At 42.3% G+C, this 72089-nt stretch overlaps 1 protein-coding gene across 1 annotated transcript; it reads left to right on the plus strand.

The window, feature by feature from the left end:
- Window positions 1–4904: 4904 nt before the first annotated feature.
- On the plus strand, window positions 4905–57815 carry kcnn3 (potassium intermediate/small conductance calcium-activated channel, subfamily N, member 3). Its single transcript, XM_034103554.2, has 10 exons — window positions 4905–5420; window positions 6034–7142; window positions 21203–21298; window positions 31420–31716; window positions 32707–32828; window positions 34985–35126; window positions 39897–40007; window positions 51330–51457; window positions 52781–52850; window positions 54770–57815. The coding sequence occupies exons 2-10, from the start codon at window positions 6060–6062 to the stop codon at window positions 55184–55186; spliced, it is 2466 nt and encodes an 821-aa protein (XP_033959445.2). The 5' UTR covers window positions 4905–5420; window positions 6034–6059; the 3' UTR covers window positions 55187–57815.
- Window positions 57816–72089: the final 14274 nt, after the last annotated feature.

Raw genomic sequence — 72089 nt, forward strand, 5'->3', positions numbered from 1 at the left:
CATTTGTATTAGTATAAATAATATAAGCACTATTGGATGTAAATGTGGACACTACAGTAATTGTGCAGTAGGACCATCAGATAAGGCGCCATGGTAATTTGGATATCCCAGTCTAACCAGTGACTTTACTTTACAGTAGTCAGGCAGTTTCACTTGTCTCGGAGAAAAGAGACGGCTGACTCAGAAGACTTCAGTCTTCTCAGACACACACAAACACTAACTCTGCTCAAACTTTACTATCATGCTGACACTTTGAATCTGTAATTAGCTTCGGAGCACTTCTAAATGTAAGTATCAGGACAGCTGCACACACTTAGACACATACTCTGCCAATTGCCTCTTCAATCAAGGCTGACACATATATACGATATAGCATTCCTTTTGTCAAAAGACTTTAGACCTTGACTCTCCGCTACCTATACATTGAGAGAAGTTTAAATTAGACATGATGATGCAGAGCAGGCCACACATTCCTCACACTACATTATTTCCTATTACAGCAACCATCACTACCAACAGAACAGCTTTTTGCAGTTGTCAGTGGAAAGGTTTGGAAGAAGGGTAAGGGAACTTGGCTAACGGAATTACACATCAGATTTGTTGAGGGATCTCCCAATCAGAGCTGAGTTCTTAATGTCTCCATCCCCTGTTATCTCTCTAATTGTAAATCTCAAATGAAGGCATAACAAAAAAGCTAGCAAAGTTCTCAAGGAATTGCGACGGAAAGGTGACAACATCCATGGGTGATTAGTGCAGCTGTTCATCTTGTTATAGATCCACACAAAGATAACACGTGTTTAGGTTAACTGCTATTCGAAACCACTTTTACTACTTGTGTCCTCTAAAAAGACGCCTGCTGGACAGATAGGCCCCTTGCAACAAACTAGTGAAGACCAAACAATGACTAATGGTGACGTGAAACTAAATGGCAGCTCTAAGGAAGTTTGTTACAGAAGCAGATCAGCACATCAAAACATTATTCCACACTTGAGCACAACAGCCTGGATATCAAGAGAGGAGTTGTTCCAGAGGAGCTGGACCAGGAGGAGCAGGAGGACCAGTGATGGCCATACAAAGTCGCTCTGGTCTCAGCCATCATCAGAACAGTGAGTGGCTTCTGAGGATGTGATGCCCTCATCACACCCGGCCCTGTGTTCTGATTGTGGCTTCAACAAAATCCAAGCTAATCATCTGGCTGGAAAAGTGAATAACCATCTTTCAAACTCACCACTTGGCTCCAGGATACAGGAGCTGATCTGTCCAGTTTCCAAACTAAAAAGCCACCCATGAATCCCAAGAGGCGGGGGAAAGAAGAACCTGAATTTTAAACTGACAGGAAAAGTGTAGATGAGTGGAAATCTGGCAGTGTCACTTGTCTGTTGACTTGTCTTTCAGTCGGCAAAGAGCTGACACAAAACATACATCCAGTACACCAGCATAACCACAGCATACACTTTTCTATCATGCTGACACTGTGAAGCTGCAGTTAGCCTTTGAACTCTTCAAAAACATCAAAGTAAGTAATAACATGACCCGTGTAAGCAGCCAGATTTGACACTCATTTGCTCCTTTTATTTTTCTTTATTCATTGTTATCATTTGTATCTTATAAAAAAAGACCGGACATATTATCAGCAATATGATATGACTGCCTGCATGTGTCCTTTTCCTTTCTTTAAGAGGGCACAGTTCTTTGAAGGCGAGACTTGAAGCGCTGCTTGCTTGCGACGTAAATGGGCAAGCGGACGCATTACCAACAGCTTTCTGCGAGCTCGGCCATTCCCTCCCCCTCCTCCTCTGCATCTTGTACCCCCTGTAGTCTCTCGCTCTATGTATTTGATTAGTCTCTCTCAGGCAGTCAGATTAGAGTGCTGTTTGCTGTGCAGAGACCCATCTGCATACAGCAGCGGTTTTAGGCTGTGGGTTAGCCCCCACAGCTTCCAGGCCCCTAATGCAATCTGAGCCATGAGGATACAATGGAGCTGGTGTAGGGCAGCGATTAGAGCATGTCTGATAGAGTGGGGCCAACCCAGTGGTCTATTAAGAAGAGCCATGCAGCTACACAATGCACTTACTCATCACCTCTCTGATGTTTATCATGTTGGCGGATTTTTCGTTATTTTTTGACTGATCTTGAGGTTCAGTCAGTGTGCGGCTGTGTTATTCAGTGCTAAGAAGTAGCCTTCTGTACTCTGGCATTTCTATTTAATTATTTTCCATCACATATTAGAAGGATATATTGGACTGTGTCTCCACCACATTTGTCTGACAGCTGTAGCTACAGGTTACTTTGCATACAAGGAACAAGGAATTGGCAACAAATACTAAGCATATTTTTCAAAATATTGAACTACTCCTTTAAAGTAAAGGACCTGAACACTTCTTTGACCCGTTTGATATTTAGTGAGGGCTTCATAGTTAGGACGAGACAGAAGGCTAAACAAAAGGGCTTAATATTGTACGAGTCAGCGTTAGAAAACATATGTGGTAGCAAATATGTTGAGGTTTATACATTTGTTGTTATAAGAATGTGATTTATACAATATAATTGTAAAGCTTTGATGTGGCTTTAAACTCGGAGGAAGACAAATGAGAGATGGAGATCAGGTGGAGTGAGGACTCATCTGTATACTACAGTGTTGGCATAGCAACTGCCATCCCACTTTATTATTCCTCATTGTGTTATATTATTCACTTTCTGGTTCACATTATTTCTCACACCCTACATCTGACGTATGCTGCGGGGCAGAACTGTGCGCTAACCTTTTCATTCAATGGGCCCATCATTACTCCTCTGTCACTCCCCTCTGCTTTCATTGCTCCAAACTCTCCATCTTTCTCTGCTGCCCCCTAACCTCTGTCGACAATATTAAGACTTGTGAAGATATATACAGTGTGGCCTGCCACCATTCCTATTTGCTGTCAGTCCTAATGTCACCCCAGACCTCTGGCAGCCCTTTTCCCATTTGCTGTGCTTTGATGTGTTGTGTTTGACAAAGCTCTTTTTCCTTCTTGCTCTCTCTCCTGTGTTTTACTGGCAGAACAGCTGTGAAGAAACTACTGCCAGAACATTGAAGTTTATGATGATTATTCTTTTATATCATTTAGTTGACTCTTTTATTTTTTTAGAAGATGACAAAAACATTAGGGATGCCAACTGTGCAGGTGTGATAAAATCCACATGAGCTAACATCACACACTGAATTCATCCTTTAAGGGGTGCAGCTAATGATTATTGAAAAGACATCTTCACAATTTAATCAAGTTGAAACCTTTCAACATTGTTGCCTTAAAAAATACATAAACGATGACTTGGTTATCGAGGTTATTGCTTATTAATGTTGTCAGTGTTTGCTTTGCTTTTGTTCATCTTGAAATTATCAACAAAACTAAGCCTATCCCTGACTTTAACAAAAACCCTGAGTCTCCTTAAAACTAAAGTAATTTCCAACATATTACAGCTACACTCCCAAAAACACATTTTCTATTCTACTATTTCTGTCCCATTGTCCCCAGTAAAGCTTTATATAAATTGTTTTGATTTGTGATGGTGTGGACCTGACCTTTGACCTTTCTTCGGTCCTTTCTGTGATGGATTTACAGTTGTTGAAGCAGACTCTCCATCACTGACCCATCACGAATCAGCCCAGGGCAGAAAAAAACACATTACTACCCTAATGAGGAAGAAACCGGTGAAACAATCCACAGTCAAATTCAAAGGGACTCGTGTAGAGCATTTAGGGAATAAAAAATGGTAAAAACTAAAATAATACAAATTGATCTTGACAACAGATCAAACCACGACTGACCATCATGTCAGAGGTCTTCTTTAGCTGTGTGCATGGGTTAAGCGGGGGCCAATGGCATTGCATAAATACTTGGAAATTTCCTGCAAACGATATGATTTGCTTTAGTGATATCTGTCAAATTGCATAATCACAGGATAGGTTGACCTGTTATAAAGAGACATTCTAATCCGCTCCCACACAATTCCGCGTCAGCGCTCATCCGATTAAGGGTGGGCACAGAACTACAATGTTAAACGGATTAGGACAGGTACAATACTCTAATTATGCAGGATTATGTCTTGTACTCAGTAGAGGTATGGTTATAAATGTATAAGTCTAATATAATCAGACAAATCCCTTACCTTAAAACTACTGTAGCATGATCTCTCTCCTGTCAATTGTGCATAATTTTAATGAAGTCATTAATTGTATTATATGAATGAAATGCAATATAACTTCAGGCTACCTTAGTGAGTACATTTGTCAGCTCGCTGCTCAGATCAACAGATTGGAAAACAAAGAACAACTATAACATATATAGGGTTAAATTAAAAACACCTTTTATAGTCTAAAGTTAAACAATACATATTTGAAGGGTGTTTCTGTATTACTCAATTTGGTTATTTCCATGTTGCTCCTGCTTCTCCTGTTTCCACAACCTCCTCCAAGTCATCCGTGCATTTATTTTGGACATAATAGTATTGGTTTAGCAAGATAAACGTTTTTAAAAAAAATGCATTCATATTACTCCTAAAATGCGAAAATGACTTGCCTGTGTTTCTAACATGAGGTTGCCAGATACAGCTTCCCTTTACGGGTGTAACAGGTGCTTATTTACGCGACTAGATATGCCTTTTATTATAGAAGCCGCCGCCTTTAAGCAGTTTCAAATACAAAACGGATCACATGTTTTCTGTAGCAACAGCACAACAAAAAGATAACCCCAAATAGCAGGAGTAGCCTACATTAAATTAGACATTTGTTTGGCGCCTACAATTTACAAACCCTGCCACCTGTTTCCGCGCTTATTTCGCTCCTCTGATTCCGTCCAATGGGAATGAACGGCAGGTCTGGAGGCGGAGAAAGAGGGAGAGAAGTTGGAGGACAGAGTGAGAGACAGATCCGGGGTGACACAGAGCTGTAGATTGAGTAGAAGTCGGTGGAGCCACACATTAAATCACAGACTTCACTGCTCATCTGAGGAGTGTTACTTGACGTTCAGCTTTGCGTTTTTTTTGTTGCCAGTTTATGTCGCTGCATATTTTTTTGACGTGCAGCCACAGGTTGACTGATGTAATCCAGTCACTATGGATTATTCCTCTTCATCTCGAGTCGATTGTCACTGACGGGATCGAAATGGGCACCGTCGAGAGATCAGCGGTGATTGAGAAAGAATCAAACTGACCGTATCAGGTGGAGACGGAGGCAACATCTGTGGCGAGCGACGCACAATTTCTAGAGACAAGAGAGGGACCTGTGGAGGGACCTTTATGAGAGGAAGCGAAGCGAAAAGATGATGGGATGGCCGTGACAACATGAAAAAGAAAAAGTGTGGTGGTCTATTTTCATCCAGCCAGTGATCCAAAGCAACTAACCTGGGGGACAGGGACCGAGAGAGAAGAGATAGTAGGAGGTAGGTAGAGAAACAGACAGGGAGGAGGGGGCCGTGAAGGTGTCTGTTATATCATGCTGAAAGTAGGTTATTATTTTTGGATTGATCAAATGAAGCCAATTTATGGTTAACTGAGGCATACACACAGTACTTCATGTGCTGTCAAAACGGACTGATGTGGAATGATCCTTTAGTCTCGGAGCTCATTGTGAAGCCAGAGGATCGGCACCATCCCTCTGGTTTACATCAGTGTAACACAGATGACATTTTATTGCATAGATTGCTGGAAACACTGTGGGATGTGAGAGAAAGAGAGGACACTGGGAAACAGAGAGAGAGGTCACTGAGGGAGGCTGGCTGGGCAGCTGACTCAAATGTGACTCAAGGAATAACATATTCCCCAATGATGGCCACTCTTCCTCACTCTGATGCCCCTCTTTGTCACACATCTTCAGCTTTTTGAGTTCAGACTTTACCCTTATTTGTTTTAACTAAGCGTCATCCATCACAATGCCCCCTCCAGCCGCTCGCTCTGTCTGTGCTGTTCTCTCTGTCATGATGAATAGTCTGTCCGCGTGTGTACTCTATTTTTCTTTATAGTTCTGCTCTTCTCTTGTTTTGTGTTTGTTTGTAGAAAGGTGCGTGGACACCGCCGTGACCATGGAGCCTCCCCCCTCTCTGAGCTTGGCTCTGCTAGGAGGGAGCAAGGATGAGGACCAGCGCTTCCTCCTTCCCCTGAGCAGTATTTCCCATCCCTCAACAACTGGCAACCAGCCAGGATCAAACCACTCCAACCACATGGGAGGATCAAGCCTTGACCGTCTAAATGGCAGCACCCTGTCCCTGTCCCCTACCACGCCCAACTTACCTCCATCATCGCTCCCTAAGTTGCCCCTGTCATCCTCTGGAGCCCAGCCTCTTCCCCCAGCCATCCCCAACGCCCTGCACCCCACCAGTACCCCCCTCTCCTCCTGCCTGGGCTCGCAGCACAGCCTGAGTGGGGACTCCCCAGTCTACAATGCCCTCTTTTACTCGTCCCACTCACCCTCCATGGAGCGGGACAGGGAGAGAGAGAGGGGCTGCAAACACAGGCAGGCCAGCCCCCTGGTCCACCGCCGGGACAGTAACCCCTTCACGGAGATCGCCATGAGCTCCTGTAAGTACACAGGCGGGGTCATGAAGCCCCTGAGCCGCCTCAGCGCCTCCCGCAGAAACCTCATCGAATCAGACAGCAGCAGCGAAACCAAAGAGGGTGGCGTTTCAGCTGTTGCCGGGGCAACCGCCGTAGGGGGGCACGACCGACAGCGAGAAGCCCCTCCTACCTCTTTGGTGGCCCTGTCTTCTACCAATCCACCCCCAATTCATAGCCCTCCAGAGATTGTGATTTCTTCCAAAGAAGACTCACCGTACCTCAGGGCGGGATATGACATCACTGACTCCACCTCCAACCAGATGTCCATCTACCACCAGAACCACGCGCTGGTGGAGAGCAGGCGGGCGCAGCCGGGGCGGGGCAGCAGGCAGGGGGCAGTGGGGGGGGTCGGGGCGGCGGGCACAGGGCCCAGGGGCAGCACCTCAAAGGCCTCCAAAAGGAAGAACCAAAACATTGGCTATAAACTGGGGCAGCGCAGGGCGCTGTTCGAGAAGAGGAAGCGGCTGAGCGACTATGCCCTGATCTTCGGGATGTTTGGCATCGTCGTCATGGTGATTGAGACGGAGCTGTCCTGGGGCGTGTACAACAAGGTGAGAGGACAGTCAAGGGACACTTCACTGATTTCACACTTACAGTAAAGGTCACTTCAAAGACATGGTTGTATAAGTTGTTATCTCAGGAGGAACAAATTACTCAGATGAAGTCATACTAACGTCATCAGGGAGATCTTTCATAGACACTCTGGATTTATAGACACAAGGGTGTGGGAAGTTACATTTGAAAAAAAGTGTTGTTCCTAGTCAGGTAGGGTCCATAGTCAGTTTAGGATCTGGTAATATTGGGGTTTGACTCTAAGTATGGACTAAAAGTGTAAATATCTCCTCATCTGCTTCTTACATTTTGACCACTCTATGTTTAATCTGTCCCTCTCAAGTCCCGCGACTTTAAGTAAATGCAATAATAAATTGGTTGATTGCTCCTTTAATGAAGATGAAAAATACCTCAAATCTTCCACCAAGCTGTCTTTATGGGTGTAGATGTGTGCACTGGTGCTTAGCTGGAATCTCCTTGGGTGACATTTTGGTTACTTTTTGCCTCTATTTTGACTGTAGCCAGTAAAACTGACATGAAAAAGGACATGTTACAACAGTCACCAGTAGGTATGTGCCTAACGACTAATTTCCTTGACGAAAAAAAAAAAAGTTGTCCGAAAACTATAGAAATCTATTTTTAAGGCAACAGGACTACTCTGCATTATCTTTCCAGATCAAGCAGGATAACAGTGTCTGCATTAGGGCGGTAGACCTAAATCTCATTGTGGTTTCCAATGTTTGGCTAACACCAGCAGCCTGCCCTCCTTGTAGCTTAACATCCACAAGCTTGTGCTGGATGTGGTTACGCATTCCTCGGTCGAGTGGTTATATGGCAGTTTATTTTGATACCGCGTACATACAGACTTATTTCCATTTTCTAGCTGATCTTAATTCTACCAAACTGCGGTGGTTTTACAATAAGTCATCATTGGCCCACTCTCCATCTTAATGCTTGTGGGATGACCAGGCTAATGTGTGGTTTGTTTGATTTTCCTCTTGTAATAAATGTGTTCAATTAACTTCAAAACATGTTATGGACAAATCATATCTGCGAATAGGAAGTCTGCCAGTTTTTATTAAGAAATATTTAATCGACTAATCTCTATCCACCAGCCAGATTCGAACCGTGGACACTGAATGGTAATGATTGTCTTCAAACCAGGACTAACTTTGGCAATTATGGGGGCAATTATTGGCCTCTCACCCCTCATGCATTGATGATTGGAACACCACCTCACCAAATGAAACCAGCACCATGTTGTTGTTGTTGTTGTTAACGTTAACTGTTGTGACCAGGCTTGACAGTTTCTTCTTCTCGATGATGTAATACAACGCTGCTAAAGACATGGGGGGGGGGCAGATTATCGGTAGGAGGCCAGGATCTCATTTGTCTGTGTAATGGGGAGTGTAATAAGCTGAATCGGCCTCTGGCTACTATTGTCTGTTTATTTTGTGTGCGTGTGTGCGTGCGTGTGTGCGTGCGTGTCACATTGTCTCAGCGAGCTCGGGAGCATGTTGAGCTCACCTTCATGATGCAGAGATACTTCTGGCCTTGTTCCATCCCTTTTCTCAGTCTGACGTGTAAAAGATGATGTAAGGGCACAGGTTTACAGGTAAGCCATTGGAATAGGCCACCTGGATGTGTTTTTCGTCTCAGAGAATCTCTTTGTTACTGTCGATGCTGGAAAAATCTGCCTCTTCCTGTTCCACTAGTGTCTTTGCCTCTGTCTCCCACCCATTTCTCGAGGAAAACCTTTTTTAGAGTCTATGTATTTTTCTTAATGAAAATCCATGTTTGGTATTTTGGTTTGGAAGAAATGACACAGGGAAAGCTTGAAAGAGGGTTTCAAGCTTTCCCTGTGTCATTTCTTCCTTTCTGTGAACCCATTCTCCTCCCTGAAATGGACGGCGGACACTTATAATGCTCTCTTTCTCTGCCCGTCTCTTTTCTATTTCAACTCCACGCCTGTCTCATTATCTTTATCTTTCTTTCTTTCATTATTCCCCTCACTTTCTCTCTCCCTCTGCTCCACTGCTCCTCCAGTGGGCGTCAAACTGGGGGTGTGTGATCGGAAGAGAGAAGCGGCTGGGCGAGAAATTAAAGGCTGAAGGAGGAGAGAAAAAGGGAAAGGCGTTAATGAAAAGCCTGATTTAGGACCTTAAACTAGAACCAATACAGTCTTAATCTGAATCCAGCAGCATTGGCCAACATAAGAATCTATGGGCAGCCGTGAATTTGAGCAGGGCGGCTGAATTGTTGCCAGTGCTCTCACTCTACATTGGTTGGTAGAATATCGTGTAAACTTCAATGTCTCCATTCAGGGTGGACAGTTGAGAATGCTTCAGCAAAGCCTGATCGAAATTCCTTTCTAAATCCAGATTAACAATGTATACTTCTTTCTTTTTCATGGTTTGGAGATTTGATTTGACTCCAACAGATACTGGAGTTCCTTCAGACAGTTCAGCCCTCACTTAGTTCATTGAGATGGAAAGAAGCCCACTGGTTGTTGTGAAAAATGGATATCGAGGTTGTCAGAGTGAAAGAGAGAAAGGGATGGGAGGACAGTCAAAAGAGAAGTGTAGAGGTTGATGCAGTGCTTTAAACCAGTCTAGGGGGAGGCCTTCAATGATTTCTTGTATTGATTATTGATAATCACTCACCCACGCACTCACCATCCACCCCGGCACACACATGCCGTACAAACTCACACACTGAAAATGGAAGCTGCCATTCTGAGGTGCTACAGTGCGTGCATCAGTGAGAGCGTGTGGGGAAATGTGATAGTCCAGAGATCATTTTTCATTATTGAATATAAACTCTTCACTATAGTCTCTATCCATCTCTCCCTCCTTATCTCTGTCATATATATATTTATAAATATATTTATCTACCCTATTAACAGCACAGTATGCCTTTTGACTCTTTTACAATAGCTGTAAACTAAATGTCACTCCATGTGTGTGTATGTGTTTCTACCAAACCAGCTGCTCTATCTTGCTACCAAAAATAGAGATGAAGAATAAGAATGGAACTAAACAGTGGGTGTGTGTGGGGTATGTGTGTGAGTGGGTGTGTGTTTGTGAGTATGTTAGGAAGGATACATGGATAGGGGTTAACAGAGGAGGACATGGTGTTCGTGACTGTGGGTTTAGTGAGTAAGCATATGTATATTCATGTACAGTAACATATTTCAAACACACAATGAAGCGGAGATTCATTGCATTTTAGTATTTATCTAGTTACTTTTCTATACAATCCAGGTCAAGGCCACTTTTTAGGTCATTAAGATAAGTTTGAATGGAGATAAAACATTGTTTTGTTTAAATATTCAGCAGTGGTGGAAAGCCTATGCACAATTTTGAGGATTAATGCTAATTTACTTTATCCGAATACTTGCATTGATACTCAGCACTCTAGGCACGCAGTAAATCCCTGTACTGGAAGTGTCCAATCACAGTTGTTGAGCCACGGCATATTATGCAGAGGGAATATTGAATAACCAAATAATTCATGAATGTGAAATTGTTTTATTTGCTCTCCAGGCAGACTTGTGAGTTTTCCCACAACGAAAAAAATAAAAACATCCAATTCAATAACTAGTCGAGAGACAATTAGAGTCTCATTTTCTGGGGCCTCTTCTCATGATCAGTGTCCCTGTGCCACTCAACCCAGGACCGTGACTCCTCATTAGGTGTTAATGGCATTATGATGACACATCCTTATAAAACACTTTTATGAGCTTCTATTATTGATTTGATCAGGATCGGGAATCCCGCTGTGACATGTGTGTCTATCTGAGAATAACTGAGGCTATCTGACACCTGGGACCTCACTATGTCACTGTCAGATCAATAGATCACTTCACAAAGGCCCAAGTGGCTCCCGGGGGCCCTGGATCCACACCACGGTTCAGGCTCTATTCTGAGGGAACACACAGCTGCTGCCTACTTAACCTGTCACGCCATCACTACTCACACTCAACACCTCGATGTACAGGATGGGAGTTGTGTGTGTGTGTGTGTGTGTGTGTGTGTGTGTGTGTGTGTGTGTGTGTGTGTGTGTGTGTGTGTGTGTGTGTGTGTGTGTGTGTGTGTGTGTGTGTGTGTGTGTGTGTGTGTGTTGTGTGTGTGTGTGTGTGTGTGTGTGTGTGTGTGTGTGGGTGTGTGTGGGTGTGTGGGTGTGTGTGTGTGTGTGTGTGTGTGTGTGTGTGTGTGTGTGTGTGTGTGTGTGTGTGTGTGTGTGTGTGTGTGTGTGTGTGTGTGTATTGATGATTTCGCAGATCTGTAGCAGTGCTCGCTTCCATTCTCCCTTTCCCTCCTTCTTCTCACTTACGAGGAGTGTTTATGTTCCTCCCCTGGCGAGTCTTAAATATGTCTTTGTTTCCCCAAGAGCGTCATTGCCATCTCAGCGGGCTTACACCATCTCCCACATTCCCCCTGCACTTCCAGCGTCTCTTCCTCACAACCCTCGCTTCCTTATTTATGACATTTTCTCAAGATATTTACTGGGAGACCTTTTAGACCTACATCTTTGTGAGGCCATTAACAGCGGCTGCTTGATGCTTTTCAGACGGTAGGGTACCTGAAGATCACCAGGGAATTAAACTCACCAACTATCACCGTATTCTCTTAAGGAGCCATCTCAGCACTTCTGCACGTCACTCCCCCTCCTCCCTTCTGCCTCTTCTTCTACCTCCTCCTCTCTTTTCCTCCTCTCCACATTCCCTTCATCTTTAGATCAGAGACTTCTAAGGGACGGTAGATCCCACAGGTTTTGCTACTAACAGGTACAAAATGTGCTCATGTCTTTTAGTGTAACAGGCTAGGCTACCTCTCTCTATGAGTGTGTTGTTAGACCTGGGTGTTAGCATCATCCATCGGTAACCATAAACACTCACGTCACTATACGCGTCATCTCCTGTCATATTAGTTCTCATGGATGCACCTGGGTAGTGTGTATGACTGTAATGTGTATTTGCTCTCACATCTGTGTCAATAAGGGTGAGGGACAATTGAGGAAAACCCTCATCTAGATACTACTTGTTCAGTGTTTGTGAATGTCTGACTGCTGATTGAACTAAAGCAGCTCAAAAAGCTCATTATCTCTACAAGGCATTGATCAATAAACACTAATGGCACACTTATGCACAGCTGAACACACACTTACAGACACATGTAACACATGCACTCACATGTGAGCATTATTATATCTGATATTGTAAACGATTGGTACAACTTTAATCTTACATTGATTCAAAAGACTTCTCTTTTCCTCTTCTGTTTGTTCCCTTTGCATTTCCAGAATCAAACAAATATCAAACTGATTTAAGAGAATTGCGTTGTGATTTTGGAAGTTGTCATGCTGTCTCTGAATGAACAACAGTTTTCCTGTTTGCCTTTTCACATCAGACCTTTTGACTTGTCGTACTGGGAAAAACACAGGTTTTATTATTGACATTAATTATGGCTCTGTTCTTTTCAAGTGTCACAGTTGCCTGACAGTCGCCTTGGCAGTGTGACAGTGAGCCAACATGCACAACACAATTCAGTTATTGTTGATTTTTTTACAAATGTGCTGGTTACCTGGCAACTTCTGACTATCCTGAAGAACTATTTATTTCATGTAACTTTGCATAAAAAACACATGTTGTGCCTTTTAAGAAAATAAATCACTGCACCCAAAACCCCCCTTGTGAAACCATAACGTGTAATTAATTGGTAAACATGGCCGGCGTTGGTAGGTGGATTTGTGTTTTTATGACTTTTGATTAACTGTAGCTGAGCTACGATAATTGCCTGTATGCTCCATCTCCAACTTAACTGAAGGCTTGTTTTCATTAGTTATTTTACATAGAACGTTCATTTTACTTCATGAAAAAGCGAACTGTTTTTTTCTCTCCCAGATATAGTTTGATTTCTCTGAGCTTTTGCACTTCAAATAAAGGTATCATTGAGATTGTCTCGAATGGATATCACGTCAAAACATACTCTAATCCCAAAAAAAAGGGATATATTTGTAATTGTTCTCCAGTGCCATGGACCACAGTATGTAGAAGTGTGTGTGCATCAGCTGTCAACATGCACATCTGCAGTGATGGGAGGATTACAAAACCTAAAACCTAGCTGCTGACCTTATCTAAGGTTTAAATCAGGTGCATTGATTAAGAATGACAGCTGCATTAGATCCAGAAACTATCCTGCCGACCAACGAGAATAGAGAATCAGTGGTCATGGTGTAAACAAAGCCTAAATAAACAGAAGGTGAGCATGTATGCACAAACGTCTCCGTCCCAGTTATGTCATTCAACATATAGGCAGAGTAAGGGAAGTAGAAACAGGCAGAAACTAAATGACAGTGTGGGCAGAACTGAAAAAAGCTGAGCGGGCAACAGACGGCTGGAGGTAGACGCAGTGCGAGAGGTGAGACAGAGTGAGGAAGTAAACTCTAAACAAATCACATTTCAGCTCACCAGTGTGACTGTGTTCAAACAGAAACAAGTCTGAATTGTTCTCATTAGCACAACAATGTTGGCTTCCTTTTGTACCTAGTTCGCTTCAGTGATTACAAATGAGATGTTAGCAGAAGAGAGACAGACCAAGACAAGCAGAGTTTGAGCAAATAAAGAATATAAAAACGGTTCGATTATTGGGCAAGCCGATAAAAGAAATCGGTTGATAGCCAAAGCTAGACGGCATTTTTCCTGTGGTGTGAAGTGGCCCTTAACCTGTGTGTGTGTGTGTGTGTGTGTGTGTGTGTGTGTGTGTGTGTGTGTGTGTGTGTGTGTGTGTGTGTGTGTGTGTGTGTGTGTGTGTGTGTGCGCGCGCGCGCGCAAGTGCAACACGTTCTCACTCCCATCCCGTCAGGGCCCCTCCCCGTCGCTATATTACGTACAGGGTACCCCTTTCCCGTTATTTTTTACGGGCAGGGCGTCCCATAGACCAGTGGTTCCCAAGCGGTGTGCCGCGGCACACTGGTGTGCCGTGAGGCAAGTCCGGGTGTGCCGCGGCACACTGGTGTGCCGTGAGGCAAGTCCGGGTGTGCCGTGGGATTTTGTGACAACCATACGTTATTATTGCAATATACAACTACACAAAAATAATTATTTTTTAATTTACTATATCAGTACTTTGTAGGTTTATATGTACGTAATCTGCGCGACTTGCGCGTCCACATCTCCGCGTGCAGTGCTGCATAAACATGGCTGAGTCAGCGATAACTCTCGAGGGGTGGAGGTATGCCCATTATTTTGAGTTCATCCGAAGAATAGACAGGAATGTGACGGTGAGGTGCAAACTGTGTCCAGGCCAGAAGCTGTTATCCACTGCTACACCACGTCAAACCTCAACAAGCACCTGCAAAGAACACATGCTAAGGTGGAGCTACCGCACACGCCATTTGTTGTTTGTTTATATCACAGTCTGTTCTTCTTCTCTGTCTTCCGGTTGTTGCCTGTTTTGAATGACGAATACACACTCCCGCCGCCTGCTGGTAAGGAGAGTTATTGTACGTGCTCGGCTGAAGTCTTTGCGGTGTCTGGTTCCAGTGCAACACATGGCCAACACGCAGGAGAACACGCCGACGCAATAGCGTGAGCAGAGATAGACTGCGCAAAATATACAGATAGTAGGAGATAGAGAACAGCCATGGTCAGATAGGAAAACATTCAGGATCTGGACCAGTCTTATGCGACAATGGAAACTGAACTAAAGAGAACATTTGAAACTTTAGCAGTCTGCGTGATCTGCCTGCAGGGAGTGGCGGGCCGGCCCTGCGAGTAAAGTAACGAGTAAAGTAACGAGTTACTTTATGTAGAGAGTAACGAAGTAGTGTAATATATTACTTTTTTTTAAAGTAATATGTAATATATTACTTTTTTTTTAGTAAAGACCCCATCTCTGCTGAAATGTTACATTTATAATTTGTAGTTCAGGACCATGGACAATGCAGCTTCCTTGCATTGACAGTTCTCTGTGCTGAATTTCCTTTGTCTCATGTTTAATGTTGTGACCTGTCTGGTTTAAATGAGTGTGTTGCTGCTTTGATGAAGCCTAATTTGATAACGTTTCAAATTAATTTCTGAAATATTTCGTTAATAAATATTTCATGAGTAATATAGTTGTCTTTGTCACATTTTATTTGGCATTAGTAATAATTATGCACATAATACAGATATTTTACATGATATGAGTGATAACACGTGTTATAAGGGCTATTTTGCACAATAGGTGTGCCTTGAGATTTTTACTTGTCCTTTGGTGTGCCTTGGGCACAAAAAGTTTGGGAACCACTGCCATAGACCTTCATTGCGGACACAGCTGACCCCTTGCCCGTCAGGCTTCTACGGGCAGGGCGTCCCATGGACCTTCATAATGCCTATTTTAAGGTTCATTTGGCCATTAAAATGCGTTTTGATCTCATTTTATGCGAGTAGTGAGTTTTTATTTCTGATTATTTGTGCAGTACATGTACATGATGTTTAGTTTGCTAGTTATGACGAAGATTACTTCATGAATGTGTACACATTCATGGTTGCTAAGGTGGTTGCTATGGACGCTGCAACAGCTCCCAGACCACGTGATCAACAACAATGGCCGACCCTTCGTGTTATTCCCCGGTGGAAAATGCCTATTTTAAGGTTCATTTGGCCATTAAAATGCGTTTTGATGTCATTGTATGCGAGTAATGAGTTTTTATTTCTGATTATTTGTGCAGTACATGTACATGATGTTTAGTTTGCTAGTTATGACGAAGATTACCTTACGTCTGTGAGGAAAATACATGGGGCTCAGAGCCTCGTATTTTTAAAATCTTTTTTTCCTTCTAATTTGTTATTCTTTTCAAAATAACACACTGTTATTTACTCACTAATAACACACAATTATCCTTGCTTTTATTTATTGGTTTAATTCCATAATCTCGGTCTTTTTTGGCGTTCGTCAGGAACTGAATTTCAAAACAAAATAACCGGAAACAGACGTGGGCATTTTGAGCGATTACCCAAGATTCTCAGCTACGCTGATTGGATGTTTTAGCCGCAATGCATGCTGGAATTTGGTGTTTATATTATATGAAATCCGGAAAACATTTGAAAAGAATAAAATAATACTTAATACCGAGTGCTCTTGCTTTTCTCTTTGAAAGTCATCACATAACGGCATTGTAATACACGGTTCGGCTGCATTAAATATTACAGATCTGCCCTAGTTCTTTATTTATAGCGCCCTGATGAGAAGACCTTTGGAAAAACTGAAGAAATGCCGCCGAAACTGAATACTTGACGTGGATCATAAATATATCAACAATTAAAAAACTTCTCAATTTCTCTTCACACAATACGTCTCCTTGCAGTATCAACACTAATTCGCAATTGATCTAGTTCATAGATAGGTTATATTTACACTATAACGGTGCACAGCTGATATAAAAGGACTTGTAGTTTTTTAAGATATTATTGATTTGAATTGGATTGAATTTTGAATGTAAGAATGTAAATACTGAGTCTGAAATAGTATAGCAATATGCTGTAAAATTATGTGAAAGCATGAATAAACTACACATCTTCAGATGTTGTACATACAAGTGTCTGTGTGTACCTTGTGTGCCTAGTGGTTAAAGCACGTTATTGAATTATTGTTTTTATGTGTTATATTTGATTAAAACAATATTAAGAGTACATATACTTTCACAGGGGGAAAGTAAAAGGTCTGTGATAGAAATATAGAATATAAAAAATCAAGAAGATACTATAAGTGATCTCTTCAATAAAACAGTTTAGTGCAGGATGTACAAAGATATTAATAGAAGGAGGTGCAAAACAGAAAAACGAATTAACCTTTATTTAAACATTAAATAACAGATTAAGGTCTTCTTTTAAATAAGAAAAAAACGTTGGGGGTATCTATCTACAGATAAATACAAAGTACTTAACGTCTAATATATTGCTTTCCTGCAATGTTAACTAGGTTGAAGCACTTATTTTAACTGATATTATACATATGGATTATACTCTTATGTATGTAGATAGAATAAGAAATGTGCAGAATATAACAGTTTAATGGTGGAGGTACACACATATTGATAGATGTCTTGTAATGCACTGTTGAGGGACCTGTGACCCAAGTTTTTCATTCATTGCATAACTACACCGTAGTTGTGTATGATATGTCAATACACCTTTAAAATCTTGAAAGGGATGTGCAAAATAGCCATAATATATAGTCTTTAATTAACTATTAGTAGAGAATAACGAGTAATTAATATACTTTATTACTCGTTTCCATTAATGTCAATTGCAGATACATGTTTAGTCTTCTCAAGCACCAACTATCAAATATCTCCTGATTGTTGGCACTTGACAATCACCTTCCCTGAATTTTACTCAGGTGTAACTAAAGTCTGATTTAAGGGTTGTTTATATTTCACATCATTAATCAGAATCTGCAAAGTAACTCAAATAAGTGTAGTGGAGTAAAAATACCAGGTTAACCTCTGAATTGTAGTGGAGTAGAATTACAAAGTATCAATGAGCTGTCATGTGGGTATATTAATGCTATATATTGATGCTGCGCATTATGGACAGCGATTTTTACCCATTTATTAATTATATGTTTTACATTTGATAACACCAATGTGTTTAATACTGGCAACTTCTAATTTTGGGAAAAACGAAAACGTTCAGTAGAGACGTCCCATAGAACATTTTGCGAAACACAATAGTGTAGTGTGTAGTTTTGGGGGGGGCGTTCGATTCCAGTTTGGGATAGTCTGGCGTGGTTTCGTTCCATTTCAAACAGCTGTTTGACGCTGTAACCTTGGCGCACTGCCACTCCAACATCCAATCCCAGACCTTGAAGAGTAATCACGGGGACAGTAGTCCTAAACCATAGCTGGGGATTCTGGGTAGTGTAGTGTCTTCGGCCATCCTAAACTCAACAATGTTGACAATCGCAATGATGCTCGAACTGTCCCTTATAGGCCTACGTCTGTTTCCGGTTATTTTTATTTTGAAATTCAGTTCCTGACGAACACCAAAAAAGACCGAGATTATGGAATTAAACCAATAAATAAAAGCAAGGATAATTGTGTGTTATTGGTGAGTAAATAACAGTGTGTTATTTTTGAAAAGAATAACAAATTAGAAGGAAAAAAAGATTTTAAAAATACGAGGCTCTGAGCCCCATGTATTTTCCTCACAGACGTAAGGTAATCTTCGTCATAACTAGCAAACTAAACATCATGTACATGTACTGCACAAATAATCAGAAATAAAAACTCATTACTCGCATACAATGACATCAAAACGCATTTTAATGGCCAAATGAACCTTAAAATAGGCATTTTCCACCGGGGAATAACACGAAGGGTCGGCCATTGTTGTTGATCACGTGGTCTGGGAGCTGTTGCAGCGTCCATAGCAACCACCTTAGCAACCATGAATGTGTACACATTCATGAAGTAATCTTCGTCATAACTAGCAAACTAAACATCATGTACATGTATGCACAACTAATCAGAAATAAAAACTCATTACTCGCATAAAATGAGATCAAAACGTATTTTAATGGCCAAATGAACCTTAAAATAGGCATTATGAAGGTCCATGGGACGCCCTGCCGTAGAAGCCTGACGGGCAAGGGGTCCGCTGTGTCCGCAATGAAGGTCTATGGGACGCCCTGCCTGTAAAAAATGACGGGAAAGGGGTACCCTGTACGTAATATAGCGACGGGGAGGGGCCCTGACCGTTCGTCAATATGTGACGGGATGGGAGTGAGAACGTGTTGGTGTGTGTGTGTGTGTGTGTGTGTGTGTGTGTGTGTGTGTGTGTGTGTGTGTGTGTGTGTGTGTGTGTGTGTGTACGGGGGTGTGTGTGTGTGTGTGTGTGTGTGTGTGTGTGTGTGTGTGTGTGTGTGTGTGTGTGTGTGTGTGTGTGTGTGTGTGTGTGTGTGTGTGTGTGTGTTTAAATGGTATAAAGGGTTCCCTGTTTCATTTTCAATTCTCTCATATGTTGATAGTGAAGAGGAAAAGGAATAATAAACTGAGGGTGTGAGGATTTACAAGCTAGACTGTGCATTTGTGTGTAAAGTTCATATCATTATTACCATTAAGGCCATCAAGCGTCTGCAGGCCCTCGTAGATTCAGTAACACACTAACACACTCCATTTTCCAGAAGGCTGACTTGCAATATATATTCATGAACCCAAAATGCAATGTAGATTCTACCTAATAATGTCATGAAGGAAAGGCTGAGTACTATATAAAAACCCACGAGTGTACACTTCGATTAGGAGTGTGTTTGGTCATGAATGCTTAACAGCAGGAATAACTGATCTGAGATGCTGCGGTGGGGCTCAACTATTCTCTTGTAGAATACAGCAGGCTTTGGTGTTCGTCACGTGACCCTGGTGATCTCGAGAATGAATTCACTTTGTTTTTTGCCTTTTATATTCTGCAGTTCAAGACATAGTCCTTGATCTGGTGTAGACCACTGAATCAATTAAGCTATTGTGGTTTATAGAAACCCAATGAATGCCTTTTATTTTTATGCTTGAAAAAAATTATCAGGCTGCACAAGCTTTGAAACTGAATATTAATACTTAAATGCTCAATTAGAAATTATAATCTGTTGAACTACAACAAAATACACACACCTTCTATTCATTCTTATTTATATTATAGATAAAGAGAACAATCTTTAGCTCTCGTCTCACATTAACTTGACACAAACAAACATTGTTTACTCCGCTGTGCTTTGTAACTCCATTTTTAGCCAAAACTACTACACAACAATGAACCATACTGTTGCACAGGTTTTTTTTCAAACATCGTCCTGCTAGAGATACTCATCAGACGCTCGGCATTTTAATTGGCATTATGTAGAGCATATTTCTAAAAATAGTACCCAACAATTAGCACTTTACCCCTGTTTGAATATTGTAGGCAAAAACAACAGTGATCTGCTGTCTGATGAACTATCTTTGTTTAGGAAGGGTTTTACAATTGTTTAGGATTGTTTTTATCCAAATCAGGGGTATATATTTTCAAATGTAGAGAACTTCAAGACAATCCAAACCATAGTAGTCAAGGTATTCTAGTCCGTGCCAAAGTGTTGAACCACTACAGACCCTTAGACAGACTGACATTTGCATCCCTCAGGATCCATGCCATTAGCACGGCTAACAAGGATTCCTGATGCATGACAATTACGGATGAGGTGGAAGCAAGGATTAACAGATGGTAAAATGGAGTGACATGTCCTCCACCAGAACGCATGAGCATTTCAGATGTCATTAATTCACCTAACCCATGGTCACTAACTAAATAAATAAAAAGAAAGCTGTGTAAAGCTAAAATGCGTGTTTTCTAATTGTCATTTATTCCCAAAACACATTTGGCTCACAATCAAACTAGCATGCTCTCACCAATTAAAATATAAATGAACACAAAGACCAAAAAAACGAATACACATTATTCTTTTCTCCTTTTATCATGTAATGTAGATGTAGTGTCTTCACTTGTATGTTTCCAGTGTAAATGTGCTGATGCGCAGATGTGTTTTAGTATATGTGTGTACGCACTTTCGTATTATAACTCGTTGCTGTGCTCCGAGTGTGTGAGGTGAGGGGGTTAAAGAAGCCACTGAAGTGCTATGAGTTGTATTGATTGAACGTTCCCCAGTGCATGGGTTAGCAGCCATATGAAACCAGACAAGCAGAGGATTGATACCTCGGCTGCAGTGATATTGACGGTTGAAATACTTCCATTCTACATCTGCTCAGTGTTTGAAAGTCTCTTTTGTAAATGTTACATCCTATTAGCTATGCTGAGGCTGACACATGCTATTTGAGCAGAGTAGTGACAGAATACACGGTCTGACATCTGGGACTTGCTCCAGATTGAGCTATACAAAATGTGGACTATCATGAATGTGGGTTCACAGATGTTTTCTGTCATTTTACTCTCAATATTAAAACAATCATTGTGTCAAAATGAAACTTAAATGTGTATTTTATTTGTGCTGCATGTTTCTGATTAGGTATATGTTCTTTTTCTCTACAGAGCTCCATGTATTCTCTGGCCCTGAAGTGTCTGATCAGCCTATCCACGGTCATACTGCTGGGCCTCATCATAGCCTACCATGCCCGGGAAGTTCAGGTAAAAACACACATGCACATACACACTGACACAGACCAACTCACTGGCAGGTGTTCCACATTTTGGTAGCTTTAGTTGCTTAGCTTTGCTAAAACGTATAAGATCACCAATACTCTATGATGACAATGACTGTGCCTATGGAGGCCAATAGCTTAGCTTAGCATAAAGACTGGAAACACTGTAGCTAATCTGTATCAAAATCAAGAAGCTCACAAGTTAACACATTATATCTTGTTTGTTAAATCGTACAAAAGCTATCATATGCCATAAAAATATAGTTAAAGTGTCAGAAGTACAATGTGTGGTTTTGCGAAGGGTTATGTGCACGACTATTGCAATGCTGCAGAAAGTCACATTGTCTGGCCAAAAAGTAGTTATACACTCTTAAACCCTTTTCTTTAATTATTGAACATTATAGATGCTGGAAGGAATACATTTAACTTCAAACGAAGACATACTAGCTGTTTCCCTTTGCTTACAGACTGTATGCTATGCTAAGCTAACAAATTGCTGAAGCGTATACTTAGTGGAAATCCTGGGTCTATTATGGAAAACATGGCGCGCACATTCCGTCCAATCAGTGCCGGGCTTTTTATAAAAACAGTCCTGGCCTCTGATTGTGCTTTATAATACTAGCTGATTTAGATGTTAAATACTGAACAATCATTTTCCTTTCTGATTTAATCAGAAGAAAATACATAGACTGTTTTTGCTCTCACCCTCTGACCGGCTGCAAAACACTTTTTTGTTACCCATGCCCTAAAATAGATTTTTTTACACATTTCGTTTGTGGTAGGTCATACATTTGAATTGTATCAATATTCTCGTACTGTATTAACAAAGTGGTTTTCGTTTAAGATTAGTCGATGCACATATTAGCTCTGTAAAAGCGAACACATAATGTGGTCTCCCTCCAACTCCTGAGATAGACCAAGAGACCCAGGTGTGTGTCAGCTCCAGTCCATTAATGACTATAATGAGCGTCTTTGTGGGATCGAAACAACAGTCTGAAACCGAATGTTGAATACACACTCAGCCAATAACGACCCTGTCTTTTTCAATAGATGAATACACACATAAACATATAAATACACACACACACACACACACACACACACACACACACACACACACACACACACACACACACACACACACACACACACACACACACACACACATGCAAGCCACACAAACACACACATAACTTCAACCTCTTCCAAGCTGAAACAATCAATCAGAAAATGCTTTCCTGCTTCTTGATATCTGCTTTGCTTTTTGTCATTTCACTAATATAATGGTACCTCAGTCATTTAGCCTGAGTTTTCATCTGAAGCCATTTGCAATCGATGCACATTGACTATTTATGGGAGCCTTGCGGGAATCAGACCCAAAAGTGCCCCCACACCAGCTATTACTCCCACCAGCTAAACCACGGAGCAACACTCATCCATCTCTCCCCGTATTAGTTTAATGCTGTGACCTTTTTTCATCAAGTCGCAGCTTGGATGTTGCTGGAAATGCCTATTACAGCTACAGCGAGTTCTGATGCTTGCTGCTCTGAGGCTCTCAGTCTGTAGATCAATAACTTGATGGCCATTGCTTATTCACTGCCGCACACAGGGGCAGATAGACAGGCCTTAAGTCTGTAAGGCAGCCGCTTTGTATTAAGATTCACAACGATGCCTGTGTTTAAGGATAAAGAATGAGCCTTCATTGATAAATAGCCCTCATTTTTGTGCACAAGTTTGATGTCACTTTCACATATGGAGTCAGTCATCCTCCCACGCTCACTGTGGCTGGCTCACGTGACAGGCACACTGATACCGATGGCAGAAGAAAAGATTGATACTGTAAGGGCCCGTGGTCTTCTGTTAATCTCTTTGAGAAATCATTCCTTTTATTAAATGAAGTCAGGAGTTTCAGGAGGAGTGCGATGAAGATATGGATGGAAATGGCAGCAGGGTGGGGGAGGTGAAGATTTGATATATCCCCAAATCACTTTTGATAATAACTAGAGTGAGGATGGTGATAAATTATAAGCATTTTTGTACTCTCTGGCAGCAGACAGCTCAAGGGATTATCCTGGTTTATTACAGCTTGTATTATTTTGTAGTTTTGGCCATCATTTCTATTGGTTATGATAACACTGTACTCACGAACATGGCTGAAATCTGGGAACACAGTGACATTGCAGTCAGATAATCAGGTTGTAACCGCTTTATTAAGAGGTGAAACCAAAGAGCAGCACATTTGAAATGCTGGTGATAATTCCTTATTGCACAACAACTAAACTGTCACAGGTGGCAGTGAAAGAAACCTCTAAACAAAACATTGACATATTTGAACAGCTTTCAAGTTGATATTTATTATAAAACAGCTGCTTGCTTACACATTCAGCAGTAAGGGGTAACATATGTTCTTCTTTGGAGTCGTGCTCCCACTTGCTTGTTCAATATTCTTCCTCTTTCAGCTGTGTTTTCAGTCCACTCCTGAGGGAAGCATATGGGTTTAAATGCTGAAAAGTGGCCGACAGTTGGAAGCAGTATTAAACAGCTAGCCTGGCTCTGACAGTGAATATGTGCAGCATCCCAAATTGCCTGCTCACATATAGGCTACGCCTCGAGCAATACACATGTTTCATTACATCCATGTTGGTTTTATTATTCAATACTGATGCCGAGCCTGTTTGCTTATATATGAGCAGTATAACACGTCTCCATTTGTCCCTGCTTTTATCGGTGGATGGGACGAACACAAACACTCACAGATACACCCCAAGAGAAGTAATGCTGTGCAAAATGAAAGGCATTGTCCAATAAAGATCTCATTCTTAGATTATGACACACTCTGCTGGAGCGTTTTGCCCAGCATGTAACAGGATATTACATGCACATGCACACACAAGTACACACACATTTGCACAGAAGGTAGGAGAGGCAGAGAGCCTTGAGATCAGAATGATGTTATCGGGTTTAGCTGGCATTTATACCTCCTTTCTCTCTCCCTCCTCATGTCTTTTATCTCACAGTACTTTTTGTTTACCACCATCAGTGTGCTTCTCTGTTTCTTTCTTTTTTCTTTCTTTCTCCTTCTGCTTCTTCGTCATTATCAGATTACATCTGTCTTCCTTTTTCTTCACAGGGCTTCAATGAAATGTTGTGAGTTTCAGATCCTTTCTTCCTGACTACTCTCCTGCTACTCAGCATCCAGCTTCTCACCTATTTACCCCTCTCCTGTGGAACTTCCACACTCTCCTGCTATTCTCACCCTCACTGTCTTTTTTTGTTGCCTTTTATCTTGTCCCGTTTTCATTCATCTCTCGTATCGTTCCTCTTTGGATGCTTCTTCCCTTCCTCCCCTCTCTTCATCTTCACTGTCTCTTCTAATCTGCCAGGGGACAGCCCAAACCAATTGTGCTCAGCATGGAATAAGTGGGAAAGGGTGGAGATCAATGTTCTTGTTAACTATTGACAGTAATTATCTTGTTATGGAAGAGAGATAATTGTTCTCAAGCAAATGAGAGCTTGTTTCAAGAAAGAAGATTGTGACGCAAAAGGGAAAAGCTTTTTGTTACAGGGAGCTGACATCAAACACGTTTCATTTAGTTTTTATTTCTTTCATTTTGATACCATAAAATGGAAAATCCTGGCCAAGAATAAAAAAAAATGATAACAAAAAGAAATTCACCATTTCAATTCAACTTTGATTTTCATTTGTTTTATTTATTGTTAAAATTAGCGTAGCATAAATTCACATTGACAAACCCTTCCAACATCATTTTACAGCGTTCTATTTGCTGTTAAAATACCCCAATGTTTGATCGTCACAGTTATCATTTATGTTCCAACATTTTGATGGGATGGCTTCTGATTGTGAAATGTATCAAGTCTGTCTTGCTCTCTTGGTTTTCTCACATACTTCTTTGAGCGAGCTAATCCCTAAAATCCTCCTGAAATTCAGCTGGGGATCTCATTGGATAACAATGAAATGATCCCTGAGTTACCATTTCATCATTGTTTACAATGTACTTATTAGATTGTGTCAGTGTTGCTGCACAGAACTGGGTTTAGACCCTTTACCGTATTAACGGTACAAGAAATCAAAGATGTTGGGGATTTAGTTACGTTGATTCTGCCTGCAATTCTGATGAATGGGATGAATTTCTTTTCATTATGGGAATTTTCTTAATTGATTAATATACTGATAACTATGTAGTACAATTACAGCCTAGTGCTGTTGCTTGTGTTTATAGAGCAGTGACCAGAGAAAACTGTGCTGACATAAGAATAAGACACATAAATAACTGCAATTATAATATTCCTAGAATGTACTGTACATGTCCTTTTTTGGAAAGGGTCGGCTGTAACTGACCACCAGACTTTGCTGGCTCTGGCTCGGGGGAAAAAGTTATGGCATTTAATGTGAAAGCAGTAGTGAGTCAATCATTTCCAAACAGTTCAGTTGGGTGCACTGTTACTTTCATCAATGAAAGAGTGTTTTCTGTTAGTAGTTCTTTTAAAATGTCTTTAGAAAAAACGTATTTGCACAGATTCCAGAGAATATATACTATCTTTCAAGGAGAACTATAAAAAACCCAAAGAAAGAAGTTTGAACGTTTTTTTGAGAGTTTACAAAACCTTGAGGCTACAAAGGCTACACCCAAATCTATGACTGAGTTTGTCAGCTGTCAAAATCCATTGTAGATATTTGTAGGGACCAGGTTTTGACAAGTGCATGACATTTCTTTTGTATCTCTGCTAGATACGTTTTTTTTTTAACTGTCCATCAGGAGTGCAACAGTGTGCTGGACTGCAATACTAAATTGATGGAGTGGGGCTTAATCAGATTTAATCCGTACATTTAAACATTATTTTTGAGAATGAGAAAACGTTTTAAACATTAATTTACACTATTATGTATACTGTATGCATTGTTGCCACATTTCGCATAAGATTTAAATGAACGTATTAAAGATAGAAACACTCGTAAAAATTGTTGTTACAGTCAAAATTGTATTAATTTGAACAGTGTTACCGTGGTAACGCTACCATATTCCTGCTTGACTACGACACATCACTTAGTTTGTACCTACCTTTTCAAAATCTTTAAGCAAGATCGATAGCAAGAAGATGACATACAACTTATTGTATATTTACACACATAACACACTGGCCTGGTTATTTTAGCATTATAGTGGAATAGACTGAAAACACAATACGGTCGAGGCTTAAACACTTTATCACTTTATTAACTCTTCAACATCAACCCGCAATAGTATTGTGTGAATTATAAATCAGTATCTTTTACAAGTGAGTTTAACCTTGCATTTTGTTTTTTTCATTTGTAAGCTCCACTGATTCTCTGTTACGTTGTTAAGACAGATAACGGATGGAGACTATTATCATGCAGATATTATTAGAATTTGAGCATAGATTGTTATCGCCTCCATGAACTCGGGAGACATTGTGAGAGAGCTGTGATTGAATATCACATTTGTGCATCCCCACGCCATTAGTTTGAGTTAACACCGAGTGAATGAGAGCGAGTGAATGAGATAGGTCAGGAGTAATGCCGACAGAGTATTCAAAAATCATTGGTTTATCCATGATGGAGCAAGAAATGCAGCTATATGAACCCCGGTTTCTAAGTGGCCCTTTGGTTGATCAGAAGATACACAATCCATAGGGCCAAAACCAAACTAGATTTTTGTTTTAAAAACGGCAAGTGTATCTTTCATGTGATTAATGCAGCATCCAGGGACGTCCATGCATGTGCATTTATTTGATGAGCTGGTTTGTTGTGTGACTCCCTTATCTGCCAGCTCAACAATAACCTTCATTTCCTCAGACATTTTTTACCTTCCCAACAACAAGAAACTGAATGAAAGGATTCATTTTAGCGAATACACTTGCAACAGATTCAGACTGAAAGGCAAAAATTGAATTGTTGAAATAAATCAAATAGAAACTCTAAAAGAGTGTGTGAGGAAAGGATATATTACTCCATTAGTGCACTTTAAGAATTGCTGAACTGTGTTATTCAGTTAGATTTTAGAAGCAGTCCATTGATCAAGAAGACACACGCTTGGCACCCTCAGACACTCACATACAGGAAGATGCTATTAGGAACATAGAGTAGCAGTAGCTTTCGAAAAATTGAGTTTTCTTCAAAGTGAGCCTGCAGTTCTGACATGTCCAACACTTGGATGCTCGTTTCATGATGTCATGTTCTGCATTGTGTACATCCGTCCTGGGAATTATAATGGAAGATATAATGACAGTGAGGTAAACCACAGCCCCCTCCTCAGATATAGCCTTGACAGAAGCATTTAACTTGCTTATTTCCGGGAATTGTTTATTTATTAGATTCTATTTGCATCTTGTTTCCATCTGGCCGTTTTTAGATGTAGTTTATTCATTTAATTTGCACTGAATGAAGGAGATTCCTGGTCCCAAGACACCACTGGGGGGGATTATCTCTTCACTCTCTTCCAGTTGCTTTTTTTAATTCTGCTTGTGGCAAACTAACATTGCTAATGCACACACAGAAACCCTGAGCCTTTCTTCATCTCTCACCATTTCCAACACTTCCTCTTCACTTCCATAACACCTGCTTTCCTTCCTTCTGTCGTCTGTGCAGAACTGGCAATGGGGGTGTTTCCTCAAAGCTGCAAATACAGTCAAGGAAATCGTGTTATCGTCTCTGCATATTTACGTATATCTATGTGCGGGATTCTGTGTTTGGCTATCCCTATTTATTATCTGCCTGTTCTAGGGATTTCCATGCTGTCGGACCCAGACATTTCAAAACTATGCGTGCATGCTTTTAAGTTTTTCACTTTTTCCGTGATTAGGGCCGTCTCCGTCCCAGACTAAGGTTTAGTCGGACCCCCATGTGGGATATTCCCACTCGAGGCTGATTTGCCTGCATCTCCCTCTTCTTGAAAGTCTGTGCTGCGTTTAAAGGGCTATCTGAATGTGTGTATGCATGTGTATGTGCGCTTGCATGTGTGCAGAATTGCCTCTGCATGTCTGGGTTGTGCTCTCGGCAGAGTCTGGCCAGCACTGAGTCTGCTTCCGAGATGAGAGAGGCATCTGCAATCAGGGCCGTAACGCGATTACCGAGGTACGATGGCCCTGGAAGGGGTCGAGGCACATGTGGATGGATGGAAGGCTAAAGAGGAAAGATGGAGGGGGTGACAAACCCATCATGCATTGCAAGTGGGGGATGATTGAAATCGAGAATCTCATCTTAGACACCTGTGAATTTCATACATGTGTTGTCTCCCACTGGCCTGCTTGTGCTTGTTAGGTTTTCCTGTTATTACGCTTTCCTTCTGTCCCCTGTACTTTCTGTTGCCTTCCAATTCCCCTGCCCTCTGCCCTGTGATGTCAGGTTTTTTGTAATTAACAAAATAACAGAAGATTTTCTGTGGTATTGGTTATTTTCCCCCGTAGGCTTGTTCTTTGTGTCCAAGTATATTTAGCTTCCCTGTTCCCTGACCTTCCCCCCTGTTTCTCTCCTGTTAGACTTGACAGTTTGTGCTTGGACTCCCTCACACACATGCACACACATGCACACACACACACACACACACACACACACACACACACACACACACACACACACACACACACACACACACACATACACACACACACACAAATAAATACACACATTCACAAAGACAATCCCTACCTATTTTCTCTCTTGCCAAACCCTCCTCCCTCATCCCCTCCCTCTCTGGCCATGCAGGGGCAGTGGCACTCACTCACTCCCATTGACAGATTACTTTCCTAATGGAATTTAAATATTTATCCCTTCCTCATGGCGATTTAGCCAGGAAAAGACCGACGGCAGGAGCACGAGGGAGGACAGGACAGGAGGGGAAGGGAGGGCGGAGGGAAGAGGAAGGGAGAGTCGCTCATTTCCTGCAGTGGCATGAAGCTGCATCACCTCTGTTTTGATTTGGGGAGATGTCATTCAGAGAGAGGAGGAAGGGGAGTGGAGGATGGTTGGAAGGAGGAAAAACAGGGAGGTAGACACAGAAAAAGAAACAGACAGGACTGAATGAAGATGAATGATGACTGGTTTGCAGATGAAAAGCAATGTTCTGATCTGAAAGTCATAATGAATATACATGAAGTTCGGTGAGCTACTCTCCAACAAGTAAACAAACAGGAACGTATTTCTATATATATTTTGTTACATTGACTTACATTCTTTTCCTGGAAACTTAGCCTCACTTTATCCAGAAAACAAATCGTAATGCATAAATTCAGTAGTTTACCTTAGGGCCACCAGCTTTTTGTCCCCAAGTGGGAGGTGAGTCCCCGTAATGTGACAGTGCTACTAGATTTGTGTCCTCAGAACATGTGACTACACACTCACACATAAACCTTTGCAAGTGTCAGGCAACCTGTCTGTGCTTTCCTCTCTGTGTACCTCTTCAGTCGCTGTCACACACACCTCTCCGTCTTATTCCCTATATCTCCTCTTCCTTTCTTCTTGCCTCGTCTCTCACAGCGTTTCTCTCTTTTTGACTCTTCCTCCTGCTCTCTCGTTCCCTCTCTCTCTCGCTGGGGATCCTAATTAAGCTTGGCTGCTCTTTGATGTTGTCGCCTTGGCAACAGTCACCATGACGAGTCTAGGACTGCACACTCTCCCTCAAACACACTCGGGCATACACAAGTACACACAAATACAGTACACACAAACACACACTAATGCACGCTCGCTAAAATCATGAAATAATACAGGCAGCGTTTGACCCTTGGTTCAAACGATAGCTTACACAATGACTCAGGCGTGTGCGTAGGCTACATATGTGTGTAAACATGTTGGCCACATGCGTGCACACGCATGTTACAACAGCTGAACAAGGGAAACACTTACAGCCTGCTGAGCCAGATATAGATAACAATGAAATATGCAATGTGTTAATTCAACGGTGGTGAAGGAAGCAGCTGAGCTTCGGTCCTCGTGGCAGCAGCCGGCTGTCATGGTCTGACGTTTGAGCTGTCATTGTTGTTTTATTGTTTTCCTAAATAAATGTTTGTGTGTGCTTAAAGCCCTTGAGATGAATCATGTGGTAAAGAGCAATTGTTAGCACCGGCTGTTTCTCTGGGCAGTATGACACCGGATAAACAGATTTTCAGCAGGGGAGTTCCTCATCTCTCTCGCTGTGCCACAGCCTTTCTTTTTCAGGAGAGATTTCACACATCTCGCTCTCTTCTGTCCACTGCAAGCGTGAAGACTTTTTTGCTCATCATTTATTCCTCAGTGTTGTAAAAGTGCACATAATTGCTATTTAGCAAGTCAAATGTAATAAAGGTGACCAATTTCAATCAATGCCACAAACATTTTACAATTTGCAATTATTTTTCAGTTTTTCTGAAGAACCCCATTGAACAGAAAAGATTAACACCTTCTTAGTGCTAGAAACAGATGGAAATAGGTTTCCTGTAATCTAAAATCGACTGGCAAATTTCTCTCCGAATTCTCCTCAGTTCCTCCGCACTTCATCCATCTTTTTCCCCCTCTCATCAGCCACACCACCCCCAGCAGCTCCTGTCACCGCCGTCTGGAGGAGGGCCCTCTAATGAAACCTTGCCACTTCCTTATAACAACAGCTTTGGCGACAATATCAAGAGTAACCACAGCAATTATGACCACGAAACACCAACATACAGAGAAGGAAAACTGCAATTAAATTCATGTTTTAAGTGGTCCTGCTCATGACACTGGAAGAGAAACAAGCAACGTTTTTTTTTAATGAGAAAATATATTGTGAGTCTGATCAGAAGTAGCCTGTTTCTGAGGAAAAGCTGCTTCAGATGACTTTGGTTTATTTTAGGAAGAATCTTAGGTTATTAATGTAATGAGCCAAAGCGCTGAATAGATTACTGATTGCATGGATGGTGTTTTACATCTCAGGAAAATAAACATTTACTCTAAATTGCTGCTGGTTTGTTTAATCATCAAATCACTCAGCTGTTCTGACGAGTGGCCCGTTCCAGGAGAGGAACATGATGAAAAGGTTGCATAGGGACGCAGTAAAAAAAAAGTGCAACTCCTTCCCTCTTTAAACTCTCCTCGTGTCCTTCCTGTCCCTGCAGCTGTTCGTCATCGACAACGGAGCAGACGACTGGCGCATCGCCATGACGATGGAGAGGGTTCTGCTGATCTCTCTGGAGCTGCTGGTGTCCGCGGTGCATCCCGTGCCAGGAGACTTCAAGTTTCAGTGGCGGGCGCGGCTGGCCTTCTCGTACGCGCCGTCGCAGGCCGAGGCCGACCTGGATATGGTGCTGAGCGTGCCCATGTTCCTGCGCCTCTACCTCATCGCCAGAGTCATGCTCCTGCACAGCAAACTCTTCACCGACGCTTCCTCCAGGAGTATAGGCGCCCTAAATAAGGTGAGAAGGGTTTTGTGTGTGTGTATCTGCAGTACACATTCAAAGAGTGTCTGTCAAAGCTCTGACCAGAGAGACGTAAAGGTATTGAGGTCAAGAGCGTTCTGCTCAGAATTAAATCTGTGACCGCCTTGTCCCTTTCATTCTTGGCCTCTAACTCTTTAACTCTCTCAAGTCCTCCTAGTCACACGGTTTCTATTCATCTACCACTTCAAATGCCCTTCCTCGTCTTTGTCATTGTCGCACACGGAGACTTAGATGTAAGCTTTGGTGGATCTTTCATAATACAATATGAGACAGGAGTGTGAAATGAGAACAAGATACTGCGTACGCCTCAAATGGGGCATGAAAGAAAAGGAGTAGAGTGAGATTGCAATACGAGCGCGGACAAATATGTACAAGCAATGAAATAAATGGTAGGTGCCACGTTTGTAATGACTATAAACGACAAGCGTTATTGTAAAATCAGGAAGTAGGGATGTAGCGTGTGGTGGAAGTATGCAAACCACACAGAGGAGGAGGATAGGAGATGGAGTAGATTTTGTATTGGTAATTTAGCGTTATGAGAGCGTATCTGCGATGGCACTGTTCTGCCCCTTCAGGCTGTAGTGACAGGGAGTGGAGGTGAAGCTGCAGCTCTAATATGACAACTCATTTATCAGCTGCTTAACCCTTCATGGTCTGACCCATTGCTCTCAGATCATCCATCTGCCAGTAGCTGATAACAAATGAGCCACGGATAAAAACTACACTGAAATAGGCCAATTACTCAAAGGCACTGTATAGCTTGACCCGAGTCAGAGGGCGAGCCCTGATGATCTTGACTCCAATTACAGTGAAGATTCTCAGACTGCTGCTGCTGTCAAACGCTACTCAGAAAACTCATTATTAAAACATCAAGTCTGTGTAAAATACACATGGAAAACACGTGTATTACAATGCCATTTATCAGCTCTGCTATACTGAATGTTTGAACTTGTGTGTGTCTTGCAGGTGCATTTTAATACACGGTTCGTAATGAAAACTCTCATGACTATCTGCCCCGGGACGGTGCTATTGGTCTTCAGCATCTCTCTGTGGATCATCGCTGCCTGGACCGTGCGAGTGTGTGAGAGGTCAGTCGCTAAGCTGCTCCATTTGGGCGTGTTGTGTTTTAAATCATGCATTAGAGTGACAGACTGTGATTGGACTAGGGATTCAACTGAGCAAAACAATTCATTTGGCAGGAAATGTGATCTGGGACATGTGTGCAACATAATCCATCGTTAGACTTCAGTTTATGAGGCTTTCTCACCAGTTGTACAACTCATTTGATCCATGCGATAGAGTTGTTACTTCGTTTGTCCATTTCCTCTCATGAATCCACAACATAATTGTCTGCTGTAAGACATCACTTTATTTTAAGCAGTATCCAAATACATAATTTTGTTACAGCAAACTCTAATGTAATTGTCAGCCCATATAAGGACATTTATATTGGACCATTTGTCAACCATACCTTCCCCTATGACGCAGTGTAACAGGTATGAATGAATGATTGGTAACACAGTGGAAAACATGCTGTATGTTATATTAACATATATGAGCAGCATGTTCTTACTGTTTATTCATGTGTACAATCATCCACAGGCCGGTTTAAAACTGTTTATGAATGTGATGCCACATGGGAAATAGCATTTTGAAAAATTATTCTATAATAGTTTACAATTTGGGGGAAAGAGCTAGATGTCAAGGGGATTACCATTACTCAGATCTGTTTCTCGGCAAGAAAATCAAAAAGCTTATTTCCCAAAAGGTGCATTAACTTAATGTGCAGTTACTACATTTCCGTCTCTGCTGCTGGCCTTGTCATCTAATTGGATGATGATTGCTAGGTTGTCAAGGAAAGTGAGAAAGTATTTAGTGATTACAAATTCTTCGTTAACACATTAAATACGAATAAATATACATATACATACCAAAACCTATATTTATATCATAATGACTGTTGTATTAATTATCAATCATTCATTCATCATTTATATTTAGTAATTGATTATTTACTGCTTATAAATGCAAAATAAAGGGTTGAACTGAAATATTGAAATCCCTTTAATACGTTGCAATGTATTTTAGTCATTTTTCCCGTGATATTCTGAAAGTTGTTTCTATGTACATAGGTAGACGAATATATTTGACTTAATACTAAGTATAAATTGATAAAGGGGCCCTATTATGCTTTTTGGGGGTTTCCCTTTCCTGTAGTGTGTTATAAACAAATGTGTGCATATTAATGGTCTGCACGGGCTGAAATCCAGAGGGAGTTTCTCTCCCACAAAATCCCCCCTCTACCTGAAACACCTCCATCACAACAGAGCCGGCCAGCTGCCCAATCAGAGCAGACTGGGCTCTGGTTTCAGACAGAGGGTGAAAAGAGATGCTGCAGCACAGGCAGTATGAGAAAATAAATACCTTTTTGAACATTAAAGTATCTAAATATGTCAAAGTAGAGGCACTACATAGACATTTGAACCTGAAAGTACGCGTAATAGGCCCCCTTTAACATAACACAACATGTTCAAATATAATATCTGACCGTGTCCTCTCACTCTTATTTCAAAGTACTTTCGAATTGTAAATTAAATTGTCTGCTCAGATTTAAAGATTGATAATCTGATTATGTGAATGATGTTATTGATGTAACATCAAGTGGAAAGCAAGTAGTGACCATCACTTTCAATTAGTTCAAACGCTTTAGATAATCAAGGAAATATGGGAAAATGTCAGTTGGTTAATAAGCTTGATTAAATGCATCATTGCCCAGCTGCTGGGAAGCTATCATTCAAGTTTAACCGACAGTTCCTCTCTTATCCAAATAAAATGATCGAAAGATAAAACATACAAAACTCAATTAAACTGCTTCAAACAGGGTGAAATCTGAGAGTTTGGAGTGTCACAAGGCTAGAATAGAGAAAATCTAGCTTAGAGCAAATGTTTCTCTTGTTAACAATCAGGACTACAATTAACAGGTCGTTTTTTGTTGAATGGGTTTTGAGAAAACAACTTTGTTTCAGATGCGCACCGGTTTAGTCGCTATGGCAACAGTGTTGTGCACAGGGCAGGAAGGATGGTGGAAAGAGATGCTGTTTATGTGTTTTTAGGTCACGTGTTTGAGGTTTGACGCCCACGTTAGCAGACAGGACCAGTGGGCCAGTCGTGTTGTTTGTTTATGTATTTATATTTCACTATTGACTGACTTTATTCTCTGAACACGGACGGTGATTCTTTTTAGGTACCATGACGCTCAGGATGTGACCAGTAACTTCCTGGGAGCCATGTGGCTTATCTCCATCACCTTCTTGTCCATCGGCTATGGAGATATGGTTCCTCACACTTACTGTGGCAAAGGAGTCTGTCTCCTCACAGGGATCATGGTGAGTACATTCCCTCCCTCCCTCCCTCCCTCCCTCTTGTTCTCCCTCCCTGAGGCGCTGTCCTTGCCTCGTTCAAAGGTCAGCAGATTAGAGAGCATGCTGTCATTTTCTAGAGAAATTCTGCCATTTGTGTAATTTGGGCAATCCTCTTTGAATTAGCCTGCATCTGTGCTTGTGTGTGTGCGCTTGGGTGTGTAGGCATGCAAACAAGAGCCTGTTAGGTGTGTGTGTGTGTGTGTGTGTGTGTGTGTGTGTGTGTGTGTGTGTGTGTGTGTGTGTGTGTGTGTGTGTGTGTGTGTGTGTGTGTGTGTGTGTGTGTGTGTGTGCGCGTGTGTGTGCGCGTGTGTGTGTGTGTGTCTTCATGCTATTGCCTGTCCTCATTGCATAATGAAGGTCCCACCTTTCAGTGTGCCATGTCCTCCCACACTCTCTCTCTCTCTCTCTCTCTCTCTCTCTCTCTCTCTCTGTTTATCCCTCTCTCTCCCTTTTCCTCTCTGTCCGTCTCTCCTTCCCTGAGGCCATGTGTTTATTTCGATCTCATCCATCTGTTAGTATCAGTGTTCAAGCTGCCGACTTCTCCCTCTATTTGCATCCCTCACAGGTGTTCTTCCCTCTTGAACTTTTCATTTCTGTTTGTCTCTCCTGCTTTCTTTCTGTCTTTGTCTCCTTTCCTTTATATGTTTTAATTCACTGACCTTTTCTTCATTCTTCTTTGCAACCTTTCGTGTAAGCGAATACCAAGTTTTTAAATTGGTCAACTAATTTAATAATTTGAACAGAGCCTCATATTTCTACGTGCTCTCATGTTAACACAACCTGCTCTGAATACTTTGGAAATGATTGTCATTTCAAATGAAAGAAAGCTAGATTTCTTTTTAATAGCTCCACAGCTAAATGTCAAGTAAAGTCTAATTTAATGTGCTTCTAATTACGGCGGCTTTGGCTGATTCTTAATAAGGTCAGGAAAGGAAAAAGAAAGAGCTAAAAAATGATGATGCTAATATGTTACCTGGGATTCTTCCTCTCATAGGACACGGTGTGCCACATGTTTTATATTGCCAGTGGGGAGAGTACCGTGAGTAATAGAAGACTCTGCGCAGCTAAAAGATGAAATTCACTACACAGTGGGTGTCTGAGTTAGAGATAACGCCGTTTTTTTTAAATAAATGATGTAATTGTATAACTAATGTAACTTGTTTACTGCAGCATCCTTATGTGCCACGAAATCGCATACCTACAAAAAGATGAGAAAGACCTGGATGAGACATTTGAAATGTATTTTTTCATAATGCCACGTAGGTCACTATTGTCCTTTTTTATGTTTCTAAAAACTGAGGAAATCATTGCATATAAGCTTTAACAATGCCAGCAGCAGAGATGAGCCTGTGGAGGCAATGTGCTCACACAAAAGAACAACACTACTTAACATTTTAATAAGCACAGTGCTGCCATTAGTCAAGTTACATTAGATGTGATAATGTGACCACTATCACAGTGATGATAAGAAACACGCAGAAGAGTCTGAATTTCGTTTTTGTGTTATTGAAATAACAATATAAGCTGGTGAAACAGCATTTCTACATCAGCACATGCCTATTCTTAATGCACTTGTGCTGAGTGTATGATGTTATTTGTACCTGAAGTCAAGCAGCAACCATCATGCCTTAATATTGAAGATGTTGTATAAGAACCTTTCAAATCTGTTCATAGACTGCCGGATGAGGGTTGAAGAAAAATCAACAGAGCAATTAAAAAGGCCCTCGGCATAACCCTCAAATTAAAAAGTAAATCAATATTTTCCACAGCAAAAAAGCAACCTCACTTATTGTAAATATTAGTGCCGTTTGGAGATGATTTCACGATAAGTAACAATAATATGCAGCGCTGGCTAGAACACATAGATCACATTATGTTGGTGTCCATATTTCTCTCTATCTTTTTATAACATCCCCACAAAAAATGTGTCTGTCCAACTCCAGCTCCTACTTCCTATAATGTGAAGCGCATTAAATGTGCAAATAAACACACTCATACACAAAGACTCACACAAACAGACCCCCTTATTTGAAGGGTGAATCATCCAGTTTTAGAGTACAACTCTTTAATGTGAACACACACTCACAAAGACAAAACAGGGGGTGGATGTAGAACGTCCCGAGCCCACTGTTACAGACTGCGTCCCCCACACAACTCTGACATAGAGCTTGACATTCACTTTGAGTGTAACTCCCACACACACTCTACTCTCCTGTCACACAAACACACTCTCGTTGCACTCTGGTTTGAGAGGAGACGTTTTTTAAAGTGGGTAAAATGTCGAGGCCAAGGAACAGGATTTGATTTGTCTCTTTATAATAATAATTATGATTGTAATGAGTTTCTTTATAGGAAATGCTTGCCTTAGTTACTATGACAACAGATGAAGGCCAACAGTGTTGGAATATACCATCGCCCGAGGCTATCTGTGTGTGTGTGTGTGTGTGTGTGTGTGTGTGTGTGTGTGTGTGTGTGTGTGTGTGTGTGTGTGTGTGTGTGTGTGTGTGTGTGTGTGTGCGTGCGTGCGTGCGTGCGTGCGTGCGTGCGTGCGTGCGTGCGTGCGTGCGTGCGTGCGTGCGTGCGTGTGTGTGTGCAAAGGGTGTTTGTTGTTTTAATTACAACTCATATTGTATGCTACAGTTCATGTGTGTTTTTTCCCACACCTATGTTGTTATGTCACTTATTGTAGTTATATGCAAATATAACTGTTTAATGTATTCATATATTGCTCACCAACTCAAGCACTCATCTTCATTGGTGCTTGATGTTTAAACAGACATTATATAGAAAACATTGTATTATATAAAATATGTCTTCATATACAAAGCTATAAATGTAAAATAAATTGTACCTTGAACTCTTAAAATGGTCTAATATCTGCATACTACAATATCTTTATGAAACGTTTATATACTAGTTACAAAATGTGTCACTGTTTGCCATTGACTAAAGCCTCTTGATATAAGCCCTCTGGAGTTCTTGAAGGGCCATCAGGTTGAAGAGAGTGTAGTTGCCATTTCAAACACATGTTTGCTTCTGCCTGTCTCTTTAGTGTTTATACTATGCACTCTAATTAAGGAAAATGTATTTGTTTGTTTTCCCCTCCTTCCTCTCTGTGTTCCTGCTGACCTGTTTGAGAAACTTCTTTCAACTGCATCAGGCTTATAGGGATGCTGTTTTTTTTAGATGTTACACAGCAGCACAGATGGGTGATTCCTCCTTTTCTGACAGCGTAGATTGCTGCACTGTAGTTGAGGAAGCGAAGGAAACACCTGGACGTATGAAACAAATCACAGCAGCCATCATCAGCCGTGTCACTCTGGAGATTGCACAGGGAACCCTGCTGAAATCAAATGGATGCAGGCATATACACAAACAAACTCACGCACACACACACGCACACACACAGCCTGCCACGACAAACTAATCAGCACCCCGTTGTTTCTGACCGAGGAGGACAATTTCAAACGCACACTCGCACGCACAGTTGGATAAGTGCAGGCTGCCCAGCTCTTGTACATACTGTACTGTAGAAATCCATCCAGGGGTCTTTTCCCTGAAGCACCGGCATGTATGAATTTGCTCTAAGGGTTTTCCATCGGCGCTATCATATTTTATTTATAGTTTTTGAATAAACACAAATAGAGTGGATGAGTGTATAGACGTGGGCACTAATGCCTGTTTGTGCGTTACATTTGACTGAACCCACCCAAAGTTATTTATGGCAAACCTGTCTTATCATTCAAAAGTGTGCACGGTGAAGTCTTGGCTTCAAAATGTTGTATGTCCCCTCGCCCTCGCTCTCTAACTCACTACGTTTCCCTCCTTATCTCTTTTACTCTCTCTGCACACACTCTCAAGCAGGAAGGAAGAGCACTCATACATTTTCATTAAACACTCTTAATCTTAATTCATTACTTATCAGGAGATGTGTGACCCCATTAACATTGCCTTCTTCTCCGTGAACCGCACCCGCTCTCCAACCCCCTGGTTTTTCTTTCCTTCTCCATTTATATTTACTGGTGGCTCTTTTTTATCTTCACCTCCTTTTTTTTCTCTCTGATCCACCCCTTCAGAGGTACCTGTGAGCGCTCGACAGCCCCACTGAAAATAGTGTTTAATCTGAAAGTCAATTAAGTCTGTCTTCCTCCCCATGTTCCTGCTCCTCTTCTCCACCCAAGCATGTCTTTCTGGTTGAGGGACTGCTGTCACTCTCTCCCAAATGAATTTGCCATATGTCCCATGTGGATCGAGCTGGAATACCGACAAACCATTTGGTGTTTCATAATTTTGTACACTTCCTGCAGGCCTCGAGCCTCCAGTGACAGGAGAAGACCGACACCATGTCATTCAGATCGACAGCATCCAATTAAATGAAATTAGGTGGTGTCAATCCTTGATGTGTTTTTTTTATCTAAAAGTAAGATATTTCTTAGCTCCATATAGAGGCGATATAGAAGGGATCTCACACCAGATGGATTGGAATTGAAAATAGACTTGGCTCGCCGCTCAACATGAGGAAATGTGGATCTTGAACAGAGCTATCCCTCTTAATCCTTGCCTTGCTCACATGCACTTCTCCTTCTGTCGCACGGCTCCCATCCTCATATTTGTCCTCGTTCCCTTCAATCATCTCGGCTAATTCCCCGGCCAAAAGCCACTGATTTACCAATTCCTCCTCTACTGACTGACTGCTCTCTTTTCTCCTCCATCCTCTCTCTCTCTCTCTCTCAGGGTGCGGGCTGTACAGCTCTGGTGGTTGCCGTGGTAGCCAGGAAGCTGGAGCTCACCAAGGCCGAGAAACACGTACACAACTTCATGATGGACACGCAACTCACCAAGAGGGTAGGCTTGTGTGGTGTGAATGAGAGCTATGATTGTCAAAGAAAGCACATGTTCGCACACACCATGATCGGCACTCCAACAGCACTTTTGTTATTTTGTTAGTTATTTTGTGAAATCGTCGTATGGCACACAGCCTACTATATTTTCAGATTTGTTTTGGGCTATAAGGAGGTGGTTGAGAGCCCGGTGAAAAGGCTTGTTCTTCCCTCGCCCCTCCTTCACCTTCCCAAACTGCTACACACCACTATCACTCTGTATTGGTGTGACAGATTGCCGTGTCATTTGAGTGAGTGAAGGCAATAAGAGGTGAACTCTTTCTCGCTCTCTGCTCCCTCACTCTCTCCATCTTCCCATTTCCAATCTTTTTTCTCCCACTTGGCTATCCTTCCAGTAAATCCCTTTCTCTCTTATTTCTTTCTCTGTCATCTTCTCTCATCCCTTTTTCTCGTGCCCTTTCCTTCCAATAGTCCTTGCCCCCTCCGTGCCTCCTGCCTTCCCTCCTCCTTCAATTTTTCATACGGTTGAGTTTTAAAAATAGCTCCCATATCAAATATGTAGGGTACATTATGGCAGCAGCGTATCGAGGATGTAGTTGACTGAACGGGGCAGATTTATCAATATTTTTGAATAAGTGCAGGCAAAATATTTACAGAGAAGCTGAATGGGTTCTCTGTAGAGGCTCCTCTCACCTGAACGCCTGCAGCCTCTGGGCAGAGTGTGTTTTCACAAGACGTTTAACACCTGGTTGTGGTTGTGTGTATCTGTGTGTATTTGCATTTACTTACAGTGTGGAATTCAGCTGACCTCCTGATGAAACTGTTCCCAACTTTAACCCCCATTTTAAACAGCATTGATCTTTTAAGGTGGATAGTGTTACAAAATCGTTTAAGTACAAATTGAGTTCTTTTTTTTATTTAATCAATGCTAGCAATTGTGGTTCAGTCCACAACCACTTTGATGGTGAACCGACAGAATATCTCATCAATTATTACTGGCCATGAGAGTGATGATATTTGATGTTCAGACAATTAGACCTATGACTTTGGAGATTCCTCAACATTTCTTCCACAATCATCAACTGGAAATATTTGGCCCCTCGTGTTTGGTTTAAATCTGCTCTCGTGCCATTGATACAAATGGAAACGTTATACCACTCATGGTGTTTTAGTTAGCCAGTAGCCAGGTTGGTTGGAGTTGTGTTATGAACCGAGATACAGGACGCAGGACCCAAAAGCAGGATTCGGAGACAGATGTCCAAAAATAGAATGTTCTTTAATCACAAACTAAATCGTACTGTCACAAAAAATAGAAAGTAGATAAAAAGCCAAAACAAAGTTGTACAGCAACACAAAAACTCACTTGACAAAAGGTCTAAATCCCAAGGTAGGTATCAGGAGTCAAAAGGCCTGGGTGCTCACGACATGAAACATAACGAACTGACAAAGGAACAAAGAAACACCAGGGCTATATATAGGTGAGGGGGATGGGCACAGGTGAAAACAATCAGGGCAGGGCCAAGCAATCTCACGGGCGGGAAACACACAAAGGCAGGAACTGTGGGATCTGACAGGAAAGATTACTTTCAAAATAAAAACATAACTAAACCTAACATATCTGTCGAGTCACAACATTACCCCCCCCTCTAGGGACGTCTCCTGACGGCCCAGGCAGCCTTTCCAGTCAACGAGGAACTGCCTGCCACGTCCCCTTCTCCGGACTGCCAGCAGTTTCTTTATTGTATAAACAAGGCCACCATCAACCATTCTGGGGGGTGGCGGAGGTTTAGTTGCGGGCACCAAACTGCTTTCCTTGACAGGCTTGATCTTCCCAACGTGGAATGTAGGGTGGACCCGCAGGGATCTGGGGAGTCGCAGGCGCACAGACACAGGGTTCACAATCTTCGTTATTGGAAAGGGACCAACAAACCTGGGGGCTAATTTTCTTGAAGCGACATGGAGGGGTAGATCTTTCGTGGACAACCACACCTTCTGCCCAGGCTGGTACACTGGAGCTGGCCGGCGGTGTCGGTCAGCCCCCCTTTTCATTGAAGAAGAACTCCTTAGAAGGGTTCGACAGGCAGCCGCCCAGATGCGATGGCAACGTCTGACCAGGGCATGTGCAGACGGGACCAAGACCTCCTTTTCAGTCTCAGCAAACACGGGTGGTTGGTAGCCAAAGACGCACTGGAAGGGAGTCAGACCTGTGGCAGAGGTAGGAAGAGAATTGTGGGCGTATTCCACCCAGGTTAGATGCTTGCTCCATGATGAGGGATTCTGAGCCACCAAGCACCTCAGACATGTCTCCAACACTTGATTTAATCTCTCCGTTTGTCCGTTGGACTGGGGGTGATACCCAGAGGAGAGGCTAGCGGTGGCTCCAATGAGACTGCAGAACTCCTTCCAGAACTTGGAAACAAACTGTGGGCCCCGGTCTGACACAATATCCCTGGGAAATCCATGTATCCGGAACACATTGACCATTATAATTTCCGCCGTTTCCTTGGCCGAGGGTAGCTTGGTCAATGGAATAAAATGAGTCATTTTCGAAAAACGATCTACCACTTTTAGTACAGTGGTCTTACCTTGAGACACCGAGAGTCCAGTAACAAAGTCCATGGATATGTCAGACCAGGGCCGTTGGGGAATGGGCAACGGCTGCAGCAACCCAGCCCGAGGCATGGAAGAGGTTTTGCTGCAAGCACAAACAGGACAGGCATTCACATATTCACCAACATCTTTAGCCATGGACGGCCACCAGAAACGCTGCTTAAGTGTGAACATGGTTCCTCTAACCCCAGGATGACAAGTGAGCAAGGACGTGTGAGCCCAGTGAATGATCTTGGAGCGTAAGGGCACTGTAACAAACAGCCTATTAGGCGGACACTCACTAGGTGCTGGACTCTCAACATTTGCTTGCTGCACCTCTTTTTCTATCTGCCAAGTTACCGCTCCTACCACACGGTTCAGTGGTAGGATGGGTTCTGGTTCCTTGGCAGCAGGCTCAGGGTCAAACAGACGGGACAAGGCATCTGGCTTGGTGTTCTGGGAGCCAGGTCTAAATGACAAGGTAAAATCAAAACGACTGAAAAAAGTGTCCATCTAGCCTGCCGTGAATTCAGTCTCTTAGCCTTTTTTATGTATTAGAGGTTCTTATGGTCTGTCCATACCAGGAACGGCTGAGCGGCCCCCTCTAGCCAATGTCTCCACTCCTCCAAGGCTTGTTTCACTGCCAGTAGTTCACGATTGCCCACACCGTAGTTCCTTTCCGCAGGGGACAACTTACGGGAGAGATAAGCGCAGGGATGGAGCTTATTATCCTTTGCAGCCCGCTGAGAGAGAACTGCCCCCACACCGAGGTTAGAGGCATCCACCTCTACCACGAACTGTCGAAGTGGATCTGGGATGGTGAGGATGGGAGCAGAGGTGAACATCTCCTTTAGAGCTTGAAAAGCATTAGCAGCTTTGGAGTTCCATTCAAACGGGACATGAGGAGAGGTAAGTACATGTAGCGGGGAAGCAATAGAACTGAAATTTCTGATGAAACGTCTATAAAAATTTGCAAACCCCAGAAATTGCTGTAGTTTTTTCCTGTTGATAGGAACTGGCCACTCGGCCACGGCACTGACCTTGGCAGGGTCCATCTTTAGTTGACCGGGGGCAATGATGAAACCCAGGAACGATGTGGTTTGGACATGGAACTCGCACTTCTCTGCTTTAACATAAAGTTGGTTCTGTAGCAGGCGGTCGAGGACTTCACGGACATGCTGCTGGTGGGTTATGTTGTCAGGAGAAAAAATCAAAATGTCATCAAGATATACAAACACAAACTTATTCAGGAAGTCCCCCAACACCTCATTTATGAGGGCCTGAAATACTGCCGGTGCGTTTGTCAAGCCAAAAGGCATCACTAGGTACTCCTCGTGTCCACTAGGTGTGTTAAATCCAGTCTTCCATTCGTCCCCCTCCCTGATTCTCACCAAATGATAAGCATTCCTTAAATCCAGTTTGGTGAAAATGTTGGCGTCTTGCAAAAGTTCAAAGGCGGAGGAGATGAGTGGGAGAGGGTACCTGTTTTTGATGGTGATTGCGTTCAGAGGGCTGTAGTCTATACAGGGCCGGAGTGATCCATCTTTTTTGTCTACGAAAAAGAAGCCCGCTCCCGCCGGTGACGAGGAAGGGCGAATGAGTCCGGCCTGCAAGGAGGTCTCAATATAATTGTTCATGGCCTCCCTTTCGGGTCCGGAAAGAGAGTAGAGGCGACCCTTTGGAATTGGGGAGCCAGGTACCAAGTTTATAGCACAGTCATTAGGCCTATGTGGTGGCAGGGCAGTGGCTCGGGCTTTACTAAAAACCTCCTTTAGGTCCCAATAGCAACTGGGCACCTTGGACTTGTCAGGGAAATCTTGCTCCTGTACTTGGATAGCCTCAGTCATTTCTGTACATGCAATCCTTCTAGCATGGGGAGTGTTGTCATCAGTCTTATTGTCTCTCAAACAGAAATGCTTGCAGTCCTCTCCCCATCCCTTAACTCTCCCAGATCTCCAGTCTATGTGTGGGTTGTGCTTGACTAACCATGGGTAACCAAGAATAAGTGGATGCTGAGCAGAGTCAAATAAATGGAAAGTCATGTGTTCAGTATGTGTTGCATTTACGGTTACTTCAATGGGCATAGTACAGTGGGTAACGGTAAACAATAACCGACCATCCAGAGCAGAGGCCTTTAACGGTTGCGTCAAAGGAATTACCCCACAGTTCCACTCCTTGGCCAACCCCCAATCCATTAAACTTTCATCCGCACCAGAGTCTATGAGAACCCCCTGAGTTAAAACATGTCTGTCTATTTTTACTTGTACCTGTGTCAAGGTGCGAGGAGGGAATCCAGATGACAGTCGGCTCACCAGGGTCCTCCTCGTCCCTGATGAGCCCGATCTTTTGCTGTACATGAAGCCAGGAGGTGCCCCTGCTCCCCACAGTAAAAACACCTGCCCTCCTGAATGCGCCAAAGACGTTCCTCCGGAGTCAACTTAGCCCGACCCAACTGCATGGGCTCCTCTGAGACACTAGGGAGCACTCTTCTCTCAGGAGGAGTATCGGTAGGAGGTCTCCAGGCGGGACGATGGCTTGGTGTGTCCCCTTGGTGTCGAGGCAGACGTGCCACACTCTTGAACCTTTCTTTTTGTCTTTCGGCCAGTCTATTGTCTATTCGAACTGCCAGTGCAATGACAGAATCCAAGTCTTCTGGGAGGTCCAAAGGTATTAACTGGTCTTTAATGGAATCCGAAAGACGAGCAGTGCTGCAGAATTCCAGCCACTATCTGCTGCAAGGGTCCTGAACTCAATGGCATAGTCCGATACTCTGCGCTGACTCTGCTTAATCTGCATCAGTGCTCTGGCTGCCTCCCTTCCAGGAGCCGTGCGATTAAACACCTTGGTGAGAGTGTCTGTAAATACATCCAGAGAATTACAGGTAGATGAATCTCTCGCCCATTCGGACGTAGCCCAGGCCGCTGCTCTCCCCGTTAAGTGGCTCACCATGAAGGCCACTTTGGAGTGATCAGTGGGGAATGCAGCAGGGTTATATTTATAATGGAGATCACAATGAACAATGAAAGGGCGGCAGTCACCGGAATCTCCGGAGAATCGCTCTGGAGATGCCAGACGAGGCGGTGGAGCATGGAGTGGCACATGGTCAGCTGGAACAATAGGTGTGTGAGCAACAGCAGGGTGCTGAGGGGATGAACCAGCTTCCAGGTGAGCGAGGACACGGTGCAGCTGTTCAGCAAGGTGATTCACCTGAGTATTGACTGAGGCTTGAAAGTTTTCCTGACGGCCGGTCAGTTCCCTCACCCCCAGGTTGATGGCGCCCAGCTGCTCCTCATGCTGGTGTAGTCTTGTTCCTTGAGCTCGCAGAGCTATCTTCACTGTCTCTGAATCCGCTGGGTCCATATTTTGGTCAGTTCGTACTGTTATGAACCGAGATACAGGACGCAGGACCCAAAAGCAGGATTCGGAGACAGATGTCCAAAAATAGAATGTTCTTTAATCACAAACTAAATCGTACTTTCACAAAAAATAGAAAGTAGATAAAAAGCCAAAACAAAGTTGTACAGCAACACAAAAACTCACTTGACAAAAGGTCTAAATCCCAAGGTAGGTATCAGGAGTCAAAAGGCCTGGGTGCTCACGACATGAAACATAACGAACTGACAAAGGAACAAAGAAACACCAGGGCTATATATAGGTGAGGGGGATGGGCACAGGTGAAAACAATCAGGGCAGGGCCAAGCAATCTCACGGGCGGGAAACACACAAAGGCAGGAACTGTGGGATCTGAAATGACAGGAAAGATTACTTTCAAAATAAAAACATAACTAAACCTAACATATCTGTCGAGTCACAACAAGTTGTGTTATTGTAGCTGGTTGGTGTGACTGGAAATATTGGCAAGATCAGCAGACTCTGATTTAACATTTTTATTTTTGTATTTCTATTATTATTATAGATCTTTATTGAACAAGGACCATGCATAACAATAACAATACATTAAATGACATGTATACATAAGAACATATGTGAATATATCTTAAATCAAATATGTATTCATTTTATCAAAATAGCTACCCTGCAATCTTTTCCACATGCCCCGGGCAAATGTCTATTGCTCATGAAGTCTTTCATATTTAAAATGGAAAATAATGTTATGTATCTCTCTTTACGTCATTGCATTGATATTTATTGCATAAATATAGATCAAACTGATGGAGATCACCCCGTAGATAAAGACCATACATTTTAAAGTGTATGTCCTCCTCAATCAAGTAAAGTACTATATTTTAACAAAGCCAGTAATCATGTTGGGGAGGCGCCAAACAGCAGTTCTATTCAACACAATGCAGCATGCTGCTTGATGACATTTCCTTCAAAGGGTCTTTGGTTTATGTGGTGGTAATCGTCTTCTGCCCTCTATTACTGAGAGAGCAATGATTGAAGCTGTTGTATGCTCATTGATTTACATGGCTGGGGCCATTCTCTGCCATATCGTCGTAACAAGAGAATACAATCACTCAAGGCTTCATAATGAATAATGCAACGATCGACTTTACATCCTGCTGTCATCGTATGTACACACACACACAACACACACACACACACACACAAAAGCACACCCACTGTTTTGTACTTGGGTGAAATGGTGTTTCCTTCCCTTTGAAGGATTACCAAGAATGTCAATTAAATGTCAATCAGTGTAGCTTATTACCAGTGGCCCCCTGTTGTTTGTAATATCTGTGTTTAATTGACAAGACTGAAATATTGTGTGGTGCAGAAGACCTTACAGCCTTATCAAGGAAGATGATGTGCTTTGAAAACATTGATCAAAGTTCAATGCACAGGGTTCATTTTAATGCAGTGATCAATTATTACAATTAATTAATTGTTGTATTACATAACAGTAAACTTTGCCGCCATGTCGACAATGTGAGTGAGGTTGTAGGCACTCATGTTTTATGTCTGGACTTGTTGTCTTGATGCAGAGTGTTAAAGCGCCTTCACAGGCTTCCGCTCTGGTTGCAGCGGTGTACAGTGGCTCCACAGTATTGGTTCATTCAGAGCACTGCTGAAAGTCCATCTGGTCAGAACATCACTCTAACGTTCACCGCGCACTCTCAACACGGAGAAACAGGACACACTTAATGTAGGTGCTACGCCAGTTAAGTGGTGTGTCCTTCTTTTTTTCAAGGCACTTTTGAATGCCATTCATTGAAGCAATGGGCCGTGACCGTGTAAATATGGCTGTTTCTGAGGTCACTATTTCTGTTTCATGCTTCTTCTTCTTCTTTTTTTAAGTCTCGGTTAAAGAAATTGTATTCATTTCTGTAAATTTGGGCTCAAAAAGTGTCTTCAGCCTTCACTCTGGACGATTGGTTAAATCAGCACTTTTAGAAGTCCCTGCGGCATATTCAGAGCTTCACCCTTTCTGAATAGTGCACTTTGGGCTCCGGCCAAGAAGGAGGTGCTGCAGCGTCTTCCAATGTTTACACCACTAGCCAAATGAGAGCAATCTAACCCCCAAAGATTTCTACTAAGCTATCTTTCACTCCACTTAGTAAAAATAACTCCTCTTCACAGCCTTTTAATACATATGCAAAGCCAGATGAATCATTATTAGTGTGGATGTATTGTGACACTCTGATATTCTCTGATATTCTTTAAACCAGATGAACATGAGCATCCTCTAGCTTTAAATGCAGCCCTGTCTAGATCTGACCTCATTCAGGAGACAAAAATACACATATATAACCAGTGGAAGCTAATTGTAATTTCAATTTGACTGATTTGTTTGTGTTGTGTTTGTGTGTATTGTGGAGCATGTTTGCGCGTGAGTCTTGCTCGGTAGAGGAAGGTCAAAGCAGATAGGGCCACGGGTCGCAGGTGAGCTGGGAGGTTGTTTCCAAGGTAATTAGTTTGTTTATGTTTTCTGCTCTCCTAGAGAACACCATTGAATCTCTAGCACCACAGCACCTAATTACTAATTACATACATACCGCAGGTCATCAAGGCTCTCCTGGGTTGAAGGGGTCAGGCGCCTCGGCTTTTCCCCTGATGTTTGTCTAGAACTAGATAAATACTTGGGATTTTATGAGAGATCTTCAGAATTAGTTGGGCAGGAGCTGTGTCACTTTGTGTCTGCAGCAAATGTCTTTGTCAATTCTCCGGCCGTAACTTCAAATAAATCTTCAGTGTCTGCCAATCAAGTTCCAGCTCTCCTGTCTTCCATCACAACAGCAAATGAATGGAAAACAATCCAGGATGTTCTTTCCTTTTCAGTACAAGTAACAATGGAAGAGACCAGTTCTAATTTCCATATATCTTTGTGGTATCTTCATTGTTGGACCCATTTGTATTAGAGAAAGAAAAATGTGATTATTATTATTTTCAGTGTTTGTGTCTGTGATGACATTCCTAAAATATTTCTATTTGTACTGATTGATTTATACTCCACAATATGTCATCGACCATCCAACATGCTGAGATGTGGGAACCCCTTGTTTCAACATATTTTTTAACATATTTTTCTTGTACCTGCCATAAGGTGTGCCACGTAGGGGGGCAACCACAACAGATCTTTGACCCAAACCAGCCATATGGCGCCAACATGCAGGCCCAAGAACACACCATATGCTCCGCATATAGCTGCTGCTGCCGTCGTTTGGTTTCTTGTGGAGTATTCTTAGCGGCTTACATGTTTCTGTAAATGGAGTGGCATCAGTTTCTACTATTACTCCCAGGAGGAGGGAGAAAGAGAAGTAAAGAGAGCAGTGGGGAGAATTAACCATATAATAAAATCTAGGCAATATTATCAGTGCCTGTCATTTGCATGCAGAGCAGTCTGCAGGTTTTAAATGAAGGGTGAGGCTTTAGCATCATCTAATTAAATGGCCTGAAGCAGTGCAACAGCATGCTGGACAGGTGTTTGAAGTGTGTGTGAACACTTCCACAGTGGGCCGGCCGGAGCGATACACAATGTCATTATTCATCATATTTCACTCTGCAATGATTAATGAGCTGATAAATAGGATTTGACATATCAATTTACCTATTGACCTGTAGATATGAGGAGTGTTAAATGTGCTCTTCAGTAACCACGCACAAGATAACTAAAGATAAGACATAATGCAGGTACATTTAAATGTTACTGAAAAAAATACAAATCTACCATAAAGAAATTAGAAGATGATGTTGATGTATATAGCCTTGGGCCCACTACCAAGATGATGCCTCTTCTGGATCTTTGCAGCTCTGTCAGGGTCTGTTGTTGCTACATGGATGGGAGCGCTGTAATCCTATTGATACACTGCGAGACGAGGCTCAGAGGGAGGAACATGGGATAGCCGGCTTTAAATCATACAGCAGGCCTAGATTTACATTCAAATCACATTGGTCATGGCCTGTGAACTGAACATACATTATCTTTAAATTAGTGGGGTTTATTAACATGAATTGCCAATCTTATATGTAAACAAGCCGTTATAAGTTGAGGATAGTGATTGTTTTGACTTTCATCAAAAGTGATAGGTGACCCAATCTCCTAATGGGTTTTTGTATATTTCCCAGAATATGTTGGATTAGCTGGTTTCGGTTTGACTTCCTCCGTCATTGAAAACACATCGGCAAGACAGGGCCTCCTACTCTCTTCATCTGTGGCCAATAGTGTGTTTGTATACATGTGTTTATGTGTAGGTGTGTATGTGTGCGAGCAGTCCTTGACTGCGGTGGATAGGGGCTGATTAGCCAAGCTGCCGGGGTCTTTTGTGCTCCTCGGACGGGGGTATAATTGTTCTTTGTTCAGTGCTCGGCATCCCTTTGAAGTCTCTCATTCGTGTTATGTCCTTACAGATTCCCTCTCCCTTCTCAATGGTATCCACCCGCGTTATAATTTGTTCTGGGTGTCAGAACCCTGTGTTTTAATAACATAGCAACGTACAAAGATGTTCAGAATGTGAACATTACTAACAGATACGGATACAAATGTATGTTACTGAATCCTTATTCTAGTCCAAATTGACCTGAAGCCTAAACATTTAAACAAGTCTTTTATTAAATCACATCAATCTTACATTAAGATGGTCCGTATAAACTTACAATAATAATAATAATAATCTTGTTATTATTTCTGATGGCTGTTAGGCTTGACCATGAGTGAGCATCAGTACGTAGGCTATTTCTCTATTATGTCTCTACTGCAGGGATGGGGAGTGCCTTTGACAGCTCGTTTAAGAGCAGCAACTCATTATGCCATTGTTTCTTTCAGTTGCTGTCATAATTAAATGGAAGATCACTGGTTTTAATGTGCATCGACACTGTAGTGCATTACTTCTAACCAGCTGAGATGATGCAGCCCATTTTAGTTAGTCTAACATATTATGTGGCGTATAGACAGACCGAGAGGGGAGAGAAGTGTGTGAGGGGGAGACTCCTGTTGGTTCTCATTTCCTAAACTCCCAAAGGAGAGAGCTGTTTATGCGTGCATGAAAAGCATTGGCAAGGAAGCCAGTGTGTAAACAGAGACACAGGGAGAAGGAGAGCAGACTCCAAGAAGAAAACGTGTTTTAATATGTAATAATATTATTAATATTTCACAGGCAGACAATGGAGAATACAGTGGGCTCTGTTCTCCTGTACAATAGCTACAAACCTGTTTGAAGGAGAAAGGTTTGGTTCCCAGGTTTGCTTAGCCACTGGGCTACCTGTTGCCTGCTTCTGTTGCCAAGGGCTACCTGTTGCTAACAATGTGTGTGTCTGTGTGTTTATTGTCTGCGAGCAGATAAAGAATGCAGCGGCCAACGTGCTGAGGGAGACCTGGCTCATCTACAAATCTACCAAGCTGATGAAGAAGATCGACCACTCCAGAGTCCGCAAACATCAGCGGAAGTTCCTCCAGGCCATACATCAGTAAGAGCACACCTTACATCCACCACACACACACACTCACACACATGCGCACACACACATCTGTGCTGCTGAGCTGATGATGCCTTTGAAATCATCTGTACTTTTTATCCACCCACAAGTTGAATGAATGAATCCCTTCACACACACATACACACGCACACACACACATGCACACACACACACACACACACACAATGAATCATCATCTACTAAAGGTCAGGTTCATTCTAGGCAGGTATAGTTGTGGATAATCAATGCATTGTGTACGATTCGAAACACTCTTATCGTCATATCATCGCTACTTAGAGATGTTGTTATAGAAACAAATTCATGCAGCAGAACTTAATCGTGCGTTGTAATTCTTCCTTAGTGTAGTTGTTTTTCTGAAAGGCCACAAGGGTAGTTGTCTTGTTAAAGGTTGTTTTCCTCAAAGCTTTTTGTTTATCCTCTGTCTAGCATCACAATTAGGCATCCCTTTGCTCTTTTGATCTTCAACAGTTCAGCCTAGACCTGAGAACATATAACAAGTTCCTTCAAAAGCAAGAGTCAAAAGACTCTTTTAATTGTGACAAAAAAGTCCAATCCTGTGAATTCTAAATATGAATCTGATTCTGTGAACACAGTAACAAAGTGATTTAAGGAAAGAAGTTCATGCTGAGGTGCAGCCTCATAAAATCCCTCTGCACTTCATTATAATTGAGGAAGCCGGAGGGGATATTTTATGAAAACACAGATTAGACCCTCAGTTCACTTATTATTTTATTGTGTTTTGAGAGTTGGCCAAGTGTTATTTTTAATTGTACTGAAGAAATTTGATTTATTTTATTTTATCAAATGTTATGCTATTGTTATATTCCCATAGGCTTTATTTTCTGTTCGCTTCCTCTAGAGCTTAAAGGGACCGTTCACCCCAACAAAATGTCCCTCTTAGCTGTAATGCTATTCATCAATTTAGTTTTGTAAAAAAATTGTGTTCCTTATTTCTTTTGGGGGCTCTGAGCAACACTACTCAAATTGAAAATAGCAGGTAAGAGAAAGAATATGGGTTTTTTGATTTGTACTGTCTCTTCAATGTCTTCGTCTTATTCCAACATAACATGTATGCATACTTTCCCCTGCTTACAACATGACAGTGTTTCAGAGCACACTGTGTTTGTACATTTGAATTCAGCGACACACTGCAGGTAGAAATGAGGCTGAATTAGGCAAGGTGACCGCTTGTTGTCTGGACCCGGAGGGATTAGCTCTCTGGACCGACCACTGTGTACCTACTGGGTTTCAACCTTGTGTGTGTGTATTTAATATGTGTGTATCTGTTTGCAGATTACGCAGTGTGAAAATGGAGCAGAGGAAACTCAGTGATCAGGCCAACACACTAGTGGACCTCTCAAAGGTGAGTCACACACACACACACACACACACACACACACACACACACACACACACACACACACACACACATATCTGTGGACATCCACTTCACAGACACATAACAATTGAACGAGGGCTAGTAACCTATACCAAATATACACCTGCCTCCCCCCAATAAACAATATTTGGATACATTCCTCCGTTTCGATGATGACCTGCTCATTTCCATGGCTTTGCGTCTCTTAGCAACCGGAACAAGTGTTAAAACAGGGATGACTGAGTGAGAGAGCGAGTAGGAAATGAGAAAAGGGAGGGGGGTGCTCGTGTGTGTGTGTGTGTGTGTGTGTGTGTGTGTGTGTGTGTGTGTGTGTGTGTGTGTGTGTGTGTGTGTGTGTGTGTGTGTGTGTGTGTGTGTGTGTGTGTGTGTGTGTGTGTGTGTGTGTGTGTGTGTGTGTGTGTGGAGGGAAAGAAGGTCAAGCGTGTGTGTGTGTGTGTGTGTGTGTGTGTGTGTGTGTGTGTGTGTGTGTGTGTGTGTGTGTGTGTGTGTGTGTGTGTGTGTGTGTGTGTGTGTGTGTGTGTGTGTGTGTGTGTGTGTGTGTGTGTGTGTGTGTGTGTGTGGAGGGAAAGACTGTAGCGTGTGTGTGTGTGTGTGTGTGTGTGTGTGTGTGTGTGTGTGTGTGTGTGTGTGTGTGTGTGTGTGTGTGTGTGTGTGTGTGTGTGTGTGTGTGTGTGTGTGTGTGTGTGTGTGTGTGTGTGTGTGTGTGTGTGTGTGTGTGTGTGAGGAGAGAGATAGGGAATAAAGATGGAATTGTGTCTTCCTAAGGAATAATGCCTTTAGCACAAAATATCTTTGGCCAATTGTGCATTTACCATGGTTACGGAGGCCATGATGTGCAAGGCAGGGACACTCTGTCGCCACGCTTTCATTCCCTGTTTCCTCTCTTACTTCACAATGTTAAAAGGTTCAACGTTCTTTATTTGTCATACGAACATAGCTACAGAGTAGTTATGTCGATGAAAATCTTAGGTCACAGGCTTCTCCAACAGTGCAACACAATAATACAGAGAAACTGAAAAATAAAGTGCAAGTAAGGCAAGGCAAGTTTATTTATATAGCACCTTTCAGCACCAGGCAATTAAAATTGCTTTACAAAAATGAAAGACATTCAGACAAAGGCATTTAAAAACAGTAAAAGATAATGAGAAACATTAAAACAAAAACAAAAAATGAAAGACATTAAGAAAATGGCATTTAAAATCTGTCATTAAAAAGAAAAGCTAATAAAATAAACATTATAAGATAAAAGTTACAGTGCAGTCTAAGATATGAATAGTTCAATTATTTCGGTTCTTGATTTTTAATTTATTCACAGAACCTCCCTTTGGAAATCCGAACATTTCCGTCCCGATTGTTCATTTAGACTGATTGTTTTCACCATGTTATGCTTGCATGACATCCACAATCGGACCCTCAGGAGGGTGTACTAGCCCCCTACTCTGCTTTGCGTTCCATAAAAAAGTCTTTAAGTGTTACCTGAACAGGTGTGTTACCAAAACACAATTCTTCACCCGTCGGTGATGTGATACTTGTTCCTCAGTACAAATCACCCAAAAACTGATCGTAAACCCTGGCTACCCAAGTAAATATTAAAAAGTAAAAAGTACGCCCACATGGAGACTTTCCTCGAGCCTCTCCTTCAGCCCAGCTTCTACTCCCTCTTGGAAATGTTTTACTCAATCCTCCCGAGGCCCAGGCTTGTCCTCTTTTCTATTTGACTTCACTCTCTAAACCCCTTTTGCTGTCTCTTCTCATTCGGTCCAAATTGTTTTCTTTAAACAAGCTTTAATAAAACAGCCCTCGTAATACCCCTGTTTACATATTAGAAATCTGTCTTCAAAGTACTCTGTGCTCACTGAGTTGTCTCTGCTCTCCTCTCACAGATGCAGAGCGTCATGTATGAGCTCATGTCGGAGCTCAACGACCGCAGTGAGGACTTGGAGCGCCAGATGCTGTCCCTGGAGTCGCGGGTGGAGCAGCTCACCGCCGGCTTCAACACCCTGCCGGCCCACCTCTCGGCCACCCTCAGCGCTCAGCATGCCGCCCTGGTGCATTTGCTTCGAGAGAGGGATTCAAGGGACTGGAGAGGCGGAGGTGGAGCAGGTGCCGTTGTCCCGCTGTCCCCAGCTGTGTCTGTAACTGCTGCTCCACCTTCACCAGTACGGGTTTCACCTCCAACACCGCCCCCATACCAAGTCCCCACTTTGGCCTTGGAGTCCCCTCTGACGCCCCCACCTCACAGCCCCGAGGGGAGCCTGGAGGCGAGTCCCAACACCAACACCTGCACTTCTAGCTGCTGAGACAGCTCTGAGGACCAGGAGAGGATTTACCTGGAGAGAAAACTGGGAGAGAGTAGGGGGGAGGCTGTGCTAGTCCGCTTACTTCAGATTAAAATGAGAGGAACATGGAGGGAGGAGGAGAGAAATTGGAGGTGATCCTCTGAAACCAACGCTCCATGAAGGAGGGATGAAGACAGAACTATGAGAAGAAATAATGGGATTAAGATGGAGAGTCGGGATGAATGATGAGACATCTTAGGGACTTTGGGGCGCTTTCCTTGAAGGAGGAAGGAGAAGAAAAATGGAGATAAAATGGAGATGCTAAAAGGTGTGAGGGGGAGGAAGGATGTCTAGAGGGTGAGAAATGGAGGAAGAGAGGATGTGGAAGGGGAAGGAGAGGGGAGGAGAAATAAGAAGAAGAATTATATGAACTCCAAGCTCCTAAATGGAATCCACTCCAATTACTGAAAAGGGCCTTTATTCTCTCTCTATCTCTGTCTTTGTCTCTCTCTCTCTCTCTCTCTCTCTCTCTCTCTTTCCTCCCCCCCTCCCAATAACTCTCTCCCTTCATCAGGAATTAATGACCATGACTTTTTATCCTTATGATGTATTTTCTATCTGAATGCTAATTGTGTGTTAACGAGCATCCCTTTAACAGAAGGTTCGATCAATACGACCGTGATATTAAAAATAAAATAGTGGCATGTACCGCACACACACACACACACACACACACACACACACACACACACACACACACACACACACATACATATACACACACACACACAGACACACACTTGTGCACAACTTATATCTGTGCATTATCCACAGGAAACATGTGAACACAGCACAAACATAAAAACACAATCTTTAACAAAGCTGGCCCTTTATACTATTGCACAAAGAAATGTTGTGCTGTTGCCAACAGGATGATATTAAAGCCTATACTGCCAAACACTCAACGCACTGTCAATCTCCACAGAGCACTGCCAAGTAATGTAGACACACTGTAAAAAAAATGTCATCCAAATGACTTGTCTTGAGTGGGTGTGAGCTAATGCAGTAGTTTAGACTTACATTGCATAGTTGTGACATTTTAACTACTCAGATGGGAGAATCATAAACATTCACTGAACCACACAAATCACAGATGAGGTTGAAATAAGTAGGTATGACTATGAGTCACCATAACGTCTGCTTGTGACAAGAAGACATTCACAGATCATAAAATAACCGAACACAACTACAGCAGGACTTTATTACTGCATTTATTGAATTACACATTAAGCTGAACTGATTTTACATGTGCTTGTAGGTTTATTGTTCTTAACTAACACTTTTAAGGGTTTGTTTCGTTTTCTATATCTGTGAACATTTCTTATGAGCTCCAGAAAATTGATCATTTATAGTTGAATTAAGTGCATTAATATAGGGATGTTTTTTGGAGGAAAAAGTAGATTGTAGTCTTTTCAATCTGGTTCATTAGTTTTGAAGAAAAAATAACTATACAAAACCGAGCTTTGCACAAACATAATGCTCCATGTTTGGTGATTGTTTTTGCAGACAGGTGAACTAAAATCAAAACTTTATTATTCATCAATAATGAATTATCTCTTTTTTGTCTGATGTCAGTGGAGTCAGATTGACTGAGATGCTGTATTTATTATTTTTCTTTCATTCTTTAGATATATTTATGCTTAGAATGACTAATCTTTTGATTTTTACATTAGAGATGTAATTAAAAATCCAACAATTGTTAAGCTGTGTGATTAGAAGTTGATGTGATAAATATTTTTCACAGTGTACGGTTGTGTGTAACACCCTTCATGAAGGGAAGAAGAAGAAATGTCTTACTACCATTCTTTCTTCAGGCTCGCTGCCCCAAAACGACACACTGTTATCATGAATGTATTCTATGTAAAGAAATACACTCAAAACACTCTCGCTTGCTCGATCACTTAAACTGCCATGCAGACACAGGAACAGACACCAACACGCACGCACACACAGATATACACACACCTCGACAACCAAAGTGCTCTCTCTTAAATGGACTTCAATAAGAGGCAGGGAACGCTGCTGTCACTGGGGACAAAAGATAGCAGGAGGCGTTGCAGATATCTAGACAATATTCCTGAGGGAATAACTGTGAAAATCTGGGCATGGACTTGTTAAAGTGCTGTACATGGACTGCTCTTCACTGCTTTAAAACAGATCAAGGTGGACTATGGATAAACACAAGGGAACACAAATAAACCTTACAAAGGATAAATGGCCATGAAGGAACAGCTGTATGAAATTAAAAAACATAAAAAGAAAGAATTATTATGGTGTGAAGGGAAAAGAGACAAGCCTACTCTTCATTGGAAACAACATCAAACTGTTTTATGGCGACATGCTGTGGCCGGAATACTGAATTACATACGCTTGGAATATTGTATAGTATGCTGTTAACGAAATCTAGCTTTGTATTGCTTAGTCCTTTTCTACCATTATGATTACACGCAGTTATAGCTGATATATAATATTACTAAATATAGTATTCTTCTCATTCGCAATGACAATTCTGATATGTACAACAATACGTTAAATAATTATGAACAAGGAAAGTGCCCTTTAAGGTTGAAATTATTTTGTAATTTTTATTTTATCAGAGAGAATTAATAAAGTATATATCTATAACATTACAGCTTCCATGTTTTCTGTGTCGCTGTTTTTTGTTAGTTCTTCCTTTTTTTATTTTGGATGCTACGGGACTCAGTGATTATTTAGAAAAATAAAGCAACCCATCTTCACATCTAAAACAAAGGACGACCCGCAACAAATTCATTTTAAAGTTGCTACAGGCTATTTGACTTATTTTGTAAAACAAACATATTCTTATAGCCTACTTCACTGAAAGGTTGTTTTGACCAACGAATTTCTGAAGTATGCTAATTCTGTTTCAGATGCTCGTCCTCTCGCGATATTTGGAGATAACCCCACGGAAAGTTGGCTTATATCCAAGTAGGTTGTGTTTTTTTTAATAAGATTTGAATAAGTTACATTTTATTTTGTAAACTGTTTTACTGTCACACCAGTGACGGCTGGTGATACAAATGTTGGGTGGGGCGCAAAAAAAAAAACGATCTACAACACCACTGTAATGTCGAAGGAAATTGATTGTGATTCATGGACACTCCGGTTGTAAGCTCATCCTCGATCACTTGCCTGCTGATGAATTTTTAAATCGGGTCGGTCCGGACAAAGCTCCTCTATTCTCTTTTTTTCTTCCAGTGGACGCCTTGTGAAAGGGTGTTTTTGTAAAGAAAAAACTGAATTTTCTGCGGCCGCACTTGAATTTGCCATGACATTATCATCCAGAAACCTAATGGCGAGTGTGAACATAAAAGACAGCGTCATGGCCCAATCACATCAGGTCAAAGATCATGAAAACAATACAGATTTGCTGCCAATAAAAGTGGGTGGGTCTGGGGGGCGCAGAGAGCTGCGCCCCGTGGGAAAATCTGAAGCCGCCAATCAGCGAGCAGCTTTTGGTCACCTGCTTACCAAAAGTTTAACGACTTCCATTCGCTCTCATTTGGCCGGCGTCCCTCAACCAGGAAGTATGTATTCACACAAAAATACCCAAAATGCAAAAAACATTAATAGCTAAGGTAAAGTATGATACTACATGAAGTAGCATTTTGTAAATGTGAGCAGGTGTTTGAGTGCTTTACTCTTTGTTTTCAAAGTAGATTCCTTGATTTAGTGTGTCAGTAATACTCACATGTTGCCTACCTGTGCAACAATAGGATTAAAAAGTAATATTGTGCTACATTTAATACAATGGCTGAATTTGCTAAACCTACAGTCTATGGGCTAAACGGAACTGATCTTAATTAAATCCTTGCTTAAGTTATTATACCAGACATGTCTGTGGTAACAACCTTTTAGGTCCCTAATTTAGTCATAGCCGAATGCAAAATGTTCCTATTTCCCTTTTTTTCTGCAAATTAAATAACTTGAATTATTTCTTACCAAAAAATGATGCATTTAATAGAGCATAAGATTGTTTGATTTAAGATCACTGTTGTAAAGACATCGCTGTTCAGAATATTCCCAAATAATCGACACAAATTCTTTATTATTTGTTATATCACATGTTTGTATACCTGCTCACTGGCCATACCTCGTGATGTAAAAGAAATAAGTTACATCCAATATTGAACAGCTTGTTATCTGTTTTACCTTCCTTTTTTCTTGCTGATAGTTGAGTCAATGCTATTTGTTTTTAATCACCTTCTCATTAGTCTTCACACTAGCGTTTGTCCCAAAGGTGATGTAATAATGTTGGTAATAATCTTAGAGCTTATCATGTGTAAATCTGTTCACATAAGCATGAAGGCAGTCACAGTATTGATAGCATCACGGCTTGAACAGGAGAAATTAATTATAATTATTTCATAAAACAGGGATCATGAACCCAGCCCATTGTTTGTATAGCCCCGGGTGAAAATAAAGCAGAGTTACAGAGGTGTGAAAGGCAGGCAGCCAGAGGCAGTGTTCTGCCCAGGGCACAGCAGATGTGATGAGCTTGTTATCTGTCTTATTTACTGGCTGGTGCGAAGTGCTCCCGGGGCGTTCATCATCTCTCCCGTGCATTTTCATGATTGTGCTCTGTAATTTTAAGGCCCGAGGTAGTACTTTTTTACTACTTTGCTCTTCTCTCTTTATATCTCCACATGTCTCTCAGTCCACTCTTATTTTCTCAGAAATCCCATTTAGTATTTCAGGTTTGCTGTTTGATCAAAGGATAGCACATGACCCAAAGAAAATAGAAATTTCGCATTGCTTTTTATTCATAATCCAGTCCAATTTAACCAAAAGAATATGACTGCAAGAACATTTTGTTACACAACAACAAGCAAAAGCTTGACACAGTCAAAACAAGACATTTTAATAAATGTAAATTAGATGCATTATTAGAATAAACATAGACAATATATTTGCAGGTTCTATTGAGTCCTTTATCATACTGAATGACCCGTAGCATTAAAGGCGACCATTTTTCAAAGGACCTCGTTTTTTGGAAATGAATAAGAGGTGGTTTGTCCACTAATCAGAATCTACAAATTCAAAAAACACTATTTGTCCCCAAGGGCCAATTTGTAGAGCTTGCAAGACTTGCACATTAAAAGTAAACACAATATAAGACAAAATTGCAAAACAACTTAAAAAAGCTTTTTGTTTTTTTTATCAAAAAAGTCAGGTTAGTGCCTCATGTTGATTCAAACCCTAATTTTCCCTATTAGGCCCTGGCTTATGAATGGCATTGCATAGTGTTGCCATGTGGTTCTGCAAATGGCTGAAAGATATGTAAATGCAAACCGTTTAGAAAATCACAAAATACTTCCAATATGAGATGTTGTGCAATGGAAATGAAATGAAACGAAACCTATAGGTTACTTACGTAACCTCAGGAGTCAGAGTAACATGAAGTGAGATGTCTCACTATGGGATGCGCCTCATCGCGGAGCAAACAGAAGCATCAATCTCATTACGCCAATCCTGATTGGCTGGTGATCTTGACGTCAGCGTCAGGGGAAATCACCCCCTATAAGTAGCTTGCGCCACAACGCATGCGTCATTCAAAATAAGCACCTCTTCTCGCTTCACCATAGCAAGGAGGGCCGTCTGGTGAGACATCTCACTTCATGTTACTCTGAGACTGGGGTTACGTAAGTAACCTATAGTCAGTGGCGGCCGGCTAGGGGCGCTAGGGGCGCCGCCCCACCTCTTCCCACATACAAAAAAAAATATTAAAAAAAATATTAAATTAAAAATATATATTTAAAAAATATATATTTAAAAAATATATATATTTTATATTTTTATTTTTAATGAACAAGGTAAATATCAAACAATTGGTATCAGTAAAATGTATAATCTACAATAAAAACTCGTTTAAAATTGTGTTACGATGTCTAAAGTTACTGATAAGTCCAGCCCTCCTACAAAAAACGACCATATAGGTCAGGGATGGGCAACTTTGATGGTGGTGGGGGCCACATAATTGATGTACTGGCCACCAGGGGGCCGCAGATTCACTTGGAACACACACACAAAAATTCCATGTGTTGTATGTAATTATTAACAAATATACTAAGTCTGACATCTTCATTGACATTTTACAATCAAAGGGAACATAAAAAATGGGAATATCCTCTAATAAGCTCACTAAACAAATATCAGTTCACAGAAATGTTATTTCATTTGTACAAGTGGCATGTTTGTATTGAACAGGTTATTAAACAGGTGGAATAAAGCTATTTTAAACTATTGGAAAGCACGGAAATTGTGTGTGTGTATTGAGATTAACCATTAGATGACATAAACATGAAGTCATGAACACTAACCCAGACATTAGACCCAGACTCCCCCTCCCTCCCGCTGAAATTATGAATGAAAGCGTAGTAATCATAGATAACACGGCAGGGTCCGTGACAGTTTGTTTTCATCTGATTTCAAATAAACTAAGTATTTTTAAGAATATTAAACTTTTTTCGCCAAATTCAGATGATAAATACAACTTTTAAGCTTGTAAAGGCATAATTATAAAAGGCAATTTAAAGTCACAGCAGGCATAACAACAGCCGGTGTTTCTTGTGAGGGTTTCCCCGGGAAACAAACACAATACACACAAATGCATCACAGATTATTTTGCGGTATTTGAAATCATGTACGCAGCTCGCGACGTAACTAGGAGTCTAGTGGACGGTATCAGTACTACAAGTAAAAAAAATGAAAAAAAAAAAAAAAAAAAATTATATATTTTTTAATTAATTACGTTGTTTATAAATTAATCTGAGGGCCGCAAAAAGAGGAGGTGGGGGCCGCATGCGGCCCGCGGGCCGCCATTTGCCCATCCCTGATATAGGTCGATTGTTCAGCAGCTAAATACGACCCAGAGTCACGTTTTAAAGTGTAGCACCTCTAGTGGTCGTGTAAGAAACAACATGCTCTTGTCGATTGCAAACGCTCCGGAGGGTCATTTATTCACAAATAACCCTCTCTGGAAAATCCTAAATTGTGGAATAGTTTGGCCATTAAAATGCTTTTTTATTAGATTTCTAGCGAGAAGTGTATATTGTACTTTTATAATCTACGTCCAGTGGATGTGTAGGATCTACAGTTTGATAGATATACGAAGATGATTTGAGGTCTCGCCAGGAGAACGTGTACTGTATATGGGGCAATTTCCATGTAAAGTTAGCGTGGGTGAAAACAGTATTTCCGGTCTCGAAGTTTTCATAATAAAACCGGAAGTATTCCGCACACTGTCAAATGATTACACAGTGATATCTCCATTACTCATCCACTAAAAAACATCAGTTTATCCTTGTTAATTACACAATATTAATTGGTTTAAATTGTGTACAATGCTTTTGTGTTTTTAACCTTCGATTCGGAGAAACAAATTGTTTTTTCGGAGTTTAGACACTACAGAGTTTCCGAAGACACTACACTACCCAGAATCCCCAGCTATCGTTTGGGACTACAACATCCGCCTTGCTTTACAAACCCCGTGATTAGCCCTCAAGCTCTGTGATTGGATATTGGAGTGGCAGTGCGACAAGGTTACGCTGTCAAACAGCTCTTTGAAATGGAATGGAACCACGCCAGACTATCCAAACTGGACTTGGACGGGTCCAGCCCGGCCCTCCCCCCCAGAATTACACTTGCTGGCTATAGTGTGTTTCGCAACATGTTCTATGGCACGTCTCTACTGGGAAATGTAGTTTTAAAAGACGTTTTCGTATTTCCCACAATTAGAAGTTGCCAGTATTAAACTGTATACATCCCTGGAGGTTTAGGGGATACGAAACACATTGGTGTTATCAAATTTAAAACATATAATTAATACATGGGTGAAAATTGCTTGTGTCCATAATGGGCAGCATTAATACCACATGACAGCTAAGGTCAGAAGAGCTTTATTTAACAGCTGGTCTTATGTCTGTGACCCCTCCTGTTGTTAATTGATAAGCCTGAAACATGCACTTGTCAAGGTTCAGATGCACATTTAGCAAATATGGCAGTAGCCATCGATCATCTTAAGATAAGATACTTTATTGATCCCAAGTTGGGAAATGTTTTTGTTACAGCAGCATGTACTACTTTGTTCTACTCCACTACAATTCAGAGGTTAACCTGGTATTTTCACTCTACTACATTTATTTTTGTTACTTTGCAGATTCTGATTAATGATGTGAAATATAAACAACCCTTAAATCAGACTTTAGTTACACCTGAGTAAAATTCAGCCTTATCAGTTTGTCTGTTTTGCACATCCTCCTGTTAATATCTTTGGACGTCCTGCACTAAACTGTTTTATTGTAGAGATCACTACAGTATCTTCTTGATATTTTCCATTCTATATTTCTATCATTGACCCCTATTTTGTATGTAGGCTACTCTTAATATTTAAATGTTTTCATCAAATATAACTTATTCAACAACTAAATTCAATAACGTGCTTTAACCACTAGGAGGTGCGGTTTAGACCAGTGGTCTAGTTAATAAAACATAATAATATCGTACATAATATGACTATAAACTTTATTGTGAAATTAAAACAGAACGTTAAAGGAAAATACAGTTTCAGTCTCTCGATGTGAAGCTTATGCATTGTACCATGAACTTGTATAGACCTGTAACAGTCAACTGCATGAGGAGTTGGAAAGGTAGTTCAGAAAATCAGTAATATCTTTAAAAACTACAAAAAAGTCCCTTTCTATCAGCTGTACACCGTTATGGTGTAAATATAGACTATCTACTAATGGGATCAAATATAAAAGTCAGCCGAATTAGTGTTGATACTGCAAGGAGACGTATTGTGTGAAAAGAAATGGAAGATGTTGTTTAATTGTTGATATATTTATGGTCCACGTCACGTATTCAGTTTTGGCGGCATCTCTTCCAGTTTGTCAAAAGGTCTTCTGATCAGGGCTCTATAAATACATATCTAGGGCAGATATGTAATATTTAATGCAGCCGAACCGTGTATTGCAATGCCGTTATGTGATGACTTTCAAAGAGAAAAGCAAGAACACTCGGAATAAAGTATTATTATTATTTTTTTAATGTTTTCCGATTTCATATCACATAAACACTATATCCCGACGTGCATTGCGGCGTGATTTTAGCCTATCAAAACCTCTGAAAACAGAAATGTGTCTCTCAGAATCGAAAGAGAAAAACCTATGGGAAAAACACCAAAGCATTGTACACAATTTAAACCAATTCATGTCGTATAATTAACTAGGATAAACTGATATTTTTAGTGGATGAGTAGTGCAGATATCACTGTTAAATCATTTGATCATTGGTTTTATTATGAAAACGGCGAGACCGGAAATACTGTTTTCAACCCGTAACTTTACATGGAAGCTTGCTGCATATACACGTTCTCCTGACGAAATCATCTTCGTAATATCTATCAAACTATAGATCCTACATATCGACTGGACGTGGATTCTAAAAGTACAATATATACTTCTCGCTAGAAATCTAATCATAAAGCGTTTTAATGGCCAAACTATCCTACAATTTAGGATTTTACAGAGAGGGTTATTTGTGAATAAACAACCCTCTGTAACGTTTGCATTGAACGGGAGCACTAGAGGCCGACAATTTTAAAACGTAATTATAGGTCGTATTAAGCGCTTGAACAAACGACATATTTGGTCGTAATAAGGGCTTAAACAATCGACCCATTTGGTCGTATGAGTTGGAGGACTTGTTGGATAAGTCACATGTTTCCTGCCTGGCCTTGCCCATGGCATTAGTTTATCATTACCGGGCGGAGCCCCCGAGCCAAACAGCAGCAACCAGCACGTTGCAAAAGTCTCAATAGTAAACTGTGAAACATAATTTCAGCCAATCAGCGGCGTCAAATATTTTGGTCACGAGGGCGCTCACGTTGGCGCCCACGTTGCTTACGTGCGTTGACGTGAGTTGTTTTTTAGACTCGTGAGTGACCAAGGTGACGCAGTAGTTGGATGAGAATGGTGTGCAGGTGGAGTCGCCGGACCTCGGTCCGCACCCAATTCTGTGCAAGAGCGACTCTCCAATCCTATCGAAAGGAGAAGTTTGGGAGATAAATTGATACTTAAAGACCTTGGACCGGACCAACCTGATTTGTATATATCACACAGCAAGCTCGTGAAAAAGAAAGGCATGGCTAGCTGGATGCAAACAGGTAAATGCTATCTTTTGTTTCCCATGCTTGCTCTTCAAACAGCCGGGGACAGATACGATCTGTTCAGAAACTAGACAAAAGTTAAACAAGTACAAACCACAGACTGCCTGTGTCATGGAGAATACAGTCGCTGGTTTATTTATGTCTGTATAGGCCGTTGTTGTGAGTGTGGACGGTCGGAGCATATAAAACGTTAGCTTAGCCAAGCTCCATTCAGAAAACAAGCATTCTAAAAGGTTTTTCGCCTGCCGTCTGTCTGCAGACTTGTCAAAGCATTAATTCATGGTTTTTACTAACCGGTATCAGTATGTTGTTACGTCGGCATCATTTAGAAACGTGTATTACAATTTAATCACGGTAAAATATGTTCATTTTGTTGTAGTTGTAGCTCCCGAGCCAGCGCGTCTTGTTTGAATGATGCGAATAAACACAGCTGGCAGCCGCGGTGAAACTCGAGCGACTAGAGCGATGCGATAGGAGCGTTTAGAGCGAAGCGAATATTCGCATCACGTCCAGTCTGAACGCAGCATTAAAGCGAGCTCCGCGCTGCACTGGAAACGCGCCATTACATTACCAGAAGTCCTAATTTAAGGGGTCATTTCTCCCAAAAAAAAAATGTTTACTCACTGTATCAACAGCCCCACCAAATATATTTTACACCAGCTGCCACTGCCTATAGTTCTCATTCATAACACTCCGTTCGATGTCTCACTATGTGATATTGTAGCTCCAGTATTGCCAGACGAGCTTATCTCGAAAATCACCGATCAACCAGAATTTAACAGGTAGAGTCCCGACTCAACAAGGTGCCCAGCACTGCTCGGGCCACGCTTGGAGCGGAGACGTCTAGCCTGTAAAAGCGGACAAAAGTGAGCGGCGAGGACCAGCTCGCCGCTGCACAGATGTCTTGGATGGAAACACCCTTGAACAAAGCCCAGGATGTAGCCAGGCCCCGAGTCGAGTGAGCCCGCAGACCCGAAGGTGCTTGCAAATTCTGACTCGTATAGGGCAAAGCAATTGCCTCCACGATCCAGTGGGAGAGCCGTTGCTTAGTAACAGGCTTGCCCTTGTGAGGGTTAGCCCAGGACACGAAGAGTTGGTCATTAAGACGAAGCTCCTTTGATCTGTCCATATATGTGTGTAAAGCCCGGACTGGACACAACAGATCCTGCTGCTGCTCCCCGGAGGAAACCAGCGGCGGAGGAAATGCCCCAATGTCAATTGGGGTACACGAACCAACCACCTTTGGTGTAAAGGCAGGGTTGGGCTTCAACAACACTCTCGTTTGCCCTGGGGCGAACTGAGTGCATGAAGGATGTACAGACAGTGCATGGATATCGCTGACCCGCTTGGCGGATGCCAGGGCCAGTAACAGCACTGTCTTGAGTGACAGATGTTTCATGTCAGCACCTTCCAGGGGTTCAAATGGGGTCATTCTGAGCCCATTTAAAACCACTGCCAGGTCCCATAAGGGCACCAGCGACCTGGAGACAGGGAGGAGCCTGCGAGCTCCCTTCATAAAACGGCAGACCAAAGGATGTTGGCTAGCCATCTTACGGCCCGTCTACACTACAGCGTCGAAAGCTCCAATCTGCCCATTCACTTTCAATGGGGTGACGTCACGTAGCCGCGCTTTTTTGCCGAACTGAATTGTGGGTAGCAGAGCGGTCCGTCTCAGGCGTCTCAGGCGACAGAAGTTGAACAATGTTCAACTTCTGTCGCCTGAGACGCCGGAGTAGCCAGCGCCAGCTAATCAAATCCCGTTTCCCAACATCTGACAGCTCAAGCCGTAGCCAATCAAACCGCGTCTAAGCTGGGAGAGATATCCCGCCGTTCATTTCTATATTTCAAAAAAAGTCGGAGGAGAAACTAACTATCGCCGTAGCAAATCACCCGGTTTTGTATGACCAGACCCTCTTCACCTACCGGGATACAAACCGGAGGAACCAGGCGTGGAGGGAGGTGGCAGAGACAGTGGGGGAAACTGGTAGGTTTTCGCCTGTTTGGGGAGTTTATATATATATTGCTCGCATAAAATCCCCGGGGGTTTTTGCTTTGTATGTCGGGGGCGGGAGATTCATGTGATTGGTTGTTGGTCGTGTTGCTTGAATAAAATCCCCAAGCTCCAGACACGCCCAGCTCCAAGCTTTTTTTGAAGCTGTAGTGTGGACGCACTGTTACCCTCAAAGCCCACATGGCATGCAGCAATAGCAGCCAGGTACACCTTGATCGTGGAGAAAGCTCTGTGTTTATCAATCAAGTCCTGTAGGAATGATAAAATCACCCCGACAGGACATTGAAAAGAGATGTGTCCTTCTTGAAGGCACCACTCCTCAAACACCCTCCACTTACAGTCGTAAAGAGACCTGGTGGAGGAAGCTCTCGCACTCTGAATAGTGTTTATCACCTTCTGAGGGAGTCCCACTGTATTCAGATTGTACCACTCACGGGTCAGGCCCATAGTGCCCCGCGCTCTGGGCGTGGGTGAAGGATCGCCCCCCCCCGCCTGAGACAATCTGTCCCTGCGTGGTGGGGGCTGCCATGGCGGCCCGCACAACAGCTGATATATCTCCGCCAGCCCGTACGTTGCGGGCTAGGGTGGAAACATCAGAGTAAGTGTGTGGCGTTGCTCCTTCACTCTGGCCAGAGTTGGGGGTAACAGAGCCAGGGGTGGGAACGCGTACAGAGGACCCGGAGGTCAATCGTGTACGAGTGCGTCCCCGCCTAACAGTGCGTTTAAATCGTGCATTAAACAGCTGTCATTCAGCATTTTTCCTTTATGTGAACAGATTTAACGCGGCTCGGTGGGGAACACCGCTAAAATCTCCGGGTGATTTACGCGCGCCCGCTGGAGGTCTCTGCTCTAGAGACCTCTCACCGGGCGACCTTCGTAAATACGCTATCAGCCTGTCTGACATGCGTCCGTGGTGACCACCTTCCGTGAAAGGACAGCACCCGTAGGCGCGTCCCGCACTAGAAAAGTCGGGTGTAGTGCCACTACGCATTACATAATAACCAATACTCTCCGCACGCCATGGCGCGCGGGGTTTAGTTTTATTATGGGACCCATGTTGAGCGGGTGCTTTACGAGGACATTTGTCTGCGTAATCTGACTCTGCTCGGCGGGCTTTATAGATAAAACCCTTCTTTCCAGAATATGGGTTGACTCTCTCTGGGCTTGTGAAAACAGCTGGCACTGCGCATGCGTGTGCCGGTGGTGCCTTTACAGCTCCAGCCGGCACTGCGCATGCGCGTGACGGTGGTGCCCTTAAAGCCCCAGCCCGCACTGCGCGTGTGCGTGGCGGTGGTGCCTTCACAGACCCGTCAATAATCCGCCTTTTGAGAGATACCGTAGCTGCTCTCAAAAGGGGAAAAAAATTGGCGGGCTGTTTATTGGTTTTATTGATTTTATTTTCATCTTTTTGAGCTGCGCGCTCGGCCTGAAGCCTGGATGCGTCAGCGGCAAATGTTTTATGACAGAGGAATCAATCAACGTGTGACATGTGTTTGTGCGGACTTGAGGATGGTGTTTAGGCATCTCTCGAGGCGGCGGGAACACATTCACGGAGGGGAGAAGGAGGGGCTGTCACGCCGCTCGCTTCTTCTTCCTCAACTGCTGGCCGAAATTCTGGGTTGGCTGAGCCTGTGCTGCAGCCGGAACCGGAGAATTTCTAGGCCAGCTTGCCCTTGTCTCCAGCCTGGGCTGGGGACTCGGGGTGGGCTGCTGCCTCTGCGTCTTCGGTGCTTTAAACCGAGCAGAGTTCGAGGCAGCCTGGGCAGAGGACTGCTGCTGCGAGAGTAGCGGCTGGACCCTTCGAGGGAGGCAGAGGTGGAGTGCCTCGTCCTCCCTATTTTTCGTCTCACACCTCCTTTGCATGGAGACGAGAGCGGAGTCGAAAATTCCCTCGGGAACGATGGGCATATCCAGCACATCCTCCTTTTCCCGGTCTGGGAGAGTGGTGAGGTTGAGCCATCTCGCTCTTTCCTGCACCACCATGATCCCCATTACCTTGCCCGTGGCCTGGACGGCGCAGCGTTGGACACCGAGACAAATGTCCATGACCGCTGCCATCTCGTCCAGAGTGGCTGCCCCCGGGTTACCCGACAGGTCCTCGCAGAGCTCCGCTTGGTAGGCGGTTAGCAGCGAGGACACATTCAGGGCCCTGGCGGACAACGCTGCAGCTTTGTAGGACTTTTCAGTCATTGCTGACTGAAAACGGTCCGACTTTGCTGGCAGCGTGGGGTTCCTGCTTGGTGACGGGCCCACCTTTGGTAGAAGGTGAGCCGCTACCAGCCGTTCCATGGGCGGCATGCGGAGCAGGCCGAGCTTCTCCATTCCGTCGCAGTCTAGGGAGGAGGCACCCTGGATTGGGACCTTGTTGCTGAAGGGCCGGTCTCTCCACGAGACCGACACCACCATGATCCACCAGATGCGATTCACTAAGCAGATGGATTTAACCCTCAACACGCCACCACAGGATACTCAGGGTTAGAACACAGTTGGAGTCACGGGCCGTTTCTCAGGCCGTTTCTCAATCGCAAGGATTTTGGCTTCCAAGCCAATATTTCAAGGATGCTACGTCATCGAGTGCCGCTGAAGGACTGTTCCAATCTCCAGCATACTTGAAATTCCACCGAGGCCGTGTCCTTGGTTTGGGGGTAATTTCGAGGCTGCACATGGGTAGACTTCGCGTCCTTAAAATCCCCACAATGCTTTGCGCACGGACCAATTTCAAAAACCCTTGCGGAGAATGGCTGAACCGACGCAGCACACATTTAAATGTAAGTATGTAGTGGCGTGGAACATGTGTTGGTAAATATATTACTTAGTTACATTTGTTTGTTATCACCAAAAATGTGTTAAAGTAAAGCAAGTTCATAATTAGATAGACATCGTGAGGTATTTATTTTCGGTACAGTTTATGTTGAAACTGTTAGAGAGAGTGGCACACTTGTTAGTCTGTTCCATTCTTCCTCGTTTTCCGAAGCCCTGGCTTGGAAGCATACTGGCCTCGTTTCTGAAGGAAGTGACTACCAAGCCAGCATCCTCGCGATTGAGAAACGGCCACGGTCCTCATCTGTCAACCAGATGCCCGCTAACATACCCCGCTCTGAGATAGTCACATGACCCTGCCCCTCCCTGCACACACTGTCCCTCATTTAGTCCCAGAGTGGATTCTTTAAACCTGTTAGTGTTTGATGTCTGTGATCTGGACTGACTTCATGTTGTGATACTATAAGCCTCTTTATATGTGGAGTAAGGACTAAGATCTTTAACTCAAGTAGAAGTAAATACTGTAACACTGTTAACACATACTCTGTTGCAAGTACAAGTCCTGCTATAAAAATGCTACTTAGGCTAAGTGTCAGTTTGTAAGTAGGCTACTATCAGCATCAGCATGTACTTAAAATCACAAACATCAGAACATTGAAACATATTTTGTTATTGAATTCTATGCTAAAGCTTAATTTGTAAGGAAACAAGTCACTTTAGCTCCCCAATGAATATAGCGGAGAAAACATAATCCTCCCTCAGATTTGTAGTGAAGTAGAAGTAGAAAGTGGAAATTAAAGTATGGGTACTGCATGTGTACTTAAATGCTGTACTTGAATATAATGTACTAAGTTACATTTTACTTTATTTGTCTAAAATAGTTTTGATTAAACCGCCAACCTGCTCTCCTCTTTTCGTTGTCCCAAATGTGAATAGTGACGCTTTTCCCATTTTCCCATACTTCCTCTTACATCTCTCTTTTTTGCCCGTCTTATGTAAAGATGTAAGCGTTGAGTCCAGTTCATTTGTGTTTCTACCGATGAGAGGATACTGAAACAAGGGAGACATCTCCAGTTTTCCCTCACTCGCTTTATCAACTCGCCATCCCTTGTTTTCATAGACACTTACATAGACATTCTCACTCAATGTACACCGGCTGCACCCAATAAATGGATTAAGTACTTTATAGCAGGCACGTGCACACATATCAAAGTGGGCTTGAGCCCCTGCCCTTTTTCTTCCTCCAGAGAAAGTGCCCTTTCCCCCCCCCCCTTTTTTTTTTTTTTTTTAAATAAATGAATATATATCTACTGCTGTTTGCGCATAGTTTCCCTTTCCAAAAATATATTGATTGAATACAAAATAAAAATATCAGGTCGGGATATTAGACTGAAGTTCCGATGCTCTCTCTATCGTTCTTCTCTGACATCATTACCAAAAACAAAAACAACGCACGTGCCTTGTTTGCTACCGTCGACAGACTAACTAACCCCCCAGTGTCAGTAGCCTCTGAATTTCTATCCACCAGGGCGTGCAATGATTTTGCCTCCTTCTTCACTGACAAAATTCAGAAAATCAGACAAGCAGTCAGTGCCTCTGCATCAGGTACAGCAAATGTGTTGTCTCTGTGTCCACTTAACATCAATTCAGACATCATGACACAATTCCATCAGATTAATGATAAAAACAGGACATTATACAACTTCTGAAATCCTCCTCCTGCTGCCTTGATATTATTCCAACAGGATTTTTCAAACATGTTTTGCCTTGCATGGCCTCAGATCTACTTCATATAGTAAACAAATCTCTTCACTCAGGTATTTTTCCACAGGCGGTGAAAACTGCAGTCATTAAACCGCTGTTTTTCAACAGTTGAGTAATTTCTTGCATTTAAATAACTGTTT

Source organism: Pseudochaenichthys georgianus, chromosome 16, assembly GCF_902827115.2.
Source record: "Pseudochaenichthys georgianus chromosome 16, fPseGeo1.2, whole genome shotgun sequence".
In the NCBI taxonomy this organism is placed as follows: domain Eukaryota; kingdom Metazoa; phylum Chordata; class Actinopteri; order Perciformes; family Channichthyidae; genus Pseudochaenichthys; species Pseudochaenichthys georgianus.

Bases quoted from the DNA above. Each gene is read 5' to 3' on its own strand.
- kcnn3 (XM_034103554.2), top strand. From the start codon at position 6,060: ATGGAGCCTCCCCCCTCTCTGAGCTTGGCTCTGCTAGGAGGGAGCAAG. The intron at 21,299-31,419 runs GTAAAAACACAC...CTGTCCCTGCAG, and splicing joins ACCATGCCCGGGAAGTTCAG to CTGTTCGTCATCGACAACGG. The intron at 32,829-34,984 runs GTCAGTCGCTAA...GATTCTTTTTAG, and splicing joins ACCGTGCGAGTGTGTGAGAG to GTACCATGACGCTCAGGATG.